Raw genomic sequence first — 62,231 nt, 5'->3', positions numbered from 1 at the left:
GGCTGAAAGTTGGTTAGGAGAACTGTGTGAAGTGTTTTGAAAAAGTATTGAGAAATGGGTCCTAGCGATTGCAAAAAAAAATATTTTGAATTCAAGGCACACTTAACCAGAATGGCTACCACAGCATTCTACAGCAATGCACCACCCCATTTGGTTTGCGCTTAGTGGGATTATAATTTGTTTTTCAACAGGACAATTACCCAAAACAGATCTCCAGACTGTGTAAGGGCCATTTGACCAAGAAGGAGAGTGATGGAATGCTACATCAGATGACCTGGCCTTCAGAGTCACCCAACCTCAACCCAATTGTGATGGTTTGGGGTGAGTTGGACCGCAGAGTGAAGGAAAAACAGCCAAAAAGTGCTCTGCATATGTGGGAACTCCTTCAAGACTATTGGAAAAGCATTCCAGGTAAATACCTCATGAAGCTGGTTGAGAGAATGCCAAGAGTATGCAAAGCTGTCATCAAGGCAAAGGGTGGCTACTTTGAAGAATCTAAAATATATTTGGGTTACTACATGATTCCATATGTGTTATTTCATAGTTTTGATGTCTTCACTATTATTCTACAATGTAGAAAATAGTAAAAAATAAAGAAAACCCTTGAATGAGTAGGTGTGTCCAAACATTTGACTGGTACTGTACTCTCAAGGTGCACATTTTCACTCCATGATATGTGCAAGGACAACATGCGGTGTATGCGTTTGTGCGCACGTGTACTTGCACATACACGTGCACACAAACGCGTTTGCATCCCATGTTGTCCTCAAATATATCATGGTTTTGGCTCATAGTTTTTCCATGTTAGATTTGGAGATAAGGCTTAGGAGGATAATTAATGAATAAATAACATCTCTTAAAAATACATAATAGAGAATGTATATAGATGTACCCAAGCAACCCTCTCACAAACCCAGCACCTGCATTTTTATGACTGTCATACAGAGTTAACGACATCTGAAAAGTGCTAAAACAGGCAAGTGGATAGAGGGAGTGAGAGCTAAAAAAAATGGTCAGAGTAAGCTCTGGTATAGCAGCATCTAAAATGAGAAACGTTAAAGAAAATCTGACCACACACACGTCACCAGAGACTAAGGACTGACAGTCTATATGGATCCGATTCGTGTGGCGCGTTAGTCCACTGGCTTGAGCTGACAAACGTTTGATACAAATATAAGTATCAAGATTTAGGAAAACACTCACCGTGATCACGCATCAACTTTTTTGTACTTACGCTTCATAGAGGACTTTGTCTCAAATGTCGGTAGCACCGTAGCAGATCTGTCCTGGGAGCGGCATTGCGTGGATGATTCGCTGAATGTTCTCGTAGGACAGCACCCGTTGGCTGGCGAGACGACCTCCACACCAATTCTTCGTTGGAATCACACCATGTTCCTTGCAGAACTTTTATCACTGCAGTCAGCTTTTTGTAGAAATTCTGAAATCAGAAAATACATTATTTAAAACATGCCTTTAATATGTGCTGAAAGGCACAATGTATTCTCAGCTCTTTTACTTATATTCATAATACAGTTTACTACTCATTCTTTCTTAAATACCTCCTGAAATGTTTAATACTGTTGCAGCCCCAATAATAACAGAAAACATCAAGTTGTAGTACTCTTAGAAATAAAGACAACTTAGGAACTTGAATGTTCCTCTGCATATTTGCTGGCTATCAAGGAAATATTATTTCCTCTGATGTTTCCTTTCTGTTTGTTCGCTTCTTTTCGAGCTGACAGTTTTCTTGGAAAGGTTAATGGAACCAGCAATCTTGCCAATGAGCACTATATGTTTTCCATCTGAAAAATAAGACAAATAATAGTGCATAATTCTTTAACATTGTCACCATCATAATATATTCTAGCCAATACATTTTCAAGTTATATCATCACACTTTCAATAAAACACACAAACTACACATTCCCTGTGCTTATTGAAATGTATGCATGAATCCCACACACACATACCACAAACAGTAAACACACACACACAGAAAACACACGCACTTTTACTCGGACAGTAAATGGGTCATGTTTGACATATCTTTATAGATGGTCAAGTTATATGATAACTTTATTGATGGCCATTTCTTGCGTTTATGTGACCTGTCTTTAGAACAAATAGGACCCTCAGGGGTAAAAAGCAAATAGCAGGGCTCCCGTTCGTTGGACTTGCAAGAGCACCTGAACAAGCAAGCCTTTTTAATTTCTTGCCCAGCATCATTTACATATTTCCCCTTGACCGACTGAAGCGCCGTAATAGACGGATCCAACCTTTAACGGGTGGTTTTCCTCAGTTTCGTCCTCAAAGGGCTTGGCCTCGACTTCGGTGAGCTTGTCTGAGTCGGTGTCTGTTCCATTTGCGGAGTCGCTGATGGCCACACTCTCCGGCTCAGGTCAAAAGTAGTTGCCCATAAATTGACGCCACTGATCGTCTGAACCTGCTCCCAGCACAACATCATTAATATTTAAAAATCTCGCAATTACTCTCTCCTGGGAATCCATCGATGCAGTAGAAAGCTAAGCTAGCTACTATCAAGGCGTAGTGAGACTATGTATGATAGGTTTTGAGATGCGAGAGTGTAGCCTGAGGTACTTTTTGTTTTTCCATGGATGATACGCTACACCTGGACTTACAGTACTGAGTGGACACATTTGAATTTGTAATGGTCCCCCTTGGGAATCGAACCCACAAACCTGGTTTTGCAAGCCACACAGGACCACAGTAACTTTGATTTGGGTGAACAGGAAAATGATCCGATTGAATAGCCTATTGTTGCTTGATTCAAAATACATAGCTTACTAGCTAGTTGGTAATTAATTTGCAACGATTCTCCTCTTCGTCTGAGGAAGAGTAGTCAAGATTGGACCAAAATGCAGCGTGATACATGTCCATGTTAAATTTATTACAACTGAACACAAAATAACAACAATGAAACAACGAAAATCGAAACAGTTCTGTATGGTGAAAACACAGACACAGAAAACAACTACCTACAAACACCAGGTGGGAACAGGCGACCTAAGTATGGTTCTCAGTCAGAGACAACGATTGACAGCTGCCTCTGATTGGGAACCATACCAGGCCAAACACATAGAACTATAACACACAGAACAAACATAGAATGCCCACCCCAACTCACGCCCTGACCAAACTAAAATAGAGACATAAAAAAGGAACTAAGGTCAGGACGTGACAGTACACCCTCCCAAAGGTGCGGACTCTGGCCGCAAAACCTAAACCCATAGGGGAGGGTCTGGGTGGGCATCTGTCCACGGTGGCAGCTCTGGCGCGGGACTTGTACCCCACTCCACCTTAGTCTTGACCCACTTAGGTGGCGCCTTTGGAGCGGCGACCCTCGCCGCCGACACCGGACCCTTGCAGCGGCCCCGAATAGACGGGAGACTCTGGCTGTGCCGGACAGGAGGGAGACTCTGGCAGCTCCGGAGTGAAGGGCGACTCTGGCAGCTCCGGAGTGAAGGGAGACTCTGTCAGCTGACGGGCGACTCAGCTGACGGGCAACTCTGGCAGCTCCTGACTGACGGGCGATTCTGGCAGCTCCTGACTGACGGGCGACTCTGGCAGCTCCTGACTGACGGGCGACTGGAAGCTGCTGACTGACGGGGGACTCTGGCAGCTCCTGACTGATGGGCGACTGGAAGCTGCTGACTGACGGGCGACTGGAAGCTGCTGACTGACGGGGGACTCTGGCAGCTCCGGACTGACGGGCGACTGGAAGCTGCTGACTGACGGGCGACTCTGGCAGCTCCTGACTGACGGGCGACTGGAAGCTGCTAACTGATGGGGGACTCTGGCAGCTCCGGAGTGACGGGCTGCTCTGGCAGCTCCTGACTGACGGGCGGGTCTGGCAGCTCCTGACTGACGGGCAGCTCCGGACAGGAGGGAGACTCTGGAAGCGCCGGACAGGCGGGAGAACCTGGAGGGAGGAGATGGAGTGACAGCCTGGTGCGTGGGGCTGACACAGAACCGACCAGGCTGGGGAGACCTACAGGAGGCCTGGTGCGTGGAGGAGGCACCGGATGGACCGGGCTGTGGGGGAGCACTGGAGCTCTGGTGCACAGCCTTGGCACCACTCATCCAGGATGGATGACCACTTCAGCCCGGACCCTCCAGAGTGCAGGTGTAACAGTACAAATTTAGACCGTCCCTCGCCCATACCCGGGCGCGAACTAGGGACCTTCTGCACACATCAACAGTCACCCTCGAAGCATCGTTACCCATCGCTCCACAAAAGCCGCGGCCCTTGCAGAGCAAGGGGAACTACTACTTCAAGGTCTCAGAGCAAGTGACGTCACTGATTGAAACGCTATTTAGCGCCCACGCTAACTAAGCTAGCCGTTTCACATCCGTTACACAGGCACAGGTTGAACCGGGCTCTGGGTGAGCACTGGAGATCTGGTGCATAACACTCGCACCTCTCCCTTAGGCTCAATACCCACATTCGCTCGGCACGGGCGGAGCGCAGGCATAGGGCGCAGCCTCCCAGCGCCCCGGAAACGGCGTACCTGAGCCGGCACAATACTGGCTGGATGCCCACTCTCGCATGGCACTTTTTCTCTCCATTTATTTAAAGGTACTTGAGGGGGGCTGGCCTATAGCGCTCCGGGCTATGAGCGCATACTGGCGACACTGTGCGCTTGACCGCATAACACGGTGCCTGACCAGTACTATGCTTCTTCCGGTAAGCACAGGGAGTTGGCTCAGGTCTATTGCCTGACTCCCCGTGTGCCCCCCTATGAAAGAGGGCCCAATGAAATTACACTATATATAGATTCTACAGACCCTACTGAGTACTCCCCACCCCACTTTTACATCGGGTCAAATAATTGTTTTTTTCTGTATAAGCCAGTATGTAATACATGTAAAACAGAGGAGGCTGGTGGGAAGAGCTTTAGGACGACCGGGTCATTGTAATGGGTGGAATGGAATCAATGGAATGGTACCAAACAAATCAAACAGATGGAAACAACGTGTTGACTTCATTCCATTGGTTCCAATACAGTCATTGCAATGAGCCCGTCTTCCTATAGCTCCTCCCACCAGCCTCCACTGATATACAGTGATTTGCATTGGGGGCATTTAATTAACCTTGGAACCTGTTTAAAAACCCACATTTAATGCAAATGTGAACAAATATGAATTTATGAACAAATATGAATCATTGTTAATTTTTAGACAATTATTTTTCATACATATGAATAAATACAGGTTAATGACACATTCCTACTATTACGTGGTGGACTTTTATTTAGAAAATGTCCGAAATTCCGTAACCCGGAAGTACTTCTGGTGTTACTGACGAGAAGCTGATACGAGTTTCCCTTCATTTGTTTTCATGTTCCATACATTTGTAATGGACACAACATGCCAAAGTCTCTCAAATCTTTCCATAAACCACCCTCTTGCTCCAGTTGAATATGCCAATTGTGGCAGCTCTTCTTCCCAAGATGACGAAGACGTGGACGGCTTTGGGGATCTGCGATCTCTGCCTGTAGATGTCTGCGAGAGACGACCCACATGTTTACGATGTTGGTAAGTTCAGCGGGAGCACCGCCACAAAATATAGAAGTTACCAGTATCTTTGCCACCACCATTAATTGATAGTATGTGAATGAAAGCTTTATCAGTCAAATATTTAAGATTAGCTAGTTACTGTAATGGACCATCACATATCCAGTTACAATTCTGTAGCTACAGCTGGGCTGTATTGATTACACGAATTAATGCCAAACGCAACAGTTTGGATTAATGACTAGACCCGTGGTACCCTGTTGGAGCCTTGGAGGCAACCCGCCTAAGAGACAAGCTAGCTACATGAGGATATTCATTCTCTCCATGAACTATTCTGCTGCTTCTAACGAGACGATATGTGGAAGGATTCCCTCGCGAGGCTGGGGTAGACTACTTCTCAAATAGTACAGTGCTTCAATCATTATGCCCAGGGTTGGGTAGGTTACTTTCTAAATGTAATCCGTTACAGTTACAAGTTACCTGTCCAAAGTCTGATTATATTAATTTACTTTTAGATTACTTTCCCCTTAAGAGGCATTAGAAGAATACACAAATGTATGTTATCAATTGAACGACATCTATTGCAGGATAAATCTATGTCAAAGTTTACATAGCTGGTCATATATGGACATAACATTTTACTTTATGGGTTGGTTATGAAGGCTTCTTCTAACCTATTGCTTTCTACTACATATAATAATATGATTAAATTATAGCTTTACATTAAAAACCGAAGTCTATCAGAATTCCAGTCATTCCAATAAATGTTATACCCCTTGATCTTCAAGAACAGGACTTGGAAATATGGAAGTATAGATTAGCCAAATTATTTTACCTGAGTATGACCCCAAAACTAAGGACATATTAGCCTGTCCTACTCTGTTGTTTATGATTTTGTTGACATGGAGGAATGATTGGGCTCATTGAATGGTTTTTCTTAATTTTTTTCAATGAGTAGGTGTATCCAAACTTTGGACTGGTACTGTATATTTAATATTTATGAATCCCAAAATGGATGTAGCAACTACAGCTTGTCCCTTATCAAAAGTGTTCAAGTTTGAGCATGTGTCCATTAGGCCTATGGATTTATTTTATCAGCATAAATTAGATTGATCAATAAAAGCCCCACTTTTATTCCATAGACTTGGATCCGCACTATGCAGCTGTTGCAAGAGCACATTTTTCATTCGCTGTCCCCTGGTTTAAAAAACAACGATTGATAGACAGTTTAAACTTATTGAATTCAACCATTATTGGGTTCAAATACATATTTAGGTTTGTGAACAGCCACCTACAACAACCACAATCTGTAAGGCGCAAATAGCTAAATGAGAGGGCAGCAGTGTGAATCACATCAACGCGCTCTGTAGATATCAATAAGTGATATCGGTATGGTCGTAGACTACACCACTGCTGTCATCCTTACCTCCAAGCGTTTATTCAAGTTGGATAATCTTTGGATGCCGACTGCAGTCACACCATTGGAAGACATAGCTTGGACTGTAGCCTACAAAAGCCTATTAATGCTCTTTTCCCGCAATCCATCAAACACATTTGGTGTGTCGTCATAGTGGTCTGATTGTGGTCAGACTCGCTCAGATGGAACAAACTTAAACTTGCGCCTTTTTTCAATGCTGATTTGAATGTCATTTAGAAAACAGATTTTTTTGCGCAAACATCCTTTCGGAATTTAAAACTAATCCTCAAAGTAATCAAAAGTATTGGTAATCTGATTACAGTATTTTCTTCTGGTAAGGGATTACAGTTACCATTTTTTGTAATCCCTTACATGTAATCCGTTACTCCCCAACCCTGATTATGTATTGCAACGGATACCATTTGCCAGACTCAACAGGAAGCAAACGGGGAGGGACCTACCTGAACTTGTCCAATACAAAACTCAAGTTTTTGTTGCAAAACGTTTTCCGTTTGGACGAAACATTTTGGAACAGAATCAGCGTAATGAATACCACTCCAGTACTGAGTCCTTTATCTGCACACTGATTTGTGGCCATGTTAAAGCAAATTCTCAGTAGTCATCCACCATAATTATACCTTTCACCTTTCCCTGGCAGTCACATATAAAGGTATGCGATGAGCAAGGTAGTTATTTAAGACTGTTTGGGAGACATCTTCACCCTCTCCTCTTCTCTCCAAACAGCCGTCCCCAGAAGGTGTGTCTCTGCCCGTTCCTGCCAGTCCACCCCCTGGAGGTCTCCACGTGTCTGTACATCGTACAGCATCCTGCAGAGGTGGGGTGTGTGTGTGTGTGTGTGTGTGTGGGGGGGGGTCGATCCATATAATTTCAATCACTTTCTGACTGCGCCCCTTTTGATTTGAACAAAACCACCCTGTATTCAAGAGTATGCTGTGTCTCAACTGATGGCAGGCACAACACAAACACAACATAAACACCTCAGATTATGTCAAATAGGGTCTGAGCTACAACATACAAAACAGTTCAAAAGTTTGGGGTCACTTAGAAATGTCCTTGTTTTTTAAAGAAAAGCCAAATTGCCCATTAAAATAACATACATTTGATCAGAAGTACAGTGTAGATATTGTTATTGTTGTAAATTACTATTGTAGCTGGAAACGGCAGAGTTAAAAAAAAAATGAATATCTACATAGGCGTACAGAGGCCCATTATCAGCAACCATCACTCCTGTGTTCCAATGGCACGTTGTTAGCTAATCCAAGTTTATCATTTTAAAAGGCTAATTGATCATTAGAAAACCCTTTTGCAATTATGTTAACACAGCTAAAAACTTTTGTTCTGATTAAAGAAGCAATAAAACTGGCCTTCTTTAGACTAGTTGAGTATCTGGAGCATCAGCATTTGTGGATTCAATTACAGGCTCAATGGCCAGAAACAAAGCACTTTCTTCTGAAACTCATCAGTCAATTCTTGTTCTGAGAAATGAAGGCTATTCCATGTGAGAAATTGCCAAGAAACTGAAGATCGCTTTCAACGCTGTGTACTACTCCCTTCACAGAACAACGCAAACTGGCTCTAACCAGAGTAGAAAGAGGAGTGGGAGGCCCCGGTGCACAACTGAGCAAGGGGACAAGTGTCTAGTTTGAGAAACAGACGCCTCACAAGTCCTCAGCTGGCGGCTTCATTAAATAGTATCCGCAAAACACCAGACTCAACGTCAACCGCAAAGAGGAGACTATGCTGGCCTTCTAGGCAGAGTAGCAAAGAAAAAGCCATATCTCAGACTGGCCAATGAAAATAAAAGATTAAGATGGGCAAAATAACACAGACACTGGACAGAGGAACTCTGCCTAGAAGGCCAGCATCCCGGAGTCGGCTCTTCCCTGACTTACATGTGGTCGGCGGTTGTGGGACCGGTTCGACGTACTGCCAAATTCTCTAAAATGATGTTAGAGGCGACTTATGGTAGATAAATAAGTATTTAATTCTCTGGCAACATCTCTGGTGGACATTCTTGCAGTCAGCATGCCAATTGCATGCTCCTTCAATTTGAGACATTTGTAGCATTGTGTTGTGACAAAAACGGCACAATTTAAGAGTGGCCATTTGATGTCCCCAGCACAAGGTGCACATGTGTAATGATCATACTGCTTAATCAGCTTCTTGATATGTCACACCTGTCTGGTTGATGGATTGTTTTAGCAAAGGAGAAATGCTCACTAACAGGGATGTAAAAATGTATGGAAGGTTTTGTTCAAATCACAAGGGGTCCATTAATAAAGTGATTAAAATCCTATCCTAACGACTCACTCACAACCCTGAGTTTAGCCCTTGAGTAATGCCCCAAACTGCTTCAGGGTTACTGCTCTGCAGCTGACCCTATGCTCCTCCGATCCAGTGTGTGTGATTGGGTACTGTGTCAGTAAAAATAACAATGGAAATTATTTTCTCTGTGTTTTCAGGAGAGTCGAGCGCTTCGTACCGTCCCTCTCCTTGCTGCGTGTTTGCCCCCAGGAAAATGCAAGGTCTTGGTGGGAAGGAGATTCAATGAAGAGAGGTAAACATTTATCTTTATGTTGGTCCGATACTGAACATTACACGTACTGTCACGCCCTGACCTGAGTATTCTTTGTTTTCTTTATTGTTTTGGTTAGGTCAGGGTGTGACATGGGTGATGTATGTGTTTTTGTACTGTCTAGGGGTTTTGTAGGTTTATGGGGTTGTTTATCATCTAGGTGTTTATATATGTCTATGGTTGCCTAGATTGGTTCTCAATTAGAGGCAGGTGTTTATTGTTGTCTCTGATTGGGAACCATATTTAGGCAGTCATCTTCTTTGGATATTTTGTGGGTTATTATCTATGTCTATGTCTAGTTGCCTGTATATGCACATTAATAGTATAGCTTCACGTTCGTTTTGTTATTTTGTATTGTTTGTTTAAGTGTTCTTCGTCTTAAAGAAGATGTATTCATATCACACTGTGCTTTGGTCTCCTCCATGCAACGAACGTGACACGTACATCATTGTCTCTAAACATGTTGCATCTCTCTCTGCCTTACAGGAACCCAGAGCTGGCTGCAGTGTGTCGAGACAGCAGAACCCTGATACTGTACCCGGGACCAGATGCTCAGAACCTGGAGGAGCTAGTCCAGAAACAAGACCAGGACAGGATGGGAGAGCAATTTGTGAGGGCAGTGGGACCCAATGTCATCATCATCGATGGCACCTGGAGCCAGGCAAAAGATATGTTCCTCAGAAACACCCTGCTCCACCAGCCCAAACAGGTGGAACAGCTATACTTCAACAGGGCACAATACAGTGCCTTGCAAAAGGATTCATCCCCCTTGGAGCACTTTTTCTATTTTGTTAAGTTACAACCTGTCAATTAAATGAATTTTTATTTGGATTTCATGTAATGGACATACACAAAATAGTCCAAATTGGTGAAGTGAAATGAAAAAAATAACTAACTAAAATGTAAAAACAGAAAAGTGGTGCGTGCATACAGTGGGGCAAAAAAGTATTTAGTCAGCCACCAATTGTGCAAGTTCTCCAGCTTAAAAAGATGAGGCCTGTAATTTTCATCATAGGTACACTTCAACTATGACAGACAAAATGAGAAAAAAAAATCCAGAAAATCACATTGTAGGATTTTTAATGAGTTTATTTGCAAATTATGGCGGAAAATAAGTATTTGGTCACCTACAAACAAGCAAGATTTCTGGCTCTCACAGACCTGTAACTTCTTTTTTAAGAGGCTCCTCTGTCCTCCACTCGTTACCTGTATTAATGGCACCTGTTTGAACTTGTTATCAGTATAAAAGACACCTGTCCACAACCTCAAACAGTCACACTCCAAACTCCACTATGGCCAAGACCAAAGAGCTGTCAAAGGACACCAGAAACAAAATTGTAGACCTGCACCAGGCTGGGAAGACTGAATCTGCAATAGGTAAGCAGCTTGGTTTGAAGAAATCAACTGTGGGAGCAATTATTAGGAAATGGAAGACATACAAGACCACTGATAATCTCCCTCGATCTGGGGCTCGACGCAAGATCTCACCCCGTGGGGTCAAAATGATCACAAGAACGGTGAGCAAAAATCCCAGAACCACACGGGGGGACCTGCAGAGAGCTGGGACCAAAGTAACAAAGCCTACCATCAGTAATACACTACGCCGCCAGGGACTCAAATCCTGCAGTGCCAGACGTGTCCCCCTGCTTAAGCCAGTACGTGTCCAGGCCCGTCTGAAGTTTGCTAGAGAGCATTTGGATGATCCAGAAGAAGATTGGGAGAATGTCATATGGTCAGATGAAACCAAAATATAACTTTTTGGTAAAAACTCAACTCGTCGTGTTTGGAGGACAAAGAATTCTGAGTTGCATCCAAAGAACACCATACCTACTGTGAAGCATGGGGGTGGAAACATCATGCTTTGGGGCTGTTTTTCTGCAAAGGGACCAGGACGACTGATCCGTGTAAAGGAAAGAATGAATGGGGCCATGTATGGGATTTTGAGTGAAAACCTCCTTCCATCAGCAAGGTCATTGAAGATGAAACGTGGCTGGGTCTTTCAGCATGACAATGATCCCAAACACAACGAAGGAGTGGCTTCGTAAGAAGCATTTCAAGGTCTTGGTGTGGCCTAGCCAGTCTCCAGATCTCAACCCCATATAAAATCTTTGGAGGGAGTTGAAAGTCCGTGTTGCCTAGCATCAGCCCCAAAACATCACTGCTCTAGAGGAGATCTGCATGGAGGAATGGGCCAAAATACCAGCAACAGTGTGTGAAAACCTTGTGAAGACTTACAGAAAACGTTTGACCTCTGTCATTGCCAACAAAGGGTATATAACAAAGTATTGAGAAACTTTTGTTATTGACCAAATACTTATTTTCCACCATAATTTGCAAATAAATAAATAAAAAATCCTACAATGTGATTTTCAGGATCCCCCCCCCCCCCCCCCCCATTTTGTCTGTCATAGTTGAAGTGTACCTATGATTACGGAAGTGGCCAGAAAAAAGCCATTGCTTAAATAAAAAAAATAAGCAAACACGTTTGGTGTATGCCAAAAGGCATCTGGGAGACTCCCCAAATATATGGAAGATGGTACTCTGGTCAGATGAGTCTAAAATTGAGATTTTTGGTCATCAAGAAAAACACTATGTCTGGCGCAAACCCAACACCTCTCATCACCCCGAGAACAAAATCCCCAGTGAAGCATGGTGGTGGCAGCATCATGCTGTGGGGATGTTTTTCATCGGCAGGGACTGGGAAACTGGTCAGAATGAAAGGAATGATGGCGCTAAATACAGGGAAATTCTTGAGGGAAACCTGTTTCAGTCTCCCAGAGATTTGAGACTGGGACGGAGGTTCACCTTCCAGCAGGACAATGACCCTAAGCATACTGCTAAAACAACACACAAGTGGTTTAAGGGGAAACCTATAAATGTCTTGGAATGGCCTAGTCAAAGCCCAGACCTCGATCCAATTGAGAATCTGTGTTATGACTTAAAGATTGCTGTACACCAGGGGAACCCATCCAGCTTGAAGGAGCTGGAGCAGTTTTGTCTTGAAGAATGGGCAAAAATCCCAGTGACTAGATGTGCCACACTTATAGGAACACCCCAAGATACTCGCAGCTATAATAAATGGGGTGAATACTTTTGCAAGTCACTGTAGATTGAGTATAAGGGAACCAGGTTTCTTTACACCAGGGGTGTATTGATTAAGTACAATAAAGCCAATGCAATAGTCCCAAAAGTGCAAACTACAAGCCAAATCAAGGGCTTTCAAGTGTATGGTCTGGTTATTTTTATTGTTGAAATGGAGTCTGCTGCGTTGTGTATTTCAGGTACAGCTGAGCAGGAGTGAGCAGACTAGCCAGTATGTGATCCGTTCTCAGCCATCTAACATCTGCCTGTCCACCCTGGAGTGTGCTGCTGTCACCCTGTCCATCCTAGAGAGGAACGAAGCAATACAGGAGGTGGGTAGCATATAGACCTATACTGTACGTGACATGACAATCATATATATATATATATATATATATATATATATATATATATATATATATATATATATATATATATATATATATATATATATATATATATATATATATATATACAGACAATCATACTTGTTCTACAAATCTAATTTTATTGGTCAAAAATGCATGGTTAGCAGATGTTATTGCGAGTGTAGCGTTCTAGTTCCGACAGTGCAGCAATATCTAACATGTAATCTAACAATTCCACAACAACTACCTAATACACACATAGAAGTTTTTCACAATTCCTGACATTTAATCCTAGTAAAAATTCCCTGTATAGGTCAGTTAGGATCACCACTTTATTTTAATAATGTTAAATGTCAGAATAATAGTAGAAAGAATGATTTATTTCCACTATTATTTTTTTCATTACATTCCCAGTGGATCAGAAGTTTACATATACTCAATTAGTATTTGGTAGCATTGCCTTTAAATTGTTTAACTGGGTCAAACATTTCGGGTAGCCTTCCACAAGCTTCCCACAATAAGTTGGGTGAATTTTGGCCCATTCCTCCTGACAGAGCTGGTGTAACTGAGTCAGGTTGGTAGGCCTGACAAATTGTCTATGGGATTGAGGTCAGGGCTTTGTGATGGCCACTCCAATACCTTGACTTTCTTGTCCTTAAGCCATTTTGCCACAACTTTGGAAGTATGCTTGGGGTCATTGTCCATTTGGAAGACCCATTTGCGACCAAGCTTTAACTTCCTGACTGATGTCTTGAGATGTTGCTTCAATATATCCACGTAATTTTCCTTTCTCATGAAGCCATCTATTTTGTGAAGTGCACCAGTCCCTCCTGCAGCAAAGCACCCACACAACATGATGCTGCCACCCCCGTGCTTCATGGTTGGGATGGTGTTCTTGGCTTGCAATCTTCCCCCTTTTTCCTCCAAACGGAGGTCATTATGGCCAAACAGTTCTATTTTTGCTTCATCAGACCAGAGGACATTTCTCCAGAAAGTATAATCTTTGTCCCCATGTGCGGTTGCAAACCGTAGTCAGGCTTTTTTTATGGTGGTTTTGGAGCAGTGGCTTCTTCCTCGCTGAGCCGCCTTTCAAGTTATGTCGATATAGGACTCGTTTTACTGTGGATATAGATACTCTTGTACCTGTTTCCTCCAGCATTTTCACAAGGTCCTTTGCTGTTGTTCTGGGATTGATTTTCAATTTTCGCACCAAAGTACGTTCATCTCTAGGAGACAGCTGTGTGGTCCCATGGTGTTTATACTTGCATAGTATTGTTTGTACAGATGAACGTGGTACCTTCAGGAAATTACTCCCAAGAATTAACCAGACTTGTGGAGGTATACAATTTTTTTTCTGAGGTCTTAGCTGATTTCTTTTGATTTTCCCATGATGTCAAGCAAAGAGGTACTGAGTTTGAAGGTAATCCATCCACAGGTACACCTCCAATTGACTCAAATGATGTCAATTAGCCTATTAGAAGCATCTAAAGCCATGACATAATTTTATGGAATTTTCCAAGCTGTTTAAAGGCACAGTCAACTTAGTGTATGTAAACTTCTGACCCACTGGATTTGTGATACAGTGAAATAATCTGTCTGTAAGCAATTGTTGAACAAATTACTTGTGTCATGCACAAAGTAGATGTCCTAACCGACTTGCCTGAACTATAGTTTGTTAACAAGAAATTTGTGGTGTGGTTGAAAAACGAGTTTTAATGATTCCAACGTAAGTGTATGTAAACTTCCGACTTCAACTGTGCGTCTCGTGTCTGAGCCGTTGAATTGCGACTCCACTTTGTCTCTATACTGACATTTCACTTGTTCAATTGCCTTGTGGAAGGAATTACTACTCTGTTTGTATTCAGCCATATTCCCAGTCACCTTTCCATGGTTAAATGCGGAGGTTCGCGTTTTCAGTTTTGCAGGAATGCCACCATCTATCCACGGTTGTTGCTTAGGGTAGGTTTTAAGTCACTGTAGGTACAACATCTCCTATACACTTCCTTATAAACTCACTCATTGAATCGGCATATACGTCAATATTATTCTCTGAGGCTACCCGGGAACATGTTCCAGTCCGCGTGATCAAAACAATCTTGAAGCCTGGATTCTGATTGGCCAGACCAGCATTGAATAGTCCTTAGCATGGGTACATCCTGTTTGAGTTTCTTCCTATAGGATGGGAGGCGCAAAATGGAGTCGTGGTTGGATTTGCCAAAGGGAGGGCGGGGGAGGGCCTTTTATGCATTGCTGAAGTTAGAGTAGCAGTGATCCAGTGTTTTACCAGCGCGGGTGCTACAGTCAATATGCTGATAGCCTTTAGGTAGCCTTGTTCTCAAATGTGCTTTGTTAACATCCCCAGCTACAATAAATGGGCCTCAAGATATATGGTTTTCAGTTTGCATAATAGTCAACATCCATTTCTATCTGTACTTTCTATAACGTCTCACGACTTCTACCCTCCTTACCTTACCCTCTTGAGCAGTGTTGTGGGTAATGTATTATAAAGCAATGTGTTACAGTAATAATATACTTTTTTATAGTAACCAGTAATGTAATGGAGTTACTGCTCCAATTTGAGTAATAACTTTATAGTTTCTGATCAAATAAATTGATTGTTAATTTTGTCATCATTCCCTTCCTATTTAGTTATTGATCCAAGTAAATATTTGTGATTATTATTCCCTCTCTAATGGTGCAATATATATATTTTTTAAACAAATTTGTTTTTGTTCTCAGTCTCACTAAGTTCCTGTTTATGCACGCACTACTACTAACTGCTTTAATGAGAGAGATGAAAAATGACAGAAGTGTCTTAAACATAGACTTTCTCAACATGGAAGTACTCTGCAAAGGCAACACAAAACTCGTAGCGAAAGACCCCCGATACCCGACTGCTGTTGAAGATGTCTGTAGGCCTACCTCATTCAAACAACCAAGGCTTGAATTTAATCATTCAGCAGGACAGGGTGTAGAATTAGGGAGAGCTGAACAAGCTTTTATCTGGGTATGTAGTAAGACGAAATGCTGCCCTTATCCATGGTAGAATCTGTCATTATTAAGGTACTTGTTTTGGTGTATCGGCCTACTTAACGCAACGTTGTTTACATTTAGTGAGGACGTGCAACATTTTGGTGTGTGACGCAAAAAGTAAAAAAATAAGTAGTGTAACAAATGACTTTTCCCAAGGAGTAATAAGTGAAGTAATTAGTTATTGTTGAAAGAAGTAACGCGTAATGAATAATATATTACTTTTTGTGAGTAAAGAACCAAACACTGCTCCTGAGTATAAGGCTGCTACAGACCCACACCATGATGGCGGATGGCCCTTTGCAGTGACTGTACATTTCCTCTTCCTGTCCCTTCCAGGTTCTGTTGAAGCCTCTGCAGGCTCTGTGCTCTTTCCAGCTGCAGCATGGGGCCCTGGTCCACCACAGCAAGGAACACCTGATACGACACGGCATTTACGACAAACAAATGCCCACGAACAAACGCAAGATCAAGAGAATGGAGAATCTTATTACTAACAAGCACATCTGCCCTAGATGAGGGACTACTAGATTGTTTATGAAATAAAAGAACACTCTGGCCTATCCTCATATAGAACACTACTTTTGACCTGAGTGCAATTTGGATTAATCAACATTTCTTCCACCTTACCCAGATGTGTACAGAGCACTGAAATTCAGACCCCTGGGTCAGTGTGGCTACCCACTATATTTCCAATCCAATGTGTGGTTATTTGAAATGGTCTTATTTGTTTTTATACATGTGTTGAAATAAATAAGTAAATTGTCTGCTGTCTAATTTGATTATGCAGGACTTGATGGCATGGTGCATAGTGGTGGGGAAAAGTACCCAGTTGTCATACTTGAGTAAAGTAAAGTAAAGATACCTTAATAGAAAACGACTAATGTGAAATACCACTAGAGTAAAAGTCTGAAATTATTTAGTTTGAAATGTAATTGCAAAAATATACTAAGCATCAAAATTTTAAATATGTTTTACATTCCTTATATTAAGCAAATCGGACCGCACGATTCTCTTGTTTTTATTTTATTAACGGATAGTCGGGGCACACTCCAACACTCAGACATTTACGTTTGTGTTAGGTGAGTCTGCCAGATCAGCTGTAGAAGAGATGACCAGGGATATTCTCTTCATACATATGTGAATGTTCCTGTCCTGCTAAGCATTCTACGTGTAACAAGTACTTTTGGGTGTCAGGGAAAATGTATGGAGTAAAAAGTACATTATTCTATTTAGGATTGTAGAGGGGTAAAAGTTGTCATTATAAATAGTAAAGTACAGATACCCTCAAAAAATACAAGTAATGTATTTATTTAACCTTTATTTAACTAGGCAAGTCACATTACTGAAGTAGTTTACACCACTGTTGGTGCATATAACTTCAGTGAGGACACCTGAACCGTCTTTGTTCTAACACAGCCTGTTTAAAATCATTGACAAGCGGAACACATTTTAATAAATGTAAAATTGCAGTCGAAGTGATGTTATCACGGTAAGGGTAAAATACCAAAATTATCCTAACTATTTTAACGCGCCGCTGGTGTAGTGGTATCATGCAAGATTCCCATTCTTGCGACCCGGGTTCGATTCCCGGGCGGCGCAAGTATTTTGTTACATTCTATCACAATTTTCTCATACAAAATAAATATCCAACATGCCATCCATAGCACAAATCATATGTTACTGTTAATCAATCGTTGCATTACAAGTCTTATTTTGGTCATCGCGCCATCCTGCCAGTACTTTCACCAAAACCACAGTGCGCATGCGATGCTATACCTTAGCGATGCCGTATATCCGCTCTCTTTCTCCGCCATTTTATGTCGCTTTTCTATTGTTCATAATTGAAGTTAGCAGGGGCGGCGGAGCAATTTACTGCGCATTAAAACATTTTTGGATATTGCTCAGTGGACATCAGCAAAATAGGGTAAAGGAGCAAGAATCCAAGGTCATCATAGAATACGACACACGTGGATTTTTCTCTCAGGGTTCGATCTCTACCTCGGTCGGAAAATATGATGGACGACGAAACACCCAAGACCCTGTATGTATGAATAGCGGCACGCTATTAGCTAGCCGAACGACCATTTATTTCAAGTATCAGTGCATCCGTCTTATGTGTCAATTGCATTTTCATATGATGTGGTTCATAATAATCATGTCAGTCATTTCTCTACCCCCCTGTTTATTAGCTAGCTAGGACTGAGCCAGCCGGTTTATGATGGAAATGCACTGGCTAATAGGCTAGTTAACTAACATGTCAGACGTGTCCATTTTTAAGACAAAGGCACTGTAGCTACCAATGCTGTAGAAGAGAGAACATTGTTGCAACTTGCATAATTGTCTCTAAAGCCGCCTTTTTTAGATCTCAACATTTAGAGATATTGTGATGTTCTTGTTCGCCTATTGGTGTTAAATATACATTTAGCATATTTTGGTAATGTCATATTTGAGGAAGACTAACGTTCGCATGATTAGCAGGATAACTAGCTATCTTGCTTACTAACTCTTGTCGACAGCATGCCGGGCCTCTAAATTAGCTTCAGTATCATGCTGAACAATGCTGTTGTCGTCAGCCTTATAAACGTTACATTTCTACACCGGTGTCCATACAGTATTCAAGAAAGCACAACCTAACTGCAAACGTTGGCTATCTAGCTATACCTACACTGCTCGGCATACATCAATGATCAATAATAGTCGGACATCAATGTGTTGCTGTTGGCTACCTACCATACCTCTACAAATCTGAGATTCAGATTGGGTATGCCAGCTAGCTAACATGAATGTGTTAGTTGCAACTACGACACTGGCCATGCATGATAATGCACATATAGAAATTGTTGAATGCAATGTGAAAGCGCGGCCTAGTCCTCTCGGATGCCCAGATTCTGGGGCCTAGGCGCCTAATTTAGGAAATTCTAACTGAATGTTACTTACTCTATACATTTGTGTTAGTTTTTCTCTCGTTAGACACAAACTGCGACACTAACATAATCTGTCTTGAGAATGTTGCAAATATTATGTTCAGTAGCTGTAAAAGCCAGGTGTCTACTTTCCAAACAAAGCCGACTAACGTTACTTGACTGGTTTTGTATGGCACTGCCTTATGTTATGGTTTCAGTTTCACCTCAGTTGTCTTCATGTGGCCATTGTTGCTATATGGTGCCTTGCATGGGCTGGTATCCATTTGAAGATTTGAAATCCCAATATCTTAATTGTTAGCTGTGAGGTAGAATACACTGAGTTAAAGGGATAGTTCACCCCAAAATAAGAAACAATTCCAGACGGTTTATACCGCTGTACTTTGTCGATGGTGGTGAACTATCCATTTTAAATCCAGATCTTCACAACCACACTTCCTTGTCTATCAGGTAAGTGGAGCATTCGGAGTATCTTGTGTTTGCTGAGTTGATCCCAGGGTGTCCATGCTGATGTGTTGTCACTGTGCTGCAGGTATGTTGGGAACCTGTCCCGGGATGTGACTGAAGCCCTCATCATGCAGCTGTTTGGACAGATCGGCCCCTGCAAGAGCTGTAAAATGATAGTAGACGTGAGTCCTTCCTATTGGCTAGGAATGAACCTTCTCCAATCAGATTCAACTCAGAAATACTTACCACTGCACCATGTTTAGTCAGAACAAATGGGAGAGAATGTTTTGAAATGGAAAAACAAAAGAGCATTATGATTAGACTTGGAGCTGGGCGTTATGGACAAAATCCATATTGCAATAAATTGCCTGAATTGTGGTGATGGCAATGAATAGGATAAGTTTATAATATTAATGCGCACTGCAGTTTTTGTAAATTATCATTTAAACTACTACTACTAGTTTGATTGTTCTAGGCACCAATTGTCCCATTAACAATCACCTATATTAGATAATTTATTTCATTTCAAACTTCACATTTATCTTGTAGATGCTACTTATCTTAATGAACAATATCAGCAAAATGCCTGCGATAAGTGATTGGTATGGTCTGTCGATCATTTTCGGTCTAACGTCCCATCTGTATTTGCACTCGTTGAGAGGGGTACCACTGCTTCAAAAACATTTTCTCTAGTTTTGTCCCTACTGAGCGCCGACCATGACTAGGGGCCTATTCAGTGGTCTGCAACACATTGCAGATAGGAATTTAATGTATAAAGCCTAAAAAACAAATATGACCACACAATTCACTGTTCTACATGACAGGGATGTCTGTCCTACACACTATTGCTTTATCTGGCACCCACTGAAAGTGACCCAGGACTCACTAGCCAAATTAGACAGAATAGCTTTGACCAGTAATAGTCAGCTGCCAGTTTAAGAACACATTGTACTGTTGCGAGTTTTTCTTCTGGGTTTGATTTACATTGAGTCTGTCAAGCTAAATAGAGGGAAGATTGTTTGGCCAATCTGTAAATGATGAAGAATGATAATGGATTTGATTTGTATAGGCTAACTGGAGTATAAAATGCTTTACATTTGAATTGTTTTTATTTAATTAGGCAAGCCAGTAACAAATTCTTATTTAAGGAGGGAGACTCAACTAGACTGACATTTCACAAGGGTAGGATGAAACGGTGGGCAGGTCTGGTGTCAAAGGTAAAGTCCCTGTTCCTGTCCCCTGTTCCCCCCCCCAGACGGCAGGTAATGACCCATACTGCTTTGTGGAGTTCTACGAACACAGGCACGCTGCCTCGTCACTCGCAGCCATGAATGGTCGTAAAATAATGGGTAAGGTAAGCTATCGTATCTACAGGGTGAGTCTGGTTGGGTCGGCTTGGGGAGGGGAAGGAGGAGAGGGTTGGCCTACTTGATGTAGGTCTGGAAAGGTCAGATTGGCGCAAGCAATATGGCGGCCCTATGAGGAATGGTTAGGGGTGGGGTTGATTTGGGACTGAGTCTCATTGACTGGGTATCACACTGAATCATGTTATCAGTTCAATCTCAACAGTTGCCATTAAACATCAGGGAGTATGACATGCATGGAATGTTTCCTCATTGAGCAATAATACCGCAACACCAGAATTTATTATAATTTTTAAAATATAAGTAGGCTACATTTGAATGGTCTTGCAGCATTCCTTACAACGGTAGGCTACTTTGTTCTTCACCCCGAAATCTGTCTCCATTCCTCACATGTCTAATGATAGCCCAGATAAGACTACATATTCCACACAAATGTTGTGTAGATGCCATTTTTAAAATAAATTAGGATCAATCTCTAATTAATGGGGAAGTTTGACATTGGCACCATCGAATTCAGTCATATTACATTCTTTCCCATTCATTTGGGTTTGAAGCCAGCAGATCTCGCAATGTAAATGAAACGTCTGGTTCATTTGACCTGGGGGAGATACTGAATGAAGGAGCGTGGATGACGGATTGCACTTGAATTCAAACACTATGAAACTGCTGTTGATACGATGTTATGGATTTATTTATTTTTTGCTAGCTACTGATTGGGCACCCTGGCCACCTGACCCTGGCCATCCCAGATTGGTTGTAGCTAATAGGCTTACTACTCTACATACTATTTAATCCTACTGGTAGAAACAGCTTCTGGACGTCACCCATGTACAGTTTCATGCTCAGAAGACAACTTGGCATAGGCAATTAATATTGGCAGCATGTCCAATGACTTTAAACCTGGTTGGGTTGTGTAATCTTTCTAAGTAGTGTCCCCCATTGACCGGTTTCAAATAACACTCCTATACTTCTACCCTTATTTTTCTGTACAATGTGTTCTTTTGCAAAAATCCTTTGCATAAAGAATCCAAATAATACTATTTATATCTTTAAAGACACATTCAGTTGAAAATATTTTATCCTCAACAGGTATTGAAGGACCATTTGAGGAGTAATACAAGTTCGTAAAATTCACTTGTTTGTAAGTCCCTTGTTATTTGGACCTTTTTTTAACTTCCTAGACGTTTTGTTCCAAATTTGATTGATTAGACGGTGAGACTGAATTGTGACGTAGTCTGAGTGTGACCAGGCTTTCCCTCTATCACTGGTGTGACTACAACAAGCCCTCTAATAGGCTGACAGACGCGTGCTGTACAAGTAAGGCTTGCTTTTCACCCCTCTTTCCATCCCCCTCTATCTTTTTCTCTTTCCATCTCTTTCTCTTCTTTAGGAGGTCAAGGTGAACTGGGCCACAACCCCTAGCAGCCAGAAGAAAGACACAAGCAGTGAGTACTATCTCTATTTATACTTTGACATGCACTGTACCTAACTGTGTTAAAGGAGTAGTGCCTATATAAAGCATGGAAACTTAATAATTATTCAAATGTGGCTAGACTTTGTGTATGGGGCATTTAGAGCACACTTGTGATATCCAAGATTATTCCAAGAATCGTTAGCATGGCTGCCTAAAATGAGTTGACTTTTTGTCATCTTCAAAAATGTTTTATACACATGGTTCTGTTTGCGTTCAGATCACTTCCATGTTTTCGTTGGAGACCTCAGTCCTGAAATCACCACGGATGACATCAAGGCTGCTTTCGCCCCCTTTGGGAGGATATCGTGAGTGTTCTCTGTTTCTCCCTACCCCAGTTGTTCTCTGTTTCTCCCTACCCCAGTTGTTCTCTGTTTCTCCCTACCCCAGTTGTTCTCTGTTTCTCCCTACCCCAGTTGTTCTCTGTTTCTCCCTACCCCAGTTGTTCTCTGTTTCTCCCTACCCCAGTTGTTCTCTGTTTCTCCCTACCCCAGTTGTTCTCTGTTTCTCCCTACCCCAGTTGTTCTCTGTTTCTCCCTACCCCAGTTGTTCTCTGTTTCTCCCTACCCCAGTTGTTCTCTGTTTCTCCCTACCCCAGTTGTTCTCTGTTTCTCCCTACCCCAGTTATCTCGGTTATGCTTATTCAAAAACACGACAAAGATATGTTCCTTCAATCGTGAATGTTATTGATTGAACACGAGAACAAGCAGCATTCATCTGTAAAATATGTTCTCTACAGGTCTTTTTGGAGTATGTCTCTCAACAAGCAGCTAATGAAATACTAATCACAGCACTTCTTAGTATCATACTTATCATCCAGTGCTTTACAGCAACGTGGGGCCGAAACCTCCCTGGACAGAAACCCAGTTAGTTGGTGGCAAGGAAAAGCTTCCTAGAAACACAGATGGATCAGTTGGCAGAGGCCATAACTTCCTGTTGTCTTGCTAACCGTAGTCTCTGTCCACAGTGATGCTCGGGTGGTGAAAGACATGGCTACTGGCAAATCTAAAGGCTATGGCTTTGTGTCCTTCTTCAACAAATGGGTGAGTGCCCGCCCCCTCCCAACCTCCACTTACTGTGCTGCATCTGGGGTTTGTGGCTTGCAAGAAATCATTAGCATCGGAGCAGTGTGAGACTCCATTCCTTTTTTGTGTCCCCCCTCAGACGTCACCCAGCAATGTTTAGCCACTTTGAGCTATTGAGTTTACATGGGTGAAGACGAGATTTAGATTCTATGTTACACCATTATTACTATCACTATGCATAATAAATGGTATGCCTTTGTGTGTAGGATGCAGAGAATGCCATCCAACAGATGGGAGGTCAGTGGTTGGGAGGACGGCAGATCAGGACTAACTGGGCCACCAGGAAGCCCCCTGCGCCCAAAGCCACCTACGAGAGTGAGTTAGACACAACAGTCTAAAGAAGGACTCGCGCGCACACCTGCTGGCATCCGATTTGGGGAAAAATGTATGAAAAAAAAATTGGCAGATTTTTTTCATTCATGTTTTAAATCAACCTTCTCCCCTGTGGAGCAGCAAACACCAAACACCTGTCGTTTGAAGAGGTTGTGAACCAGTCCAGTCCCAGCAACTGTACCGTCTACTGTGGAGGTGTCACAACAGGCCTCACAGGTCAGAACCTCAAGACAATCTGTACTATGGAAGTCACAACATAACTTGCAGGTTATTTAGATGGAATATGTGATGTCATTGGTGACCCCATCCTTACTGATGTACCTTGTTTCCAGAGCAACTGATGAGGCAGACCTTCACCCCCTTCGGTCAGATCATGGAGATCCGAGTTTTCCCAGACAAAGGCTACTCATTTGTGAGGTAAGTCCATGCACATTGTCTACAGAATACACTGTTACAGAATCCCGTATTCCCACAGAGTAACCCAGAATCAAAGCAAAACCTGGTCATCTCCAGGTGAAAACGTGGAACTTTTCACTGCTGACCAGGTGTCTGCATCTCTAGTTCGATGGGAAGAGCCCTGATGGTGACCTTGAAGTTGTTCGGGAGATTTTTACTCTCACCTGCGTCTCTCCCTGGTATAGGTTCAACTCCCACGAGGGAGCGGCCCACGCCATAGTGTCAGTGAACGGGACGTCCATAGATGGTCACGTGGTGAAGTGTTACTGGGGGAAAGAAACCACAGACATGGTCAGCCCCATGCAGCAGGTACAGATGCCTCAGGTAAGACCACAGGTAACAGCACTTCCTTTCTCATACAACATCCTTTACACTCTCTTAGATATAATACATGTGTAATAACATGGATATGATATACACATGGATATGATATACACAACATGGATATGATGTACACGTGTCATAACATATCTACGATATACACGTGTAATAACATATCTACATGCTCAGCTTTAGGGGCTTGATGTAGCAGTTGCCCATAAGCACAGAGCAAAGTGGGCTATCTAAGTAAACAGAAAAACATAGTGGACCCATTTTGATCTAATAGTTCATCAATTACATAGTTTGAACCCTAAGTGTTGTCTCCACAGCAGAACAAAATAGGTTTTGCAGCACAGCCCTACGGCCAGTATGCCCAGTGGTACGGTAACGCCCAGCAGATTGGCCAATACGTCCCAAACGGGTGGCAGGTGCCCACCTACGGAGTCTATGGACAGGCCTGGAACCAGCAGGGATTCAAGTGAGTACTTGTGGACTCCTAGAGGGAAGGGAACAAGGTGTTTGAAGGAAATGCAGCCCAGATGTCAGGAGACTTGTATAACATTTCAGCCCAGATGTTGGGAGGAGACTTGTTTAACATTTGTGGCCCTTGAAGATGAATCTGAACTTCTTGTTCATGTCGTTGCTCTCTCTCTTCATCCCTCTCATGACCTTTACCCTCCTGCCCTTTAACCATCACCGATTTTGGGTTTACACCTTTCTCTCCCCATCCTTCACCTATCCTCTAACCTCCATGTTGTCTCTGTGTAGCCATTTACAGGCGGGTGCAGGGTGGACAGGCGTGGGAGCCGTCAGTAATGGTGGTGTGGTGGAGCCTGGACAGGGAGTCAATGGGACTGTGCTGGCCAACCAGTCCGGCATGGGCACCGCTGGCTACCACACCCACTGATCAGCGTTGGCCTGGCGGCTCAGAGTCGGCCTCCTACCCTCCACAACAGGGATCCTATACAGGGGGTGGGGGGCCAACATGTGCCCTGTCTTTTACAACATGATTAAGAACTCTATGACGGGGAGGGGGGGGGTTCCCCTGTCCGTCCCCCCCACCCAACCTGGTTTTTACATGTAAGTTTTATGGTGGAGAAGAGGAGGAAACGCTTGTGTGTCATTGGCGATAGAGTTGCCCAGTTGCCCAGTCCTGGTATATAAGATACACACGTGTGTGTGTGTGTATACAGTACCAGTAAAAAGTTTATTCCAGTGTTTTTCTTTATTTGTACTATTTTCTAGATTGTAGAATAATAGTAAAGACATCAAAACTATGAAAAAACACGCATGGAATCATGTAGTAACCAAAAAAGTGTTAAACAAATCAAAATACATTTTTATATTTGAGATTGTTCAAATTAGACATAATTTACCTTGACAGCTTTGCACATTCTTGGCATTCTCTCAACCAGCTTCATGAGGAATGCTTTTCCAACATTCTTGAAGGAGTTCCAACATGCTGAGCACTTGGCTGCTTTTCCTTCACTCTGCGGTCCAACTCATCCCAAACTATCTCAATTGGGTTGAGGTCGGGTGATTGTAGAATCCAGGTCATCTCATGCAGCACTCATCACTCTCCTTCCTGGTCAAATAGCCCTTACACAGCTTGGAGGTGTTGAGGTTTTCCTGTTGAAAACAACTTCGTCCCAATAAGCGCAAACCAGAAGGGATGGCGTATCGCTGCAGAATGCTGTGATAGCCATGCTGGTCAAGTGTGCCTTGAATTCTAAATAAATCAGACAGTGTCACCGGCAAAGCACCATCACACCTCGTCCTCCATACTTCACAGGGGAACCACACATGCAGAGATCATCTGTTAACCTACTCTGCGTCTCACAAAGACACTGCTGTTGGAACCAAAAATCTAATTTGGACTCATCAGACCAAAGGAAAGATTTCCACCGATCTCATGTCCATTGGTCGTGTTTCTTGGCCCAAACAAGTCTCTTCTTATTGGTGTCCTTTAGTAGTGGTTTCCTTGCAGCAATTGGACCATGAAGGCCTGATTCACACAGTTTCCTCTGAACAGTTGATGTCTGTTACTTGAACACTGTGTAGCATTTATTTGGGATGCAATTTCTGGGGCTGGTAACTAATAAACTTATCCTCAGTAGCAGAGGTAATTCTGGGTCAACCATTCCTCTGACGGTCCTCAAGAGAGTCAGTTTCATCATTGCGCTGGATGGTTTTTGCGACTGCACTTGAAGAAACTTTCAAACTTCTTGAAATTTTCCGCATTGACTGACCATGTCTTAACGTAATGATGGACTGTCATTTCTCTTTGCTTATTTGAGTTTTTCTAGCCATAATATGGACTTTGTCTTTTACCAAATAGGGTTATCTTCTGTATACCACCCCTACCTAGTCACATCACAACTGATTGGCTGAAAGGCATTTAGAAGGAAAGAAATTCCACAAATTAACTTTTAACAAGGCACACCTCTTAATTGAAATTAATTCCAGGTGACTACCTCATGAAGCTGGTTGAGAGAATGCCAAGAGGGTGCAAAGCTGTCATCAAAGCAAAGGGTAGCTAATTTGAAGAATGTAAAATGTTTTCTTTAACACTTTTTTTTTGTTTGGTTACTACATGATTCCATATGTGTTATTTCATAGTTTTGATATCTCCACTAGTCTACAATGCAGAAAATAGTAAAACAAAAAACAACTGGAATGAGTAGGTGTCTGAACTTTTGACTGGTACTGTATACATGCGTACACACACCCTACAACTGACTCATGAATCAAAGGACTATGCCATTTTTAATTAAAGTACTATTAAATGATAAAGACATATTTTGGATTTGCTTTTTCTCGTTGGTTTGTTTTGAACGATTTCCACTGCTGATATCGTTAAGAAACGAGCTTTGCCTTTTTTTTTTTTTTTTTGGGACTGTCATTTTAAAGAAATGTTTAAATCAATGACTCCATGGAATCATGTGAAATGTAAGAACCTTTTTTGTTTTTTATGTTTATAAAAAACGAATCAAATGGATGTCAACTGTTGTATTTTTTTAAAAATCTCAATATCTCAACTAAGAAACAATTGCAGGGATTACTGCCACTGTTCTTCTTTCTTTTTAAGGCAGACAAATATTGCACAATACTATTACTTAGTTACCTTTTCACAAAATTTGATGTTACACAAATTCTAGGTATTTTGAATTGTTTTGCATTCCACTTTTTTCCTGTTGAAACTTTTGTTTTAGGAGGGCGTACGTACGTATACTGTTTTGTATGTAAATAACCAAACAAAGTCTGTTCAACAGTTCTGACGCTGTATAAAGAGGAAGAAACCTCATGTTAATTATGGAAGCTTGCTTGCTTTTTGACGGCCAGGGCTGGGGATTTAAACTAGACTGGGGCATATTAGCATCACTGCTAAATGCTGGTCCATTACAATGTAGGGACAGTGCAACATTTGATTCTTCCAGGGGCCTGAGGAGAGCGAACGGCAGTGCAAAAATGATCTATACTGAAAAGTAATGTAGAATTAAAGTTATTCTGTGTATACAACCTAAATATTGAACTTTTTGGTGTTTTTTTATGACAAAGTAGTAAATAGTTATCAAACGTAAAAAATGAAACTTGAATGGATCATAATTTTGCACTGTGCCCCCCCCCCCCCCCCCATGGACTTGTTTAAATAATACAGTTGGATGAGACCCATTGTGTTGCCTTACTTTGAGTTAATTTAATTTTAACCAACCAATTTATCATAGAGTAGGCAGTGCCTAAGGATAGACCTTATGTTTTGGGGGTGGGGTTATGTTGCTGATGCTATAACGTGTTCTTGCTTTGTCCCATTAAAATGCTGATGCTTATAAACATTGCTTGCGGAAACGGATCATATTTCTATCTCCATCACACTTTTTGTTACTGTGTTTTTACAGGCTTGAGTTGAGAGTATTGTGAGAGGTGGTCCAGTCTTACAACGAAATGCTTTTTTGTTTACAATGAGCTTTCCTACTTGTATTCAGATCCATAGATTTTTGTCATCAGATAACACGTTTTGTAAGTAACAGAAACTGGAATTACAAGAGCAGGGCAGGCCTACATACATTACATACCTGTAGATCAGAAATTCAAACACAGTGTATGAACAACATAGAAACTACATGTCACTTGATTCTCTTCTCTGGAAAGGCCTTTCATCTCGGCCATGTGACCAACACCAGTAATGTATATACGCTGCCTTCACTTGCTAGTCGGAAATATCCGATTTACTAACTGGTTGAACACGCCAACCAGATAACTTGGGACATTTCCGACTTGCTATCTAGATCTGAATAGCATGTGAACGTGGCAACAAACATTGTATTGCTGATGCTATGTAGTGACCATTTGAGTGGCTTTGAAGCCACTGGTCAGCCATATTTTCACTCCCCAGTAGGAGCAGTCCTCCATAGGAATGCATTTTGTAATTTGACCTTTATTTAACTAGGCAAGTCATTTGAGAACAAATGTGTATTTACAATGACTGGGAACAGTGGGTTAACAGTGGGTTACTGCCTTGTCAATCTGCCCCTGAACAACAACAACTAACATTGACCAAAAACATATATACTTTAAGGACTTTTATATTTTTATGTATAGCTCACAATTTAAAAGCATTTGAATGAAGGTGTCTGTAATAGAATAAACGTGGCAAAAAACAATGTAGTCATTAAATGCATTTCTATAGAGCTCGCCAGTTTGTAGTCCTAAAACCCGGAAATTAGTTACCTCTGGTTCATTCAGAGAAAAATGAATGGGGAAAGAATAGGGGTTTGGGGATAAATGTCGAAAATAAGGTCTGAGGTTATCACTAGTTTATGAGATTATATACCTTTTGTTCTATGATATGTCAATAAATTAACCCGACCTTTTTGTATTATGAAGCCTTATGTGCTTTTTTAAATTACATAAATGCTTTAAAATTAACAAAAAGGTGACATCTGATGAAGATAATCCTAGAACAAAATGTATAAGATTTTATAAAGCCATATTCGGACAGAATACATTTTACTGGGGAGCTCAGGTAATGTAATTATGTCCACGAGCACGAATCACCACATCCCTAATTTAGTTTTGTCCGAACTGCCATGTCAGTAATTTTTATTTGTCAGGAAGGTTATTACCCCAGCCGCAAAAACCTACTGTTTTTCGGCAAACTCCCAAATTCTTATGATAATACTTATCCCGGCGAATCGTCATCCCTGTGTTTTTAGGGATTATTACAGAGTTTTTTAACTGGTGCTGCACCCAGTTTGGGTATGAACATGGGGAGCATATTTATGCTTAAAACAAAGCGATATGCACTAGCCTACAGATGAATGATCTGTTTTGTCACATTTAAACCTTTCTAGTGCCATACTTCTCTTTTAAAATATGACGTGGACGATATTGTGCCAATAAATTGATACATTGCTAAATACGTCAGGTCTGCATAGGTTACCGTTTATGGTTATTATTGATACGCATTTTTATTTTTGACTTTCTCCGAACTGAAGGCCATTAAGCCAATATTAGGTTATTCCTAGACATTTAAAATATCTTCACGCCTAGAAGAGCCTCTGAGTTTCCGTCATATTGAGAATGAGAAAACACCCCAAAATTACAGAGCAGTTTGGTAAAACTAATCCCCTCCTAATCGTCCACTGAAAAAAAACGGACATGTTGGGGTTATTATTACATAACCGACGTTCTATAGTAATACTAGTTCCATGAGAGTATGGTTTAAACCTGTTTTTACCACCACATTTATTTTCAGCATATATCCAAAAACACCATTCATATCCGCATAGGCTTTGTCCAGTGAACCTTTGTGGAGTTAGAACAATGAGCTAGTAATAGATCTTTGCTATCTGTGGAGTTAGTGCTATCAAAAATACGCCATTACTATTTTACAACCGTGGGGGAGTACCAAGATGGACGTGCGGTGAGTTAAACATCTACTTTATGTATAAGTCATTGTCCAACACCCTACCCAATCAGGATGCTCGTTACAGGCGCAATGCGGAGACACGGATGTAAGGAGGAATGGCGACGGTCGAGGAGAAGAGGAGGTTTGTGTATGAAAACTGGAACGACCATACAGCACCAGGATTATAGGTAGTGAAAAAAACACAGGTATGCATTCAGCTGTAACCAATCATGGTTCAAACACAGGCGTGGAGCAGTAGATTGCGATGCGTCTGGTATAATTATGGACGCATTTTACGCACCGTTATTGTTCACTTCAGGAACAATGTCATCCTACATAAATTGGCTTTTCTATTCCTTTCTTATCAAAGTTACATGTGTTGAAAAGTAACCGTTTTTTTTATGATAAATTATTTGTTATATTTTGTATTAAAACCCCCCCACTTATTTCTGATTACATAAGGAAACGCGAAACAGACCTACAAAGGCTTGACTGGAACAAAAGATTGCATTATGGCCTAAGTTATTTTTTGATCACATTGATTACAGTAATATCTACTTGCTGAAATTAGATCAGGCTGTATCGGTTCTCTTTTCAGACCTACTCTGTCTTCCAGACTTCAGGCCAACTGCCAGTGGAGACCGGCTGCCCAAATGGAGTCTGGTGTGGCAGTAACCTCACCTCCTGCATCGGTGGTTGCCCCGACACCCCACAACCTTTGCTCAAAGCAGAGAGAGAGTAGCAAGAAGACTGCTACCAGCACCAACCCCTCCTTTCTGTCCAATCTGGGCAAGCCCACCCTACGAGGGATCAGGAAGTGTCCCCAGTGTGGTGTTTTCAACGGCACCCGTGGGCTCAGCTGCAAGAACAAGGCTTGTGGAATTGTCTTCAGAGATGGGGGGGCTGTGGGGGGAGGCAGAGGGGCCAAGAGAGGGGCGATGGAGGTGGTGCGGGTGGTGATTGACGGAGGAGGGGAAGATGAAGAGGGAGATGAAGGAAGATGTGGTGAATCCTCAGGTGGAGGTGTGCAGGTGTTCTCTGTCTGTCAGCGAGTGAGAGGGGTGGGAGCGGCTGCAACACAGCGGGGGTTCATAGAGCTTGTCCCCACCGATACGGCCATTGCCACGAGTGAAGGGGCGACTCTGCTGACCCGGGTCAACATGGGCCGCTGCTTCCTGCCCACCTGTCGCCATGCCAACGGTCAAAGGTCAGGCCAGAGCCAGTCACAGCAGGCAGCTGTTCTGACCAACCCCCCCTCCAAGCATGGCTTGTCTAACTCCGTCACTCCCTGTGTCCACGTGAAGCAGGCCATGGAGTGCCAGGCGCAGGCCACCCCTCTCCCCCTGAAGAGCTCTATCCTGGAGGGGCTTCAGGCCTCAGCCGAGGCCAGGGAAGAGCTCTGGAGGTTAGCTACTGAGTCCCCGGGACCCCTGGTTCAGCGGGTGAACAAAGATACTCTGGTGGTGAAATGTCACAGTGGACCAAGTCATCCTCTGGGGCTGCTGCACCTAACTGTAGGCGCGGGAGGGTCTGCTGTTGGGGGGAAGGGGAAGGGGAAGGTCAGAGAGGGGGCTGTGTTTCAGTGTTCCTGTCAAGGAGGTGTCAGAGGAGGTACGGCAGGGGGAAGAGTGGCCGTGGAAACCTCCCAGAATGGGGATGGGGAGGTGAGAGGGTCCTCAGGTGGCGTCTCCTCTGGTGTCTTACCTGACTCCACCTCTCGGCCTGGTGCTGATGCTGGCCCTGCAGCTCCATACCTCTGTCTCCACTTCTATGCCTGTGTTTGCGCCTTCAGCAGCGACGAGAAACTGGCCTCAGAGTTCACAGGTTTCCTCAACTACAGCTCCAATGGTAGGTCCCTAGGAGAGGGATTGATGTGTGTGGTCTTTGTGTAATATTTCATGGTGTATGTATGTGTTCACTGCAGTACCTGTAGGAGACTCTGTTGTCATCTGTACTACAGGTGTACAACAGAATGCTGACTGCACAGTCCTCTGTGGCTCCAGCCCACCTCAGCTGCCTGAACCAATCACCGCTCACAAAACCAAGAGACTCCGCCTGGAAGAGCACCTCATTGGTGAGCTGCCCTGTCAATCACACTGTTCATCCTATAGAAGTGCGAGTGCCTCATCATGAAAATAGGATCTTTTTTATGTTCTTTGAAATCTGCCTGAGCACAATTTTTTTCTCTCGATCTGTCCTTCTCTGTGATCATCTATCCTCTTTTTCCTCTGTCACTCCTTTCTTCTTCATTTTCCCCTGTAAGTCCCTCCTTCCTTCTCTCTCCTCCCTCCATTCAGCTGTATGTCCTGTAGGGTGGGTAGAGCTAGGATGGGTAGAGGAGGCCTTGTCAGAGGAAACCTCCTGGTCATTGTGCTCCTGTTTCTATTGGGCTCAAGAACGCAGGTGCAGCCTGCCTGCCTCCTTTCTCTCTGTCGCTCTGTGTCTCAACCACTGCCTCTGTCCTGTCCATCTGTCCTCCCTTTCTGTCTCTCACGGCCTTTCTCACTGCCTTTCTGCCCCTTAACGGTATCCAATAAACCACAGATTCTTGAGCATTAAAAGGTCATATTATATTATTCTATCTCTTTTAATGAATTATGACTTGTGTGTGTGTCAGGGAGCAGTCAGCCTGTGGATGAGAGCCTGGTGACCCTGGGCTTCCAGCAGTGGCTAGCCAGCGTTACAGAGAGGATCCACCTGACCATGCACTACCAGTTTGATGGTAACACACACACACACACACACACACACACACACACACACACACACAGCCCTCTGTGCCTCTGTGTTTGTCTAATTGACGATGATGATAAAGATGTTGTTGTCTCCAGGTCAGCCGGAGCCTCTGCTGTTCCACATCCCCCATGTGTTCTTCAACGCCCTGCAGTATCGTCTGTCCCTGGGCTCCAAGAAGAGACGGCTGCCTAATGCTACCTCAGGTAACCCTTAACCCTAACCACAACCCAACGCCATCCCGAATTCAACCATAGTGAGCTCCTAAAGTACTGGGACAGTGACCCTTGTTTGTTGTTGTTTTGGTTCTGTACTTCAGCACTTTGGATTTTAAATGACACAATGACCATGAGGTTAATGTTCAGACTGTCATCTTTAATTTGAGGGTACCAATACTTTTGGTCCCCTGAAATGGGGGCAGTATGTACCAAAAGTGTCATAATTTCTAAACTGTTTCCTACCATATGGATGAAAATACCTTCAAATTAAAGCTGACAGTCTGCACTTAACCTCATAGTCATTGTATCATTTAAAATGCTGGAGTACAGAACCAAAACAACAACAAAAAATTGTCACTGTCCCAATACTTTTGGAGCTCACTGTATAACGCTTCAAATGAGCGTATTCTAACCCGAACAGCCTCGGACACCCAGGCTTCGTTTACATTGTTCCCAACTCCTGGGGAACTTGTCAGCCGAAAGATGCCAAAAATACGGTGGATTCTAGATGAATGCTAGTGACATATTGCCACCTATCAAATCAATCAAACATTTTGATTGGGTGGAGCTCCAAACAGAGGTTATGTTTCTAAAATATTTTCTGACTTGCAACAGGCTAACTAGCATACCATACAAAAAAGAAGGCAGAATAGGCTACTAAAATGTTGTCTAACCGGTAGGAAAAGAGGCACAATCAAAACTAGGAAAAAACAACTCATTTGAATTTCTACTCTGAGACAATCAAATGCGAGCCTGCACTCCCATTCAAATGCAAAATCCAATACTGAAGTTCTCCAGACCAATATTTGAGTCATCAAGATGAGATTTGGAAAGATGGCCTCACGAGACTAACCCTAATGCAACTACAGGTAAACCTTAACCCAACACCAAACATGACACTAAAGTAACCACCAGTTTTAGGCTGAGTTACGAGGGAAACACGTTTTATCTTTTTGTTTTCTTTGGTCAGCGTTTGTGAGGAATGATGATCTGCACCATGGCTCCTTCCCCAAGTACACCTGGCACATCACCAACCTGATGCAGGTGAAACGCATCTTCGACACCCCAGAGGTCAGCTCCCTCTTCTTCACTCCTCCCCATCTCCCTCCTTCATCTCATCCACTCACACGGTCTTCAGACTGCTCGTGTCATGAGCAGTCTGAACACAGGGTGTTGGTATGTTTTGGTCTTAGTCACTCTGTGACTTTCTATCTCACCATGCATCCTTCTCCCACTCGCTGTCTTCCTCTGTCTGTCTAGCTGCCCCTGGAGTTGAGCCAGAGTTTTGTGAAGAACAGTGATGGTTCCTACTCTCCGTTCCGCTGCCCCGAGCCTCTTCATCCTCACCCCACTGAGGGCTACAGCCGGACGGACAGATCCCAGGCCATACGACCCCTGGAGCTACGCACCTTTCTCCAAGTCGGTCAGTGTGTGTGTGTGTGTGTGTGTGTGTGAGAGAGAGAGAGCTGGGCTGGACTGCTATGTGTGATGTCATATGATCTGATTTGTTGTGATCACCACAGGACTGTGTACAGCGGATCAGAAGGATCCCACTCCCTTTGTGATCGAGTGGATCCCAGACATCCTGCCTCGCTGTCGCGTCGGAGAGCTCCGCATCCGCTTCCAGTATGGTCACCAGCACGGAGGACAGACGGAATACTGTGATGGAACGCCGAGACGCACCGGAGCGGGAGGGGGGACAGAGAGGGGGGGTTGCAAGTCATCATCAGAGACCTCCCTTCCCAAATAAAAAGTTCCACAGGCAACTGTCCCATGAGAAATCACTGGAGGATCTGTTAGTTAATAGTTCTGGGAATTATGAAAGTCTAGAGCATTGTTTTTAGATAGAGGGAGATGAAGGGGGACCAGTTTTTAGAGAGAGAATTGGGGGGGGGACATTTTGAGAGAAGGAAAGAAGAGATGTGAAAGAGTGCTGCTGATGGCCAAGAATTGTATTTTTTATATCACTGTTTGCACACTGTTTGCACACTCTTCTCCCAAAGTTACCCAATGTCCCTTCCATTGCAGCTAACATGGATTTGTGTTAATTCACGCTATTACATGACTTCTATGTATCAAATCGCAGGCGCTTGATAACATTAGCTACTCTGCAGAGAAGTAGCATCTGAATGTAATATCAAGTCATTGAGTTAATCAAATGACAAACGTGTGTGAGGCTTATGTGTGTGTCTGAAGGATTGTAAATGAATGACATCTGATTGAATACCCTTTGCATGTGTGTGTGCATTTATAAGTGGTGTATAATGAATAAGAACTTTCTGGTGTGTAGTGATCTAATTCACTGTCGAGTAGAAAATGTACATTTGTGCCCGTAGTTACTGAATAACATAATGGTTTGTTGTCTTTTTGTTTGTAGTGTAGATTAATACATGTATTGACTTTGAGAATAGACAGTCTTTCTTCTCTGAAAATCAACTTTTCTATTTCTTAGCTTCGCTCCCTCCCATCCTTTACATGAATTATTTTACTGATTAAAGAGTGTGCACACTTGTTGCTTTTTTTTCTGCCAAAGTGTTGAGCTTAGTCTTTGTCCACCAGGTGGTGACATCGGCTAACAATTTCACACCAGTGTTCTACAAACTGGACTAGTGCCAACAGAAGAGAGAAATTATGTTTTGCTTTATAGAAACGTAACTGTCCAACGTTTGGCCATGGCTCCATCCCCCGATGAACAGACAGCTCACTTCAATTACACACTCCTTCTCAGGATATTATCATAACCACACAGTCTCAGAATAAGATCCACTTTTACATGTACTAATTGATTCAGTTAATGCTCCTTAGTGAACCACATGCCAAATTAGTGATGTACGGAGTAGGAGGAGGACATTAGTGTATCAGAGGTGTGTGGGTGTCAGAACATCGATGGCTCCCGGCCCTATTCGTCCTCCCTCTCAGACCCCCGGGAGACAACCTCCACAAGAGTGTGTGACACTAAGCGAGAGAAGAGAAACATCCTGTTTGACAGCATGAAAGCGAGCTTGAAAGTTGGATGAGGATGAAGGAGCGGGCTGGAAAGAGGGAGAGGGAGGGAGGGAGGGAGAGAATTACATTGGTAAAAGAATTGGAGCGAAGGCCACATGTCAAGTAGAATATGATTCAAATCTCAGGGTCACAAAATTATTTTAGCTGGTGCGCAGTGTGTGTTTGTGTGCGCACTAGTGTGTATGTGTCCCTTAATGATGGAATTGTGAGGAGCCAGCGCTCTGTGACTGTGTGTGTGTGCATGTGTGTCTCTGTGTCTGTCAACGCCAGCCTACAGACACACTGAGACGACAGCTCTCTCTTAGCCTTGTTCTTCTCAATTACAGAGAAAATGAGTGTCAGTCTGCGCCTAAGCTATATAGTACACGGCTAAGGGTAAAAAACTAAATAGAATCCAAAGGGTGCTCACACTCAAACCATACAGGGAAAACCTGCAGGTGGTCGAGATGGAGATACTGTACATATTTATATTATTTAATACATGTTCAGGTACTACGTGCAACATTTTTTACACTTCCTTTGGACACTCCCTCTAGGTCCGTCAGCTTAGTCCAATCCAAGATGGGGAGCGAGCAAGTGCAGACTTCAGAGAGAGGAGTATTGAGACTTGAGATTCACCCACAGTCTAATTAAAGAACACTGAGACAATGAAGTAATTAGCAGATGTCAATCAGTACCTCTGAGACTCAATGGATCACTTAACTACTGACCTCTAAGGCCTGGCTGTCAATCATTAAACCAACCAACCCAATCACACATCACTCGCCTGCCAATACCACCTACTCTCTCTCCCTCCCTCCCTCCCTCACTGCCCTCTTTCTCTCTCTCTCCACCCTTCTCCCCCCTATCTCTTTTTGTCTCTCAGTGTCTCTCTCTCTGGAATGTTGTTGGTTACTGACGGGATGCTGGGTTCAGTGGTGACCCCACTCGTCCCTAGTTTGTACAATCCTCTCTGACCCTGTGTTCCTCGCTCTGTCCCATTACAGCACCATTTATCCGACCTGTTTTCCTCCATTGTAACCAGGCTTCCCACAGCAAAACAAGTTGAAATTCACTCATTTTATTAATATGCTTGTTGCCCTCATATTGTGCATCACATTGATGTATTTTACCATTTTATTTTTCAGGACAACCAGGGTTACAAGTAGAACACAAAACTATTTGACAAACAATTGCATTAAGGGCTTCTAAGCAAAAACCTGATAAGAATGTATTTATAAGACTACAGAAATGGTCTGCCCGATGAGAAATTAATATCTTACTCGTCAGTGAAAGTATGTGAGCTTATTACAGTATTATAGACACAATGTCCTGGGATTTCCTACGATCTTCTATGTAGAGGAACCCCTTACCTTCGAACAACTCTTGTGTGGCTTCTGAGAGTCAAGGGTGAGTACATGTACTAAGAAGAATGGCACAGCATATATGTTCAAAATTATAACATTAAAACCATTTATATTGTTGTGATGTTGTACTCTCATAAGGACCATTAGTATCCCAGTGAGCTTCATATGAGAGACATTTCTTCTCTTCTCTATTTGCTTGTTTCTCCCACTCAGACGTTGTGTCCAGGGTACAGTATTACTATAGAAGGTCATGAAGCCATGCATTGTCTCGTTCTGTTCAGCTTGGCTAATTCACTAATAGTATTAAAGTGTGGCATGTCTGGGATTCACTTGATCACAAAGGGAGTGGGATCCTTCTGATCTCCAGTACACAGTCCTTTGGTGATCACAACAAATCAGATCATATAACATCACACACACCAGTCCAACCCAGCTCTCTCTCTCTCTCACACACACACACACACACACACACACACACACACACACACACACACACACACACACACACACACACACACACACACACACACACACACACACACAAGTAGTGTAGTGTTGAGTGGCTGGGCTGAGTAGGGCTGTAAGTAGTTCCATCAGAGAGGAGAGGAGTCAGTAGCCTGAGGATACATGGGCCAATTATGGTCATAATTCTAATGGGACTGAGAGACTGGCAGGATGACTGATGAGAACTCTCTGCTCATTTACATGGCTGTGTAGCCATCATCAGACCTATCTAATGTAAGGCTGTTTTAATGGGAGACCTCTATTTCCAATGTAGTTACTATATATGGCAAAATTTAACTTGGGTATGGCCAATAAACTTGAACTGGAATATGGCAAGTAAACTATAACTTGTACTTGAACTAATACTAACCATAACTTACTCTAGTCCTCCTAACCCTTTATCACAAGACTGTCCTCCATGTCAACTTAGCAACAACAACATATAAACAGTTACCCCTTTAGGACTGTTCTCTAGTCACTTTTAGCCTTTTACCACTTTTTTGTAAAACCTCACACTCAGGGTTAGGCTGCAGTTACATGGGTAATCTGATCCCAGACCTGTGTTAGCGGCCACATTTTTGCTGTAGCCCCGAACAAAAACACCTGATTTAACTGTTCGAGAGCTTGATGATTAGTTGAATCAGGTGTGCTTGTCAAGGGCTACAATAAAATGTGTTTTGTTGGGGGTACTGGAGGACTGGAGTGGTGTAGAGAACGAAGGGGTGCAGTGTGCTGACGTGTGTCCCCATGCAGAGCAGAGCTGATAAGCCTCATGGTTAATGGTGTTAGGGCAGATTCCATTACCCCCTCCAGACTGCGCTCATTAAATAAACATCCCTCAGCCAGGTAGGCCGTCATTGTAAATAAGAATTTGTTCTTAACTGGCTTGCCTAGTTAATTAAAGGTTAAAAAAATAAATATGATCCAGACTGAGAGAGAGGAGGGCTGGAGAGAGGGAGGGAAGGAAGGAAGGAAAGAGGGAGAGAGGTGGAGGGAGGCAGAGTGTGAGGGAGTTAGGGAGGGAGAGGGGAGGGAGAGATAAACTGTTCTGTGATAACTGATGTACTACTACAGAGATATGGCAGATATAATGTCTGCCTCCCATAGTGTCCACTCCCTCACCCCCCTCTCTCTTCCTCTCTTTATTTCTCACTGCCCCACCTTTCTTATCTCTGTCCTCCTATATCTTCTCAGTTGCAGTCTGTTACCTCTTTTCTCTCTCTTTTCCCATCCCTATCTCCCTTTCTTCTCCCCTCTCTTTGCCTGGCACATCTCCTTTCCTCTCTCTCAGACCCTGTTTTGACCTTGTACCCAATGCATCCTCCTCTCCTCCCCTTCTCCTTCCCACTCTCCTCTCTTCCTCTATGAGTAATCTGTGCCGTGGCCCTCCCTCCATCCATCAGAGGAGTCTCATTGTTGTGACGTCTGGTTAATTCTGGTCTCATGATTTATCAAATTCTTATTACAGCTCGCTGAAAGCCTCATTCATTGTCCTGATGTATTGAAATGATAGTCCCAGTGTCGCTGCCAGAATCTCAACAAACTTATTTTTCTCCCTCCCTCCCTCCCTCCCTCCCTCCCTCCCTCCCTCCCTCCCTCCCTCCCTCCCTCCCTCCCTCCCTCCCTCCCTCCCTCCCTCCCTCCCTCCCTCTCTGTTTTATTATTCTCTTCTGCTCATCCTCATTCTTCTTTCTCTTTGTGCTTCTCGTCATTGAAGCTTTCTCCTTTTTCTTTCTTTCTTTCTTTCTTTCTTTCTTTCTTTCTTTCTTTCTTTCTCTCTCTCTCTCTCTCTCTCTCTCTCTCTCTCTGATGAAGGGACAAGTTTTGGGGTATAAGCACAGCTATCTAATCAACTCTCTTCCCTCTCTCCTCCCATCCATCAGTGAACTGGCGGCCCTGGGCCCAGTTTCCCAAATGCATCTTAAGGTTAAGTTCATCGTTAGAACGTTAGTAGGAACATTGCTAATTCCCAGAGCTGCAGTGCCACGGGAAGTTGGGGTGTTGAGGGTGCTGCAGCACCCCATGATAAATCAGAAAAAAAATCCCTCAAAATTTGTGCACTGGGCCTTTATTACTCTTGTATGATCCCCACCTCTTAACTTCTTATGGCTGGGGGGCAGTATTTATTTATTTATTTTACCTTTATTTAACCAGGTAGGCAAGTTGAGAACAAGTTCTCATTTACAATTGCGACCTGGCCAAGATAAAGCAAAGCAGTTCGACAGATACAACGACACAGAGTTACACATGGAGTAAAACAAAACATACAGTCAATAATACAGTCTAAACAATGTGTCTATAACAAAGTCTATATACAATGTGAGCAAATGAGGTGAGAAGGGAGGTAAAGGCAAAAAAGGCCATGGTGGCAAGGTAAATACAATATAGCAAGTAAAACACTGGAATGGTAGTTTTGCAATGGAAGAATGTGCAAAGTAGAAATAAAAATAATGGGGTGCAAAGGAGCAAAATAAATAAATTAATTAAATACAGTTGGGAAAGAGGTAGTTGTTTGGGCTAAATTATAGATGGGCTATGTACAGGTGCAGTAATCTGTGAGCTGCTCTGACAGTTGGTGCTTAAAGCTAGTGAGTAGTGTTAATCTTGGAGTAGTGTATTGAGTAGCTTGGATGAATAAGTTGCCCAAAGTAAACGGCCCGCTCCTCAGTCTAAGTTGCTAATATATGCATATATTATTAGTATTGGATAGAAAACACTCTAAAGTTTCTAAAACTGTCTGAATGATGTCTGTGAGTATAACAGAACTCATTTGGCAGGCAAAATCCTGAGGAGAAATCAAAACAGGAAGTGAGAAATCTGAGCTTTGTATGTATTCACCACAGTTCACAATGAAATCCCCTTGAGATATTAATGATGTTGCACTGCCTAGGGGTTCCACTAGATGTCAACCATCTATAGACATTTGAATGAGACTTCTACTGTGTGGTGGGAGTGAATGAAACTAGAATCTATCATTACTAAAGTTGCTTGTTATTTAGAACAGCTAAGTGATGCATTTTTTTCCGTTTCACTTTATTAAACATGGAATCAAGATGTTTATCTGTCTGACTGCGACCGCCTAACTTCAGAACGAAGTTGAATACAAGTACATAAAGTTGCTAAAGTCTTTATAATTGTTACAAACAAATGAAGGATGAAAAGATGCTTCAAATGAAAACCGAGGTTAACTACATGGGCCTATATATCTGAATCATATTGAAATCAATTTCATGTTCAATAAATGTAGTTCTATTTTGCCGATAGGCTTTGGTGTGTAATTTTTGCTTGAATATATTTAACGGACAGAGTTGACCCTTGTATTTCATTTTTAATTTTTGCACTATGTAGAATCACAGGACTCTAAACACTCACGCACACTGACGCGCCAACACACGCACGCACACACACACACACACACACACACACACTTAATTTGCACACAAACAAATACTTTGCTCACACACATAACATGCACACACATTTATCCGCCAGGTCAACCGTGATACAAGTCAGAATTCAACGTCCATCCATGTCTGAGGACGTTGGGAGATTACGTGGAAACCGGCCACTAGGGGCAACAGTGAGCGCTGTTTTCTTCAAGTAGGTTTGGGTTTTTCTAGGGGGTTGTGGACAGGAATGGTGGGGATGGCCTCTTGTGCCAAAGGTTGTATGTTCAAAACCTTAACCCTTACCTTAACCATTTGGAGTTAATGCCTAACCTTAAGATTTCGGAGTTAATGCCTTAACTTAACCTTAAATTTGATATTCGAGAAACATAGATGAATGTCTAATTCTGACATGAGACTGTGAGAGCTTATTGCTGCCATTTATACTGAAGAAACACACCCATACTATTATCATATACACTGCTGCTACTCTGTTTATCTGATGCCCTGAAGCCTAGTCATCTTACATATCTACCTCTATCCTGTATATAGTATGCTTACTTATTCTCATGTTTTTCTTATTTTTATTTATTGTGTGTTTTTGTCTACTTTATGCTAGACAAACATTTTCAGATCTTTCCATTGATTTTTAAGCAGATTTAAGTCAAACTGTAACTCGGCCACTCAGGAACATTCACTGTCTTCTTGGTAAGCAACTCAAGTGTATATTTTGCCTTATGTTTTAGGTTATTGTCCTGCTGAAAGGTGAATTAATCGCCCAGTGTCGGGTGGAAAGCAAACAGAACTCGGTTTTTCTCTAGGATTTTGCCTGTGCTTAGCTCCATTCCGTTTATTTTTTTATCCTGAAAAGTTCCCCAGTCCTAAACGATGACAAGCATACCCACAAGCATACCCTGTCTGGGTTGGCGCCCCCCCTTGGGTTGTGCCGAGGCGGAGATCTTTGTGGGCTATACTCGGCCTTGTCTCACGATGGTAAGTTGGTGGTTGAAGATATCCCTCTAGTGGTGTGGGGGCTGTGTTTTGGCAAAGTGGGTGGGGTTATATCCTTCCTGTTTGGCCCTGTATCATCGGATGGGGCCACAGTGTCTCCTGACCCATTCTGTCTCAGCCTCCAGTATTTATGCTGCAGTAGTTTATGTGTCGAGGGGCCAGGGTCAGTTTGTTATATCTGGAGTACTTCTCCTGTCTTATCCGGTGTCCTGTGTGAATTTAAGTATGCTCTCTCTAATTATCTCTTTCTCTCTTTTTTTCTCTCTCTCGGAGGACCTGAGCCCTAGGACCATGCCTCAGGACTACCTGGCATGATGACTCCTTGCTGTCCCCTGTCCCCAGCTGCTCCAGTTTCAACTGTTCTGCCTGCGGCTATGGAATCCTGACCTGTTCACCGGACGTGCTACCTGTCCCAGACCTATTATTTGACCATGCTGGTCATTTATGAACATTTTAACATCTTGGCCATGTTCTGTTATAATCTCCACCCGGCACAGCCAGAAGAGGACTGGCCACCTCTCATAGCCTGGTTCCTCTCTAGGTTTCTTCCTAGGTTTTGGCCTTTCTAGGGAGTTTTTCCTAGCCAACGTGCTTCAACACCTGCATTGCTTGCTGTTTGAGGTTTTAGGCTGGGTTTCTGTACAGCACTTTGAGATATCAGCTAATGTACGAAGGGCTATAGAAATAAATTTGATTTGATTTGATAAGCCAACAACATGCTTGAAAATATGGAGAGTGGTACTCAGTGATGTGTTGTATTGGATTTGCCCCAAACATAACACTTTGTATTCAGGACAAAAAGTTAATTTCTTTGTCACATTTGTTTTGCAGTTTTACTTTAATGCCTTGTTTTAAACAGGATACATGATTTGGAATATTTTTTGGATAATTTGGATAATATTGGGGAGTAACTATAATGTTGTTGATCCATCCTCAGTTTTTTTCTTTCAAAGCCATTAAACTCTGTAACTGTTTTAAAGTCACCATTGGCCTCATGGTGAAATCCCTGAGCGGTTTCTTTCCTCTCCGGCAACTGAGTTAGGAAGGACACCTGTATCTGTAGTGACTGGGTGTATTGATACACCATCCAAAGTGTAATTAATAACTTCACCATGTGATATTCAATATATATTTGTTTATACATCTACCAATAGGTGCCCTTCTTTGCAAGGTATTGGAAAACCTCCCTTGTCTTTGTGGTTGAATCTGTGTTTGAAATTCACTTCTTGACTGAGGGACCTCACAGATAATTGTATGAGTGGGGTACAGAAATGAGGTAGTCAATCAAAAAAACATGTTAATCACTATTATTGCAAACAGAGTGAGTCCATGCAACTTAAGTGGACTTACTTAGGCTTTTTACTTACAGTAAGTAATTAAGCATACTATATATACAGGAAATATTTAAAAAGTCAGTTCCAATACCATATCTACATATGCAGGGAAACTGGAGAGATGGAGGAAGATACAGTACCAGTCAAAAGTTTGGACACACCTACACATTCAAGATGTTTTCTTTATTTTTACAATTTTTTACATTGTAGAATAATAGTGAAGATATCAAAACTATGAAATAACACATATGGAATCATGCAGTAACCCAACAAAATGCCAAGAGTGTGCAAAGCTGTCCTCAAGGCAAAGGGTGCCTACTTTGAAGAATCTCAAAAATAAAATATATTTGGATTTGTTTAACACTTTTTTGGTTACTACATGATTCCACATGTGTTATTTCATAGTTTTGATGTCTTCACTATTATTCTACAGTGTAGAAAATAGTAAATATAAAGAAACCCTGGAATGAGTAGGTATGTTCAAACTTTTGACTGGTGCTGTATGTATAGGGGTAAAGGGACAAGGAAACAGGATATAAGATAGACAGAGTAGCAGCAGCTTGCATGTATTTGAGTGTGCGGGTGTGTAGAGTCAGTATAAATGTATGGTCATATTATGTGTGAGCCAGCAAATTATGTCATGACTGTTTGTGTGTGTGTTGGTAGTGACAGTGTTTGTGAGTGTGTAGGGCCCTGTGAGTGTGCATAGAGACAGTGCAAATATTGAAATAAAAGGTAAATAAAATGCAAGGGAAACTCGGTCTGTGTATTTTCTTAGCTATTTATCAGTTGTAATGCTAGGGAATAGAAGTTGTTTAATAGCCTGTTGGTGTCAGACTTTATGCACCAGTAACCCTTGCCTTGCGACAGCAGAGAAAATAGTCTATGGCTTGAGTGGTTGGGGTGTTTGATGATTTTCCAGGCCTTCTTTTCACACCGCCTGATATATAGGTCCTGGATGGCAGGGAGCCTGGCCCCAGTGATGTACTGGGCTGTCGCACAACACTCTGTAGCACCATGCGATTGGGCAGCGCTAATGCCATACCAAGCAGTGATGCAGCCAGTCAATATGCTCTCAATTGTACAATTGTAGAACCTTTTAAGGATTTGAGGGCCCATGACACACCTTTTCAATCCTCCTGAGGCGGAAGAGGCACTGTCACGCCTTCTTCACGACTGTGCATGTGTGTTTGGACCATTTGAAGTCTTTAATGATTTGTACACCGAGGAAATTGAAGCTGTCTACGTACTTCAGTGCCGCTCCGTCAATGTGGAAGGGGGTGTGCACGCCCCGCCCTTATTTCCTGTTGTCCACAATCAGCTCCTTCTTCTTGCTGATGTTGAGGAAGAGGTTGTTGCTCTAGCAACACACTGCCAGGTCACTGATCACCTCCCTGTAGGCTGACTCATCATCGCCGGTGATCAGGCCTACCACCGTCGTATCGTCAGCAAACTTGATAATGGTGTTGGGTGAACAGGGAGTACAGGAGGGTACTATTCACACACCCCTGTGCGGCCCCTGTGTTAAGGGTCAGCATGGTGGAGGTGATGCTGGCTACCCTCACCACCTGAGGTTGGCTTGTCAGGAAGTCCAGGATCCAGTTGCAGAGGGAGGTGTTCAGTCCCAAGTCCTAACCTTGGTGATGAACTTGGAGGGCACTATGGTGTTGAATGCTGAACTTTAGTCAAGGAACAGCATTCTCACATCGGTATTCCTGTGATCTAGGTTGGTGAGGGCAGTGTGGAGAGTAATTGTGATTGCATCGTCTATGGATCTGTTGGGACGGTATGTAAATTGGAGTGGGTCTAGGGTGGCTGGGATGATGGAGTTAATGTGTGCCATAACCAGCCTTTCACAGCACTTCATGATTACAGAAGTGAGTGCTGCAGGGCAGTAATCATTGTGGCATGAAGTCTTAGAGTTCTTAGGAACAGGAATGATTGTGGTCATCTTAAGACATGTGGATTATAGACAGGGACCAGGAGAGGTTGAACATTACCGTGAACATGCCTGCCAGCTGTTCTGCGCATGCTCTGAGAACACGCCCTGGAATACCGTAGGCGTTGACCTAATTAAAGACCCTTCTCACGTCAGCCTTGGAGAGCGAGTCACCAAGTCCACTTGGTCGGTGACGGCCTTCACATCCGGCTTGATGTTGTTATTGTCAAAGTATGCATAAAAGGCATTGAGTTTGTCTGGTAGAGAGGCATCGTTGGGCAGATCACGGTTAGGCCTTCCTTCTTAATCCGTAATGGACTGTAGACTCTGATTTCCATAACAAGGGGGTTGTCTTAATTCATTTGTAAACATTTAGAAAAACAGAATTCCACTTTGACATTATGGGGTATTGTGTGTATGTCAGAGACAAAAACATCTCAATTTAATCCATTTTAAATTCAGGCTGTAACACATCAAAATGTGGAAGAAGTCAAGGGGTGTGAATCCTTTCTGAAGGCACTGTACGGTAAGGTAAGACTTGAATGGAGAAAGCTGATCCAAGAGAAGCGATGGTATCGACACATAGTCTAACTACGCGTTTAGGAAACGTTCTCTCTGCGTGGTGTTTTGGGAAAATCTTGTTACATCTTCGGCCATTGTAGGAATGCTGCATCATTAATACACTCAGCAGCCGAAGTTCCACCACTATTAGGAAACCGGGTCCTGGCCTCTCCCCACACACTCTCAATAAAGTTATATTTTACAAATAAGCTACTGTCTGTAATTTTTGCCAGAATATATTTAACGGACTATCTGAGTTGACCCTTGTATTTAATTGTTTATTTTTCTCCACGAACACTCACACGACTCCACGCACACACTGACACACGCGGTCATACATCTTCCTCCAGACAGTGAGTGGAGGGATGCTGCCAGACTCATGCATCTTGTGTCACACCACGGCCCTCTACTTAATGAGCTTGTCTGGGCCCAACCCCTCCTCTCTCCTCTTCCTCATCCATTCTTTTCCCTCGCTCTACTCATCCTTCCTTCGTTTGGCCACCTATATCTGTCTTTATCAGACCAAACTAAGCTGGGCTGGGCTCTCTGCCACTTTCACTCTCCCTCTCTCCTTCTCTCCCTTTTGAATCATTCCTTCTTTACTCAATTTAATGAGATTGTCTAAGGTCTGCCCCTTCTCTCTTCCTCTTTTTTTCTATCTATGTCTGGCCACCTCTCATGTCTGGTCACCTCATGTCTGGCAACTATCCCTCTCTCTTTGTTGATGGAGAAATAGAAGAGCTAGACAGAGGAGAGAGATGTCTGTGTCTGACTGGTGTCATATAATGTTATGAGAGAGCGAGAGAGAGAAATCTATTGGGTGAAGTACCACAGTGATGCCATCACAGTAGCAAGATTTTGTGACCTGTCGCCACAGTTTCTTTTGAAACTTTTGTGAGTGAAATGTTTACTGTTAATTTTTGAATGTTTTTCTTTCTTTGTTTGGCAATGTAAACATGTTTCCCATGCCAATAAAGCCCTAGAAATTAGAGAAAGAGAGAGAAAGAGAAAGAGAGAGAACAGTTAGTATATGAGTATATGGGGCCTGGAAGTGACTTGGTTACGGTATATATCTATTATGTTTGTGTGTCTCCTGGCTGGGCTGCTAGATGTTACCTGATGCATGGTTCTGGCTGGGATCACAATCACAACTACTCATCAACCCCATTGTGTGCATGCAAGCTCGGGGGCGTGTGTGCATGCAAGCTCGGGGGCGTGTGTGCATGTGCGACTACACTCACTCTTCCAAATAAAGCAAAAATAAAGGTTCTCTAAAATGATATTTTTTAAATGTATGCATTATTACAGTAAATATATCTTATAACTGCCTAATATCATACACATGATCCCCCCCCCCTTCTGGAATAGCCTGTTTAAACTGTGAATAAAGGTAATGAAAAGATTGAAAAGATACACTTCACTATGACAATGTTTTGTAATGATGCCCCCTTCTGGCCACAGTTCTCTACACCCAGTCTGGTCTCTATCCATCCTACCCTACCCTCCCTCTCTCCCTCTTTCCATCCCTCTCTCCCTCCTTCCATCTGCTGGGCCATTCTTCAGTGTTATTATTGGATTGCCAGAAGGGGCATATATCACTTCTCCTCTCATCCCTCCCCCTCCCTCCTTCAAATCAAATCAAGCTTGATTTTTACAGTCCATTTCAGACATGGAATGCAACACAATGTGCTTTACAGTAAAAAAGAATAAGCAATGAAAATAAAATCTGAAATATATACTACACAACAAACATAAGATAAAAAACTCAAGAACGACATAAACTGATCAACTAAGCAGAACCTAAGGAAAAGAAAAGCTAAAAATATGTATTTTAAGATCTCTTTAAAATATGTCCACAGTTTCGTCCCCCCTCAGGTTCTGGGATAGTTCAAATGGAAGTGCCAGAGGTCCTTACTGGGTACATAACTTAAAAGCATGTCTGACATGTATTGGGGTGCACAATCGTGGATTGATTTTAAAACCAATAGAAGAATCTTAAAATGAATTCTAAAACTCACAGGCAGCCAGTGCAGAGACCCTAAAATCGGTGTAATGTGTTCTCTCCGTCTGGTCTTGGTCAGTACCCGTGCAGCATTCTGTATGTTTTGCAGTTGACCAATGGCTTTCTTGGGTAGACCAGACCGGAGAGCATTGCAGTAGTCAAAATCCTGGATGAGTCTCTCTGTATCAGCCTGAGAGAGAAATGGCCACACTTTAGCAATGTTCCTCAGGTGGTAAAACACTCGTTTGGTCCTAATGTGTGATTCGAAATTTAGTTCAGAATCTAAAATAACACCTAGGTTTTTTACCTGGTGTTTTATCTTTATTGCCTGTGAATTCAAATGTGCGGCTAGATACTCTCTCTGTGATATGGCTCCAACAATAAGAACATTGGTCTTGTCTTGATCTAGCTGGAGGAAGTTGTGAGGCATCCAAGTATTTAAATCACTAATACAGTCAAATAATTTATTCGTGGAGACGTCATACCCCCTTCACACTCATTCTGTCATAACTCCATCTCCTCTCTTTTGCCATTAATAATGTTGAACTGACTGCAATATCAACCTCTCCCTCTCTCTCTCTCTCTCTCTCGTTCATCAATGCTCTCTTCAACTCTTTTCACCCCTCTATCACATCCCTTCATCTATCTTCTCTTCTTTCCAGACCCTCCTCTCCATCTCTCTTCTTCTCTTCTCCTCCCTTCGTTTCTGTCTCCGTCTCAAGTCGAGGCCCAAGTGGAATGGGTTGAGTCTTGAGTCAAGTCCAAGTTGTGTATTCTAAGAGCAAGTCAAGTCGAGTCACAAGCTATTTCAAGTCAAGTCTCAAGTTAAGTAAAATAAAAATCTATACTTGTTCAATTACAAATAGTTGTCTATTTTTTCAGCCCTTTTAATTATTTTGTCTACAACATATTTTGATTAGGCCTATGGAAAATTAATTTTAACATAAAATTCCAAATGCAAGCTTGCATATTCTTTATCACCATTTTTTTGGGAGCTGCATATTTATTTATGGCAATCCTCTCTCCCTAGAATTTGGCATTTGCGCTGCACCCAATCCTGTATAGCTGCAGTAAATCTGCAATCTATTTGCTAGCTCAGTGGTTCTCAAACTTTTTGACCCGCAAACCCCTAAAAGGATTGGTTCAAAGGTGGCGACCCCAAGCACCAAGGCCGCACATACACGCGCACACAATTCCTGTGCAAATGTAGCCTGTCATTACAGCAGTGGCGGTCAGTGCCGTTTAAGATGAGGGAGGATTATACATTTTTTTAAGGGCATGGCCTTATTTCTATTAAAGCATATTGATTGACTGTCATTCAAATTTCATTCACCCAGTTCAATGTAACATCGATAGGTTTAGGCTAATAAATTATGCTCAAATTCTCCCTATACCCATCATGAGGTTGCTACAACCTAGCCTATGAATGAAAGTTTACAACACAGGTCGAGATACATTTTTTTGTAATCAAGGTGACAGATTCAATACCACTTTGCCTACTCTTGCCTACATCTAGGTAATCTAGGATGAAATCATTATTCCAACAGCCACCCATAAACTGCAGGATAATTTGTTCATTGTATAATTCCTTCTCACATCTACGCGCTCTCCTCCTCTCACCCTTTCCCTTCGCTTGTGGAATTCAGTGCACAACACATCAGCTGTATGTGACCAGCAGAAAAAACCTTTCCAGGCCAAACCTTCATATTGCCATGCCTCTCCTGTGAGCATACGAAGGATCAGGTTACAGTGAGTCTGCTCTACAGCGACCTCTCTCTCCTGCAGAGAGGGAGAGGGGTGAAGTTGTCCGTTTTATGACGGTCGTAACTACCTTGTAGAAACTCTGCCTTTGGGCTCTGCAGGATCGAGGGGAAAGAAACCTTTTGTTAGAAGGAGATTCCTCCTGCCAAAACTACAACACCAAAAGGCTGGATCATGATAGTGGAATTCCTTTCCCTCTCCCTTTCCCTTTCCCTCTCTTTTGAATCCACCATTTAGTGTAACAAGCCATCATATCGGTTTAGTCCACTAGGGACTTTTCATTGTATTGTGTAGTAATCAATGTGTAAGCTATCCTGTTTGTGTGTTTATGTAATTCTGTGTGATTATTTAGTTAGTTAGTTAGTTAGTAAATAAATAATTATGCCAATTTGTATATCGCTGATTCATCATTTATGCTAGGGTTCGTGGAGATTTTGCAACATTCAGAATTCAGAATGAGACTGAAGGTAAATAAGAATGAATGAATTGAGTGTTACTGATGTAAGAGATATTTATATCATTAGAGTTTAGTTGGGAGATAGTAACTCATTAAACAATTTCCCGTGGTTCCCCAGATTAATAATGAATTCATTGTTCTATGATTAATTCAATCACATAATAATTTAATGTGGCCGCCGGTAGTTGCCGCCGGACTCGAAGGGGTTGAAGTGGAAGGGCCGTCCTTGGCCACCCTGACCCCCTCCTCCACCCTGCTGGCTCTCTGGGTCCAGGGGGTCCTCGCCCGAGTCAAATTTCTGACGCTTTTCTGGGTCGGTGAGCACCTCTTTAGCAGAGGCGTTGTCGATGAACCTTTTCTCCGCCTCCTGATAAAATAACAGTCAAACACATTAATGATAGTCAAGACACGACAATATCATAACCACTAAAATCTACACACAGCCTACATTGTTGTCATCATATTAGCTAATGTCATAGTCAACATAGCTACTACAGCTAAAGCGTTAGTAAACCTGCTACAATCATGCAGTACAGTGTACAGTCAGCGAGCACTTTAGCAGTTACACTGGCGGGCCTCATGGCAATAAATGAATTAAACCTAAAACTTACCATGACCTGGGTGAGTTCCAGTGTTGGATAGCCATAGCCTGCTAACTAACATTGCATCACTCTCTGTTTAGCTGGGTGTTTGAGTAGACTAAACTAGCTACCTGCATTCGCTAGATAAGTGAAAGCAAAAAACAATATACAATGAAATATAGCTAGCTGTCTCTCTTGTTCTCTCTCTTACATCTCCCTCATTTTGGAAGGAATTCATTTGTTATAAACTGTTCAACTATTATCTTTCTCTCTTAGTCACCTACTCACCACATTTTATGCACTGCAGTGCTAGCTAGCTGTAGCTTATGCTTTCAGTACTATGTTCATTCTCTGATCCTTTGATTATGTGTCAGTTCAAGCTGCAAGAGCTCTGAAAGGTTGGAGGACGTCCTCCGGAAGTTGTCATAAGTCTATGGAAGGGGGTGAGAACCATGAGCCTCCTAGGTTTTGTAGGAGACAGAAACTAGCTGTCCTCTGTGGTACCCTACTTTTGACTAGTACTGTATTTATTCAGTGCAATATATTGTTATTTGTGTAATTTGATATTTGAAAATAAAAGAAACCTTAACTTGACAACAAATGAGATATTGGCAAAACAAACTAACAGTTCAAACGAAGTAAATATAAATAAACATATCTAGTATTGGCACAATACAATACATACAATACAATACACAAGATTGCTGTTGAGGATACTGTAGACCATTGCAAAACAGTGTGTTTAAATAAATTATTTGGTGATGTGAACAATGTGAATATATTTAGTATAGTTTTATCTAAAAAGGATACCTTATTTTTATAAAATTCAGTCCTCCCCTTCCTCCTCTGAGGAGCCTCCACTGCATTACAGACATAAACAGTGATGCATTTTAAAAATGCAAGACACATAAATAAACTGCGTTTTATGGCCAGTAGCCACCCAAACTACGACTATCTGAAATCTGAAAATATTCAATGAAAATGATAGCCAGGTAGCCTATTGTTATTGTTCTGGGAAAGATGCGTCCATAGTAGATGAAACAAATGCTTTTTTGAGACTAATCTGGATATGCACGTCCGGCTTTGCGCTCTAATGCTGATGAATGGTTATTAAATATAAAATAGTATGCACTGTATATGTAGCCAATTAAAATATGTATACTTCTAAATTTTTTACTTTAGCTCATGAAACATGGGACCAACACTTTATATGTTGCGTTTGTATCTTTGTTCAGTGTACTTGAATCACAAGGTAAAATGGTAATTACACCGTAATAACCTAGATATTAGGCTACTTGTTTGCTTCTTGGTACCAGATTAGTTATTTTTCCCATTCAGTTTCATACTCATGACACCCCAGAATGTTCTCCACTTTGAGATCCACTGCAGTGGCTCACTGGACATGTGTTGATTGACAGTTTGTTGGTAGAATCAGAAGGCTGAGTGTGCGTTTCACTAGCCAATCTGCGATACCGCCTGTGGCTACTGTCTCTGGCTGCGTGGAGAGCAATCAACGAAGACTCTGTGCCACAAAATTAGTTACAAAACATTACAAAACCTGGCTAGATCATTTCAAGTCATCAGTCTCAAGTCAATGTCGAGTCCCGAGTCTTGAGGCTCCAGGTCCAAGTAAAGTCATTATATTTTATATCAAGTCGAGTATCAGGGCATCAAATTTGTGACTGGAGTCAGACTCCCTCTTCTCCCTTTCTTTCCTCCCTCTATGTTTGTCTTTCATCCGGACAGATCAGTCTATCATGTGGCGAAGGTCTGGACACTGGCCCTCCTCTGCCTCCTTTGACCTGTGAAAAACAGAATCACTCTCTCCTCTCCTCCACTGGCTCCTACCACTTATGGTTTTATCCATCACACCGGGCACAAAATCAATACCAGCTTGTCCCCTCCACCTCCATCTCTTTTATGCTCTCTCTCTCTCTGTCTTGCATTCTCTCACTTCATTATCCTATCTTCTACACCTGATGTAGTGATGTGGCTGTATATGCATATTTACCATTATCCCTAAACCAACCAATCAAAAACTCGATACCCCTTATAATTAAATTAACAGGTCATCTCTTTCTACCATGTGTTTTTGAAAGGAAACTCACTTACTGCTTCTGCCAAGAGGCCCAGGCTTTTAATCTCAGGGTTGCTGGTTCACACACCACATTGGCTGTATCCCCTCTATCACTACATTAGCCAGCTTAATAACGAACCCATTGGGCCATTGATATAGTAGCTTTATTAGTCATTTCCAAAGATCTACTTGGCCTTAGCATCTCCAGTTAGAGGCCAGTTGAGAGAGGCAGCCCTGGTAAAAAGAGAGGTTAACTGTGGGTATAATTGTGCTGAGCACCAGCTCCAGTGGGAAAAGCTGATTTGTTTAAACAGCAAGGGAGTCGTTAGGCAGCCAGCCATGCCTCCCAGACTCTAAAGCTTTTCTAACCTCGTTAGTAATCTCTAATTCTTTCTCTCCGCGCCACCATTAAACCTTTCTTACAGGCTCTGGGCTGGGAATGGAATTAGATTGGATGTGTTGAGCAAACAAACCATAAATTACACCCTGCTCACTTACTAGTGTAGGCGGCCTGAATGACTGACTATACACTGTACAGGCTTTTGTTCCAGCCCAGTATGAACACACCAGATTCAATTAAGCAAGGGGAATCTTAGCACACGCTCAGACAACACAGACTCAGACATATAAATTACTACATCACCTCCAGCATGGGCAGCCTGACAGCTGGGTCACAGCTGATCGCGGGGGTACACAATGTGACATGACCCCTGTGGAAGAGTGTGGTGCAGTACAACACATCCCAACATGCCGCCAGACAGACAGGGCTGCCATCAGCTCAATTTTCCAGCCTCACCATGCAGCAGGCGTATGCATGTGTGTTTGGCACAGGGAGGGGCAGAGCACATGCTAACTTGACAAGCTGAAATGAGGACCATTCATATTCTGCTGCATCAGTGGACCTGAGTCAATATTTCCCCTCAGAGCCTCCCTTTGCCTCCAGATGAATGAATAGACAGACTAGTATTTGAGCAGCTGACAGACAGCAAGGGAAAAGGGGAAGAGACAGAGATGGTAAGAAAGTTGCTTTTAATAACAAACTCAATTAACTTGTTTCTCGTGGAAGAAAACAGATGTACTGTAATTCAGTAATCTCAGTAATGTGTAAAACTTCATCAGATTAATGAAAGTTCATAATGTGCATCATAAAATGAATGCATATTTTGTTCAATGATTCTGCCCACTAGCTGAATCCGATCAACGTAGGAGAGAGACAGAGAGAGAGAGAGATGTCCCCTCTGTCATCCTGTCACAGCACTACTCCCCTTGCTGTCTGTCAGCTATCAGAGGACGAGTGACGAGTGACAGCCTCCATGACACACACACTCACACACAGGAGATCGGGTGCATGGAAGGAAATGCCAGGTCCTGTCCCCCACAACGACTCTGGTCTGCAAGCTGACACAGAGAGCGATAGAAGAGAGGCCGTGTCGTAAATCTGCTGTTGTGACTTTGGCTATGGCTATTAAAGATAATTTACTGATTAATTACTGGAATAATTAATGTATGTAATTTCTTGTAATTAAACTTGGTTATCCTATCCAAATTAATCAAAGGTTGTGCACCATCAAGTTTTTTTTAAATATAGAGATCCCTTGAATTAACTCTGTCCGTAGTTATCATTAACCGTTATACCAATCCTATATTAACAATAGTCTTAATCAACAGTCAATTACTATATTCTCATTGTGAAAGTCGTCGAGCTCAGAAACTTCAAGGACCCAATCACTTGCAAATTAACTCAAGGCCACAAATTCATTTTTAAGGTTTTATTTAGTAGACTAAATAAGTTGGGAAATTAGGTAGTTAACAGAGTATGGCAGAACAGAGTAAGGCAGGGTCCAGGCTAACAGAATACAACACAATCATTGAAGTGAGAATCTCCACAGGCCAACATAAATTAACTTCTGTACTTGAACTGAGCAAATACAACAGTACATACATTCACCATACTTTTGAGGATGACATGGTCTTATAAACTGATAGTCGTCACCATTGTGGAATTATAGGTTCATCCACCAAGAGTTGCCAGTGGCTAGGCTATCAGTTCACATCCGAATGTGGACAATGCCTTAACAGTATTAATTATGATATCTAATTAAGACTAACAGTCTTACAATAATCTGTTACTGCCACCACTTTTACACAGACAGCGTCACAAAAAAGGAAAATGCAACGCAACAAGGTATTTACGTGGATTTGAGTGTCGTCTTGTTCAGTCGAGTTTCTGTTATGATGCAGCGGTACACAGGGAAAAGGTCTGTGTGGTCCTGGCGTTTGGAGCTTTCAGTCAAAGAAGGCCCTCATAGAAGCTCAAACATAGGCTCTCTCAGTTCAGTTCTCAGTTCGTTCAGTTCAACAAGATAAAGTTTGTTAAGATACTAGGGTGTGATATAATGTTGGTACGGACTGCCTTTGGGAGCGATGAAGACTCAACGGTTCCTCTCAGGCGAATCTTCTGTTTGAGTAGGATGGTGCAAATCAAAGTTGCGTAGGTTTCTCGCAGCGATGTTTTGGTTTCCAAGGAGATGGATCATTGAATCTTCAAGGCATGGCCTACACCTCACAAAGATCTGATTTGATTTCTGGTTAGTAAGTCCTCTTATTTAAAATCAGAATCACAGAAGGCAGGGTCTAACGGCCCAGTTATGCAACAAGGGAATGCCCTGTTGATTGTAAAGATTTGGCATATCCATTTTCATAGGCGATAAACATGAAAGTTACTCATAAGTTTTCACAAAATACAAAAAAGTGTTTTTGAATGTGAGAACTATCTCTAGGATGAGGTACATAGTCTGAGGAGGGCAAATGTGACCTTTTTTGCTCTTGCCATTTTCTCCTTGTTAATTAAGAAGAGTGAGGAAAAAACGTTATTTTGTTGGAACATAGCTGTGGCGCCTCTCGGATGACCTCCCTCCCTTAATACATGTAAGTTGTAAAAGGGGTCTGCTGACTGTCAACTGACAACCAGCCTGGCATTCAGAGTCATAGCAATATTGTGGGAAGAGCAGTTTGTTTGTTCTGTGATGGTTTGAAAGGGGGCGCTGTGAATTACAGAATCTGTGAAGCCTGGCATGAAATGTCCCGCTCTGTCCACTCATGGGTTCACAATACAACACTGTCTTGCCTACTACTTACTAAAACAACATACTGTTTCCTAATCATAGGCTACTACATACTATTAAGAAACTACTGTTTATTAAAAATGTATTCTGTAAGAAACAAATCTAAACATAATAGGCTCATATGTCTAATCCACAACTGCATTGCATCCCGCCCTTTGTTCGTTTTGGTATAGTGCGTCCCCTTATCTGATTATTAACTGTTGACAAATGTTGATCTGGAAAGACGGTTCTCTTCCTCCATAGTGTGCAGTGAATTCTACAAGATGAAAAGCCGAAAAGAGTCTGACATCCTGGCGTTTAAAGCATGCACAATTGCCAGTGTCGGGGCAATGTTAGTAATAGCAGGGGTTACTTTGGTGATATTGGATATCATGTGCCGAGGGCATTGATGTTAAAATGACTACACAGTGTTGAGTTACCTCAAGATGAGGTAAAACTGATTAAGGCCACCACACGTATATATGAGGTGGCTATGGAGGTAGAGGATGGGGAGCAAAGTGAGAATGACATGGCTTGGGAACACCTCTTGGATCCTGTAGTCTGATGGGGAAGACTGGGCGAAAGCATGAGGAGGGTTTTCATTTTTGCCAACCTCAACAGAAAAGTATCCTGAAGTCATGGTCAGGCTAAGAGAGAGTGAGAATTGTCATGTTATCAAACTTTGGTGGAGGAAGCCAACAGCTTCAGCTGGAATGGCATTCTGTTGTGTGATGAGAGATGGTAATAAGAGTGTACATATAGAACAGACGCCATAAGCCTAACTGTGAATGTTAATCATGTTTTATTTTTTGTTCATGTTTTATTATTATTATTATTGTTTGTCCATTTATAAGTCATTTCCAAGTCTATGTAATGTTGAACAGTATGGAGTTAAATGGGGGGACTTAGATTCTGGGTTAAACTTGGAACATTGTTATACTAGAGACATGATACATCAGGAGTAGCACTGTAGTACATGAGGAGTGATAGAGACGGGTTTTTACATTAGAAGTTAATGGTTATCTGTAGGAGCCAGATGGTTTTGGAATGTGCTGGGTAGAGGGGAGGCAGTTACGGGAGTGCTATAGGTGATATGAGTGGAGCGCTTTGAATTAGGCATCAAAGGGGTTGAGGTCAGGTCAGGTCACCTTAACTTCTTGACGCTACCCATCCCTTAAGCAGGATAATTGTCATCAGCAACCGCTGAATAGCATACTGCCTCAGTCAAATAATATTACTGAAAATATTCATATTCATGAAATCACAAGTGCAATATTGCAAAAATATTGCAAATCCACCTGTCGTGTCAGATTTTGAAATTATGCTTTACAGCGAAAGCAATCCAAGCGTTTGTGTAAATTTAGCGATCGCATGACAAGACATTAAGTACACTTAGCATCAGGGAGCTTGGTCACAAATCAGAAAAGCAATCAAATTAATAATTTACCTTTGATGATCTTCAGATGCTTTCACTCAAATGTTCCTTTTGTCCCATAAAGATTATTTTTATATCCAAAATACCTCCGTTTGTTTGGCGGATTATGTTCAGAAATCCACAGGAAAGAGCGGTCATGACAACGCAGACAAATTCCAAATAATATCCGTAATGTCCACAGAAACATGTCAAACGTTTTTTATAATCAACCCTCAGGTTGTTTTAAAAATATATAATCGATAATATATCAACCGCAAATGTCTTTCACAGTAGGAGAAGGAAAAGCAATACCTATCCAAACTCTGTTGCGCGAGCAAAACTCATGTGACCACTTGACGCGATGTTATCGTTCTGGCTCATTTTTCAAAATAAAAGCCTGAAACTATGTCTGAAGACTATTGACACCTTGAGGAAGCGATAGGAAAATTAATCTGGTTGATATCCCTTTAAATGGCATTGCTATGGAACATGGAGTTTTCAAAATAGAAGCCACTTCCTGGTTTGATTTTCTCAGGGTTTCACCTGCAATATCAGTTCTGTTATACTCACCGACAATATTTTGACAGTTTTGGAAACTTTAGAGAGTTTTCTATCCTAATCTGTCAATTATATGCATATTCTAGCATCTGGTCCTGAGAAATAGGCCGTTTACTTTGGGAATAGTCAAGTAGATATCATTCTGACACCAATCTGATACAAAATGACACCAAACCCACTTTTTCCAACTTGTTTAGCTGTCAACTGTCACATATTTCAGAGCAGGACCAAAATTCACAGCGCCTTCTGTTTAAACCATAATAAAAACATAAAATACGTAGTTACATTCTAGCTGCGGATCCAGTTCTGACATTATGTGTAGGCCTAGTTGAGGCAACCCTGAACCCAGAGTTTTGGCTTGATAGGTCATTCGGAGCCCGAGCAGTGGGGTCCTTGAATGAGCTATCGGACAGGAACGTTAGGGTCCGTCTCTATGGGCCGAGGCAGTTTCAATGCACCTAGTCTTGAGACTCTGGGACTTTTCTCAATGTCGTAATTTTCGTGATGGTCAAAATGAAGGTTGCCTAATCACCAGGTAATGGCTCACATCAACACCAATATCCAAGAAACCCTAGACCCACTCCAATTTGCATACCACCCAAACAGATCCACAGATGATGCAATGTGTATTGCACTCCACACTGCCCTTTCCCACCTGGACAAAAGGAACACGTATGTGACAATGCTATTCATTGACTACAGCTCAGCATTCAACACTATAGTACCCTCAAAGCTCATCACTAAGCTAAGGATCCTGGGACTTAACACCTCCCTCTGCAACTGGATCCTGGACTTCCTGACGGGCCGCCCCCAGGTGGTAAGGGTAGGTAGCAACACATCTGCCATGCTGATCCTCAACACTGGAGCTCCCCAGGGGTGCATGCTCAGTCCCCTCCTGTACTCCCTGTTCACCCACGACTGCATGGTCAGGCACGACTCCAACACCATCATTAAGTTTGCAGACGACACAGCAGTGGTAGGGCTGATCACCGACAATGACAAGACAGCCTATAGGGAGGAGGTCAGAGACCTGGCTGGGTGGTGCCAGAATAACAACCTCTCCCTCAATGTGATCATGACTAAGGAGATGATTGTGGACTACAGGAAAAGGAGGACCGAGCATGCCCCCATTCTCATCGACGGGGCTGTAGTGGAGCAGGTTGAGAGCTTCAAGTTCCTTGGTGTCCGTATCAACAACAAACTAGAATGGTCCAAACACACCAAGACAGTCGTGAAGAGGGCATGACAAAACCTATTCCCCCTCAGGAAACTAAAAAGATTTTGCCTGGGTCCTGAGATCCTCAAAAGGTTCTACAGCTGCAACATCGAGAGCATGGTTGCATCACTGCCTGGTTGCATCACTGCCTGGTATGGCAACTGCTCAACCTCTAACCGCAAGGCACTACTGAGGGTAGTGCGTATGGCACAGTACATCACTGGGGCTAAGCTGCCTGCCATCCAGGACCTCTACACCAGGCGGTGTCAGACGAAGACCATAAAAATTGTCAAAGACCCCAGCCACCCCAGTCATGGACTGGTCTCTCTACTACCGCATGGCAAGCGGCACCGTAGTGCCAAGTCTAGGACAAAAAGGCTTCTCAACAGTTTTTACCCCCAAGCCATAAGACTCCTGAACATGTAATCAAATGGCTACCCAAGCTATTTGTATTGTGTCACTTTAACCATATCTACATGTACATACTACCTCAATCAGCCTGACTAACCGATGTCTGTGTGTAGCCTCGCTACTTTTAGAGCCTCGCTACTGTATATAGCCTGTCTTTTTACTGTTGTTTTATTTCTTTACTTACCTATTGTTCACCTAATACCTTTTTTGCATTATTGGTTAGAGCCTGTAAGTAAGCATTTCACTGTAAGGTACCTGTTGTATTTGGCGCACGTGACAAATACACTTTGATTTGATTTGATCTCTCTATCTGCATCTCTCTTGCTGAGCTCTACTGAGTGTTTGATATCCTGAACCTTCTTCAGGATCTCTTCTTCCTCTGTCTTCCCCCGTTTAACGTTTTTCTTTCCATACTCTAGTGATTTGTTTTCATGGACAAGACACAAACACACGTCTGGTCAGTCCGACAGAACAGTTCCAGAGAGTTTGTCATGCTCCCTAAACATCCTGTCTTCAAGGTTCTCCACAGGGTCATTCAGCGTGTGTCTGATGCTCTGATGAGACTGCAGGTGAGACAGAATGAAATCAGACACTCCAGGCAGGATTTCAGGGCCTTAAGCTTTTTCCCAGTGCAGATATCACAGGCCACTTCTCCAGGTTTGGCAGGACATTGGTCTGGACTGCTGGTGGCTTTAACCAACTTACTGAACTGAGCAGTCATCTCAGAAATAAAAGTATTTACGTGAAGATCAAGACTTCTGTAGAATTTCTCCTTACACATTGGACACTGGCACAGGTCAGTGGTATCCCAGTACCAGCTAATGCATGTGTCCAGTGACTGCTGACAAAAGGGGAACGTCCTTGTGGCGGCACGGAGAGAATAGACCCCACTGGGACAGTCATGGGGTAGCTTCCCATTTCTGTAGTTTCCCATGCTTCGCAGAATGTTGGAAACACCCGCTTTAGCTACAGAAAGTCAACATACGAGAATACCCCTAGAGTCTGCGAGAGCGGGGGTGGAAGATGACTCATCGGCTGACAACATGGTAACGACTGGACCGGAAACGACTACGAGTAATGAGAGCACAGCACAAGAGAACACCACAGCAACTGTCACAAGTTCTGCTGCAACAGCGGGCCACAAACAGATGCAGGTATGTGTCTGTGGTTGGAGGAAAGTTACATCACACCATGAGTTGAGGATCCACCAGGGGAAGAAGGGGTGTTTGGGTAAAGAGAGACAGAGGCCTCGCATTGATTACTTTCTGCGAAAGCGATCAAATCAGTCGAATGAAGCACAGCAACTGGCCGCAAACCATAGTTTGCAGTGCATCAGTACCACTGTCATCGAGGACGTAAACTCAAGCACCGAAGTAACAACTGAGGTGGAACCAACAACAGGAGTGGAACTCACCCAGCCTCCCAGACCTGCAGTCGAGAGGAGACTACCAGGGCACAGACCGTATGTGAAGTGGCCTGGCGCCAGTGACAAGAAGGTGTGGGAAACAGTGAATACTGACCTTACCTTGACCCTCGAGAAACTTTGAGGCACAGTGGAGAAGAAGTTGGAGAGGATGGGGGACATCATCTATGAGTATGGGACAGAAAGATTTGGAGTGGAAGAGGCAAAAGGCGGGAGAAAGGTTCCAACCCCACCAGTTTCCAGGAGGCAACAAGAAATCAAATGCCTCGTTCAAGAAAGGCGACAGCTTAAGAAACAGTGGAAGAAGGCCTCGGAAGTGGAAAAGGAGGGCATAGAGGCACTTCAGGCTGATATCAAAACCCGGTTGGCATCCCTCCGTAGAGCAGAGAACCTACGGAAACGCAGAAGGAAGAAAGAACAAACTAGAACTCGATTCTATAAAGATCCTTTCAAGTTCCTTAAAAGTCTCTTCACAAAGGAAAAACGTGGAGCTCTAAAAACAACAAAGAAAGACCTAGAGGAGCACCTGAGAACAACAAACTTTGACTCAAAGCGACATGAACATCTGGCCATCCCATCAGATATCCCACCCATTGAACCCCCGGAACATCATATTGAGACCAGCCCTCTGACATGGAAAGAGGTGGAAAACACAGTTCGACGGGCAAGAACAGCATCAGCCCCGGGGCCAAATGGAGTCCCGTACAAAGTGTATAAGACCGCACCAAACGTCCTGAGGTTCCTCTGGAGGCTTATGAGAATAGCTTGGCAAAATAAGATAATACCCAAAGTGTGGCGTAGGGCAGGCGGGGTCCTGATTCCTAAGGAGAAGGATGCAGTGAACATCAGCCAA

At 42.7% G+C, this 62,231-nt stretch overlaps 3 protein-coding genes and 1 non-coding gene across 14 annotated transcripts; all 4 read left to right on the top strand.

The window, feature by feature from the left end:
* Positions 1–5,253: 5,253 nt before the first annotated feature.
* On the top strand, positions 5,254–16,794 carry dtwd2 (DTW motif tRNA-uridine aminocarboxypropyltransferase 2). The gene is made up of 6 exons (XM_036977063.2): positions 5,254–5,556; positions 7,697–7,787; positions 9,436–9,530; positions 10,035–10,257; positions 12,830–12,961; positions 16,367–16,794. Exons 1-6 carry the CDS (start codon positions 5,360–5,362, stop codon positions 16,544–16,546), a joined length of 918 nt encoding a protein of 305 aa, XP_036832958.1. The 5' UTR covers positions 5,254–5,359; the 3' UTR covers positions 16,547–16,794.
* Positions 16,795–17,558: 764 nt separating this feature from the next.
* trnag-ccc (transfer RNA glycine (anticodon CCC)) lies at positions 17,559–17,629 on the top strand. The gene has a single exon. It is a non-coding gene; the product is annotated as a tRNA-Gly (tRNA).
* Positions 17,630–17,768: 139 nt separating this feature from the next.
* Positions 17,769–28,259, top strand: tia1 (TIA1 cytotoxic granule-associated RNA binding protein). 10 transcript variants are annotated; one of them, XM_021602127.3, is made up of 12 exons: positions 17,769–18,071; positions 19,484–19,580; positions 20,654–20,752; positions 22,153–22,207; positions 22,454–22,541; positions 23,201–23,276; positions 23,525–23,633; positions 23,772–23,867; positions 23,984–24,068; positions 24,293–24,431; positions 24,758–24,906; positions 25,197–28,259. In XM_021602127.3, the coding sequence occupies exons 1-12, from the start codon at positions 18,043–18,045 to the stop codon at positions 25,333–25,335; spliced, it is 1,161 nt and encodes a 386-aa protein (XP_021457802.1). In that variant the 5' UTR covers positions 17,769–18,042; the 3' UTR covers positions 25,336–28,259. The 10 variants fall into 10 exon arrangements, with proteins under 10 accessions (XP_021457802.1, XP_090090319.1, XP_021457800.1 ...); XM_021602125.3 differs by having other exon boundaries at positions 17,793–18,071; positions 24,293–24,443; XM_021602129.3 differs by having other exon boundaries at positions 17,805–18,071; positions 24,761–24,906.
* A 2,146-nt stretch (positions 28,260–30,405) lies between these two features.
* c5h2orf42 (chromosome 5 C2orf42 homolog) lies at positions 30,406–35,692 on the top strand. 2 transcript variants are annotated; one of them, XM_021602124.3, is made up of 8 exons: positions 30,406–30,542; positions 30,953–32,184; positions 32,297–32,410; positions 32,954–33,058; positions 33,168–33,275; positions 34,258–34,358; positions 34,548–34,710; positions 34,811–35,692. In XM_021602124.3, the coding sequence occupies exons 2-8, from the start codon at positions 30,990–30,992 to the stop codon at positions 35,035–35,037; spliced, it is 2,013 nt and encodes a 670-aa protein (XP_021457799.2). In that variant the 5' UTR covers positions 30,406–30,542; positions 30,953–30,989; the 3' UTR covers positions 35,038–35,692. The 2 variants fall into 2 exon arrangements, with proteins under 2 accessions (XP_021457799.2, XP_021457798.2); XM_021602123.3 differs by having other exon boundaries at positions 30,415–30,542; positions 30,935–32,184.
* The last annotated feature ends 26,539 nt before the right edge of the window (positions 35,693–62,231 follow it).

This window comes from Oncorhynchus mykiss, chromosome 5 (assembly GCF_057628025.1).
Source record: "Oncorhynchus mykiss isolate SJ-2025 chromosome 5, ASM5762802v1, whole genome shotgun sequence".
Taxonomy (NCBI): domain Eukaryota; kingdom Metazoa; phylum Chordata; class Actinopteri; order Salmoniformes; family Salmonidae; genus Oncorhynchus; species Oncorhynchus mykiss.
The sequence above is the reverse complement of the archived record's forward strand: the minus strand, read 5'-3'. Positions and strand labels throughout refer to the sequence as shown.

Excerpts from the sequence above, each read along its gene's own strand:
- c5h2orf42 (XM_021602124.3), top strand. The coding sequence starts at position 30,990 with ATGGAGTCTGGTGTGGCAGTAACCTCACCTCCTGCATCGGTGGTTGCC. Across the intron at positions 33,059-33,167 it reads CATGCACTACCAGTTTGATG|GTCAGCCGGAGCCTCTGCTG; the intron begins GTAACACACACA and ends TGTTGTCTCCAG. Across the intron at positions 34,359-34,547 it reads GCATCTTCGACACCCCAGAG|CTGCCCCTGGAGTTGAGCCA; the intron begins GTCAGCTCCCTC and ends CTGTCTGTCTAG.
- tia1 (XM_021602125.3), top strand. The coding sequence starts at position 18,043 with ATGATGGACGACGAAACACCCAAGACCCT. Across the intron at positions 23,634-23,771 it reads GCCCAAAGCCACCTACGAGA|CAAACACCAAACACCTGTCG; the intron begins GTGAGTTAGACA and ends CCTGTGGAGCAG. Across the intron at positions 24,907-25,196 it reads TGGAACCAGCAGGGATTCAA|CCATTTACAGGCGGGTGCAG; the intron begins GTGAGTACTTGT and ends GTCTCTGTGTAG.
- dtwd2 (XM_036977063.2), top strand. The coding sequence starts at position 5,360 with ATGTTCCATACATTTGTAATGGACACAACATGCCAAAGTCTCTCAAAT. Across the intron at positions 7,788-9,435 it reads TCGTACAGCATCCTGCAGAG|GAGAGTCGAGCGCTTCGTAC; the intron begins GTGGGGTGTGTG and ends CTGTGTTTTCAG. Across the intron at positions 10,258-12,829 it reads TGCTCCACCAGCCCAAACAG|GTACAGCTGAGCAGGAGTGA; the intron begins GTGGAACAGCTA and ends TGTGTATTTCAG.